Here is a 72,089-nt window from a genome sequence, read left to right on the forward strand (position 1 = left end):
TCAGTTTAGCGGGGCAGTATGTTGCAACGAAACGAGATGTTTTGAAAAGACAGATTTGGGACATCCTTCACATATTTTCCTAATCTGTCCTGATGTTTCTGTGCTAACTTTGTTGGTACTGACTTGTGTGTTTGTAAACACCAAGGAATACAAGTTTCTATTTCAAACATGTTCTGCTGCATGTGAATCTCCTTCATATCTGATACATGTGGAACTAAATGTCGAAGCTCTTGAATACTCTGACAAGCATCCTGGAAGTGAGAGGTACAGAAAAGCTCTTCCTCTTGAATTAGGATCTTTGTTTTATAGATATTATTTAACCTTTAGCGGATGGAGAATCTGGCAGCTCTTAGGATCTTTGTTTTATAGATATTATTTAACCTTTAGCGGATGGAGAATCTGGCAGCTCTTAGGATCTTTGTTTTATAGATATTATTTAACCTTTAGCGGATGGAGAATCTGGCAGCTCTTCAAGCATGTGTTTTTCAAACTTCCTGCAAAGTACAAAAACAATAATTGCTCAAGAACTAATTGTTGTAGATATATGAAATAGGTTTCGTTTTATGTCTTGGAGAATGGACTTTTAGCGGAGGTAAAATGTATTCATTTTAAAGGAAAAATAAGAAAATTGATTTTTTGAAAAAAAGAAATGCTTACACAGGGGCATGCCCGTGCCCCCCCCCCCCCCCCCCCTTCTGCTAATAGACTGAAGTGGATGAAAAAAGTGCAGTGTGTAGCGGTGGCACCAACCATACAAAGTTTCGTTGAAATCAGACTCGTACTTCTTGGCTTGCCAGCTTATGGAGCAATTTCTGGAATTTTACTTCTAGTGTTGGTGCTATGGACGTTGGATGGACCAAATTTGGAGGGAAGCAGGACAAAAGACAACTCTACGAGGATATGTAATGCCTGTGCCGCAACTGTGAAAAATTTGCGTAATTATGGAAAATTTCCAACTTTGGGCCTTCGCCCCCTGGACCCTTAATTTTTCATACATTGATTACAATGTTGATTTTTACTCATTCTTAAATGTACTTTAAATTTTTTAAAAAAATATGTAGTGGTTGAAGAGTTATAGCCCTTGTCTTCAATTTATCCCACAGTAACAAAAGGGAAACAAAGGACCGTTTCAAATGGCACTTGTTAATAGTAGTAACGATGGATATATTCAGTGGCGTACGCAAGGGGGGGGGTTACCGGGTTTAAACCCCCCCCTTGAGCTTTTGAAATATTATGGAAAATGCTGTAGAAAAAAATAAAAATGGCTAATTTATCACAGTCAAAGATCTGCGACAGTAATAATAATAATAATAATAATAATAATAATTTGAATTATTATTCCGATGCAGCATGAAGAAAAATACAACATTCCAAACACAATCTAAGCGGCCGCAAAGTTCAATTTTGCAATTTTTTTTGCCAAAAGTCGCGCAGTGACTCTCGCGAGAATTGTGAAAATTCCTTGCTTCTTCGCAGTGTGCCGACCTTATTGCAAACGTTCTTCATTTCACATCCCCTTGTGAACTCTCAAGTGATGCTGAGTCTACATCCACATCATTAAATAATGTTGAAGAAGTGCTTTGTGAATCACCTAGAAGTGATAAATGTGTTGGAATGTCTATAAACTTACTTTTCAAGGAAAACATAGACTCAGTGGAATTTGGCAACATGTATTCTCGCGCTTCATCATCATCATCATCCTCGGCGAGTTCCATAGGTAAAGGTGATGTAAATTCCCCCGTGCATATAGCACCGTGCCATGTGGTGGGCCCCGAAGATTCTCGATCTCGAACTATTTTGCATTTGATGTGATCAGCACCATGCTCCGGTAGCCTTCATCCCCCAGGGTTGCTCTCGGGTACCCATTGCTATGAGGCTGGGTGCGGAGACAAGGCTGGATAAATTCCAACCAATTCCGGGAATCGAACCCGGATATCCCAAGAAGTTGTCAGACTAGACCAGCGCGGCTCCTTGAATGAGTTTCATATTTCGATTATTTCAATAAATTTAATATATTTGCTTGTTTTTATGGATTTTCTTCACACTTAAAATGTCTCACTTATCATATACAACCGTTGACTAGACAATTATTTTGTAACAAAGAAACAAAAGAAATGTAATTTTGTTGTATTTCTTTCATAAATAGCAGCTGCATTAGTAGTAATTATTAGTAGTAATTAAATTAATTAATTAATTAATTATAATAATTATTAATTAATTTATTATTATTATTATTATTAAAGTATAATAAAACAATGGCAATGTGTATTTGTAGAAAGTTTTCTAAATAACACCCCCCTTGATGAAATCCTGCGTACGCTACTGGATATATTGTTTTGTAATTAGAGTATATAATACCCTTAGAGGTATACTAATAAACGAAAAGAGACTGAACTGAAATATAGTACATAGTTTAAGAAATGGCATCTTAATTCTGCCACATTTTCCAGGCAAATTTTGAACATTGGGCCTTTGCCCCTGCAATCTCCTTAATTGTCAGACGTTGCTTATAAATCCATCCCATAATATTATGGGGGTAACTAAGAGCATGTGTATACTAAAGATTTAAAAAAAAAAATCTGAAATGTGTGTAGTTTTTAGTTACAAAAAAAGCTGGCTTGGGGGGGGGGGGGGTTGGAAATTTGAGTATTATACCAATTGTGGCTAACCTGTTTCACTTGCAGTGTTACTTAAAGAGTTTAGATGTTCGTAATGTCATATTTTGGAATTATCAAAATAATTTTACATGGTGTAGCAGCCAAAAAAACTGATATTTGCCAGTTCTTCTACAGGGTGTCCAAAGTGTCATGCAACAGAGACTAAACATACATAACTTTTGTACAAAAAGTGATGAGACGTTATCTTCCACTGGGTATCAACTTTGTCTATGTAACTGTCTTTTATCAATGCTTGTTCTTATATCGTAAATTTTTTTTTTTTACACCTTAGAAACTTTTTTCCATACTGAATGTTCATGTACAGCATGATTTTCTAGTTTGTTTAAAAAATATCCACATGGACAAAATTAATACTCAATGTAAGATTGATGTGTTATCGCTTTTTGTACATAAGTTACATACAGTGAGAATCTTAGTTGCGTGACTTTTTGGATACCCTGTAGTTACTAATTTGTTTTTATTATACAAGAGTTTATGTACCAGGCTTGATCCTCAATGGAGACATGCTGCATAAAGATTCGGATTCCATTTTAAACCTGTAGGCCCTATGCTGATTATACTATCGGAGCATAAAATGACAAAGCAAACTTTCACATGTTTGTGCTGTTGATGTCGCAAAAAATGAAGAAATTGTTAATATTAAACTACCCGGATATATAGAAAAGAATGATCCTCCCGGTGGCATAAAACAAGGTGCTCCAGGTTCAATCCCAAGTGGAGGCACAGTGATTCAGGTCACAATTTAAGCTGTAGGTCCAATCCCAAATAGAACATCTGAGCATAAAGTGGACTTAAAGAAACAAAATTTTACTGAGAAAGATTTTTTAAATGAACTTCTTTTTTTTATTATTATTTGTGGCCAATCTATTTCAGTTTCTGCCTCACTTTTAGGACAACAGCGCACTAGGACAATGTTTCTCAATTTCAAGGCTGTGGCACCGTACCGGGCCGTGCGAGTTAATTAGATCCAGTTGTAGGTTGACAACTTTAAATCTGATTTTAAACACACAGCCATGAGGGTATGCAGCTGGGCAGAATTGCGCTGGTGCCACATATGGAAAAAGCAAAACGAGAGTGGGACAAAAGTTGCTGGTTCCCATGCAGTGTGGCAACGTCAACCGGGCTGCGTTGCCTAGCCTGTATCTTGATGACCTTCCAGAATACGTTTCCACCACTGCACCATCAGGGTCCTTCTGCAGATTTGTTGACAAAGATTCACTTCAGCATATATTATAACAATGTCACCAGTTCTATGTGATTCTTTTCTCCTCACTTTTTCATTTACAAAATAATTGAATGTCTAAACTTTTGTAAGTTTTGAGTTCGTCGTGTATGTGTGTACTGCCCGTAGTGAAAATGAGATGCTTGTATATGTCTGCATACACAACTGACAGTGACGAAGACAAATTGTTATATAATAATCTGCACTGCAGTTGATCATCCAAAGGATTCAATTGCTGCACAATGATGAAAAAAATGGTTTATTTCTTACTTCAAGCTGTACTGGAAACAACAGGGTCTGGCTTCAACCTGGAAATTCCAGGGGAACCAGGCAAAATGTCACCATTGTTGATTATATTTGGGTCATTCCATGTCAAATCAACCAAGGTCTGAACCTTGACATCTTGGAAATTGGTAATTTTTGTACAGTGGTAATACCAGCAAAGTTGACGAAAACTGCCAAATTTCAGATTTTTTTGGCTCTTAGTTTTTGAGTTATTGACTTTAAAAAAACACAAAAATCCCAAAATTTGATGACATTATGAAATCTTTAAACAGCTGTAGATCAAAAAGTACTTAACCTAGAGATCTCAGATTGGTGTCATTCTCTTATGCTTTTGATGAGCCTTAACCTTTTAACATAAAAGCCCGAGTATACTCGGGTTTTTAATTTCCATGAAAATATAATATCCCGAGTATATTCGGGGTAACTTCTTTTTATCTGTACACATTTTAAAAGGACGATTATACTCGTTTTTCTATGTTTCTGCATGTTTCCGCTAGATAGGCTGTTGAAGTTGTTGTTTTTTTGTCTTTCCGGTAGATGTCACTAATCTCCTTCTTTTGACGTTTATTTTCGTCTACGGCGTAGGTGTGAGAAAGTCAGTTCGGGTGCCTTTGTTTTCTTCCGTGTTTTTTGGCGGTATTATTCTTCTTTTGTGAAAATGGAGAGTGAAGAAGAGCTTGATATTGAGTTTAGTGGTTCAGATAGCTCCGAAGAAAGTCATGAAGAAAGTTCAAAAGAAAGTGATGTGTCCGATTCATCGGAAACTGACTTTGCAAGTGCCAGACAGTGGTGTGAAATTGATACTTCTGGACAACTCCCAACTGCCCGACCACGCTTTACTTTCACAGGTAAGCCCGAAGTGAATTTCGAGCCACATATTGAGGATGTTATGCACTACTTTTGTCAGTTTATTGATGATGATTTTGTAGGAATTTTGGTGACTGAAACTAACAGATATGCAAGGCAGACACTGGCACGAGAATGGAAAGACACAACAACGGACGAAATGTATATTTTTATTTCACTCATACTGTTACAGAGTATTGTAAAGAAACCTACCTATCAAATGTACTGGACTAAGAATCTAATTTTAGCTAAACCAATTTTTCGACAAATTTTGCCGTTTCATAGATTTGTGAATTTGAAGAGAAATCTGCATTTCTCTGATAATAGTACATATGACGCTGAAAGTCATCCTCAACCAAAACTGAATAAAATATGGCCAATTTTGGATCACTTATCTACCAAATTTAAATCTGCTTGTACTCCAGAACGAGATGTGACAATTGATGAAAGTCTGATGTTATACAAAGGACGGTTGGGATGGGTCCAATATATACCTATGAAACGAGCCAGATTTGGCATCAAGTCATTCATGCTGTGTGAATCGGCAACTGGATATGTCTGGTCCCTAATAATATACACAGGCGCTGGCACTAAATTTCATGAGGACTATAAAGATTTACCCATGTCATCACAAGTTGTCATGAAACTCATGAAACCCCTGCTGAATATGGGATACTGCCTAACTGTAGACAACTACTACAGTTCTGCCCAGCTTGCCGACATTTTGATATCTAATAGAACAGATGTGTATGGCACTGTGCGTCCCACAAGAAAGGATATGCCTCCATCGTTTCAAAGGATAAAACTGAAGAAGGGAGAGACTGTAGCTTTCCAACGAGGTAAACTTCTTGCACTAAAGTGGAAAGACAAAAGAGATGTATCGATGTTATCCAGTTTCCACAGTGCGGAAATGGAAACATGCAGACAAAGGAACAAAGATGTTGTGAAGCCTGTGGTCGTGTTTGCATATAATGATACAATGGGAGGTGTTGATAGGGTAGATCAATACATTGCAAACAATCCATTGCCACGAAAGAGAGGTAAAAAATATTATAAGAAAATATTTTTCCACCTCTTAGAACTAGCTGTGTGGAATGCCTTCGTACTCTACAGAAAACATGGAGGACGGAAGAGTGCCCTTGACTTTCGTGTCGCTGTCATTGAGAAAGTGGTTGCTCATCATCAAAGAGAAGAATTTTCACCGAAAGCAGCTGGTCGCCCCTCAGCAACGGCAACACCAATGCGACTTGTTGGTCGCCATTTTCCTTCAGTGATTCCTCCAACTGAGAAGAAGCAAAATCCTACAAGAATGTGCAGAATGTGCAGCAGTGTCCGTGATGCTAGAGGGAAGAAGGCTAGAAGAGAATCCAGATACATGTGTGAGGAATGCAGTGTAGCTTTGTGCATTGACCCATGTTTCAGGGCTTATCACACAGCCAGTAACATATAAACAATGTATTTCACGTTTAGTGGTTATTCTTATACATGTTTTAGGACTAATGACAAAGTCCCTATAATATAAACAATTATTTTCACTAATTAGTGTTTCAGTGCTTTTTTGTGTTTATTTTGATTATTAAAATAACTTATCTTGATTTTTTAAGAAGTTATATTGGTAATATTTTATTCATTGATAGCACGAGTATACTCGGGATTTTATTTTAGGGGCTTTTCAGACGCATGTACCTCATTGTTGAGTTGTCAACGATCAACATTATTATAACCATTTATAATGTTCTTAACTGATTATTTCAACGGAGTAATAAAAAAAATTACATTAAATTCGAAACATTTTTTTAAAAAAAATCTGTATGTTAAGAGGTTAATTTGAAATGCAACATGATTCTGTTATTTGAATTTTGTAATTTTTAAGAAACTTGAAAAAACGTTTTTTTGAAAGTTATAAACATTACAAATTTTCATATTATTTGTAGTCCAAAAATTATAAAATAGACTAATATGAAGACTTCAACAACATAACCACTCAGTTTGGAAGTGAACAAATTTAGCAAATTTTGCCCACATTACAATACAAAAAAATAATTTTCATAGGAACCCATTGCCATCCCATTACGAAATTTTGCACACAAATAGTCAATTGATGTCTTCAAAAAATATATATTTTTTTCAAAAACATAAACAATGGTGTTTTTGAGATTTAAAAAAAAGTTTTTTCGAGTTTCTTAAAAATTACAAAATTCAAATACCACAGTCATGTTGCATTTCAAATTAAAGCTCATTAAAAGCAGAAAAGAATGACACCAATTTGAGCTCTCTACATCAAATAGTTTTTGATCTACAGCTGTTTAAAGATTTCAAAATGTCGTTAAATTTTGGGATTTTCGCTTCTTTGGAAGTCAATAACTCAAAAACTAAGAGCCGAAAAAATCTGATATTTTGCAGTTTTTGTCCTCTAAACCAAAAAATCTGAATCCTAAAGGTTTAAAAATAATTTTTATCCGTCGATTTGACATGGAATGAGCCATTTACATTTTTAACATAGTGGTTATCAGTGACATGTGGTAACAGTTTTTCAAATGTGCAGATAGGTATTTACAAAAATCACAGCATGAAAATAATTGATCATAGATAATTGATTTAGTTGAAATGGTGAAAAATTTTACAGGAAGTTAAATGTGGACATTTTATTTCTATACAAGCACAATTAGAACAAAAAATTGTAATTTACTCAACAATTCGTTTTAGACATCAAACCAATGTGTCTTGCTTTCATATTAGTCCTTAGCACACAAAAAAACAAATCTGTTGAGTTTTGTAGTTATTTTTGCTGTTGGGATTGGTGTGGTGTGGAAGAGTAATCCATTTTTTCATTTGCTTTTATGATTAAGAAACAATTCCTACCTAAGACAAAATATTAACTAACTTTCATGTTCGGGCAGGTAATAGGTGCAATTTTTATATTATCCCAAGTATAATCAGGCAAAACTAATTTTTCTCGTTCCATTTTTTTATCTCATACAAACTCGTGAGTGTCTCTCTGCCGTGAAGTACAATAAATCTCCACTTGGAAGCAGCACCTTACTCAGCTTGATGCTTGGAATGTGTAGCATAGTGAGAGATGCCAAAGGCAAGAAGATACGAGGGCCACTATTTATATTTTGAGCCTTGGCAACACTGATTGAAGTTAGGAGCGATTTGACGTTTGCACGGAATCGTCTTGCATTACTGACCATAACGTACTTCAAATGTTTTGTCAATAGCTTCATTTGTGTTGTTTATGTTGCCTTGGAGATTGCGCGACAACAATAAAATGGAATTAACTCGTGAACATTTTCGTGCGATGATTTTTTACGATTTTCGACGTGGATTATCAAGACAAGAGTGCATTGATCAACTTACTTCCACATTTGGCGATGAAGCCCCAGCCTTTGCCACTGTGAAACGCTGGTATAACAAATTTAATCGTGGCCGCCATTCGCTCACCGACGAGATTCGCGAAGGTCGTCCAAAATCAGTTGTTGTTCAAGAAAACATTGATGCTGTGCAAAACCTAATACTGCAAGATCGTCATGTGACATTCTGTGAGATTGAGGCAACCATAGGCATTAGTTCCACCAGCATATATAAAATATTACATGATCATTTAGCTGTGAGAAAGGTATGTTCTCGTTGGATCAAACACAATTTGACAAAAACTCAAAAAGACGCTCGCGTCAATTGGTGCAAACAAATGCTCAATAAATACAATTGTGGTGCTTCAAAGGATGTATATAAGATTGTAACAGGTGACGAATCATGGATATATGCATATGAGCCGGAACGTAAACAGCAGTCGACTGTATGAGTGTTTCAAGATGAATCCAATCCAACAAAAGTTGTTCGCGCTTGAAGCACATCGAAACAAATGGTCGCCTGTTTTTTCGGGAAAACTGGTCATGTGGCAACTGTGCCTTTAGAGGAACATAGAACGGTCAACTCTGAATGGTACACAACAATTTGTTTGCCAGAGGTCTTATGTCAAATACGGAAAACAAACAAACGCCGTCGGATCATTCTTCAAGACAATGCCAGCTGTCACACATCTTGTCTAACAACCGACTTTATGAACAGTCAAAAAATCGAAATGATGGGTCATCCGCCGTACAGTCCTGATTTGGCACCCAATGACTTCTTCTCGTTCCCGAATGTCAAGAATAAATTGCGTGGACAACGATTTTCGTCGGCGGAAGACGCCGTTGATGCGTTGAAAAACCATATTATGGAGGTGTCTCAAGAAGATTGGAAAAACTGCTTTGACAAATGGTTCGAACGAATGCAAAAGTGTATTGACCATAAAGGAGAATACTTCAAAAAAACAATAAAGCAGTTTTCAATGCCAAATTCCTGTTTTTTCATTGTTAGGCTCAAAATATAAATAGTGACCCTCATAGGCAGTGAATCACGTTGCTACTGCCCAGATTGCAATGCCAGAGTTCACCACACTGTGCCCATCTAATATCTGATAATTTCAGAATCAGAACTGTAAAATGTAAAATTTTAAAAACATACGTCCAACATTTAAAGGCAAGATATAATGTTTACATTTATTATGATGACATAAATGTATATCCTTCATTAGCCCGAGTATACTTGGGATAATGAAATTTGTTTATTATATATGTATATACTCAGTGGTCAGAAGTAGCACGCTACTGTATCTAGCCACAAATTTTAAAAATTGTAGCAAAGCTACAAAATTCCTGTAGTTGTAGCGAAAAGCTACATTTCTTATCAGCATTGAGGTAAATTTTGAATGTGGTAACAGCTTAAAAGAAATCTACAATAACGCTTACTTTTGCAGGAGGTTCATGAAGACAAAGTCTATTGCATGGAAATATGGATAATCTAGATTATAAATATCTTAATATTGCAGATTATAGATATCTGCGTAATTTATTTAATTAGCATCTGAATAATTCTAATATCCACATAACTAACTGACATATATGAATATATTCCAGCCAACAGCTATATTCTTTTTTTTTGGTTGCATCGCTATTTTGGGGATAAACATGCCTCGTTTGCACCACCCCCCGAACAAATCCTGTTGTAAGAGATGGCAAAATGTCATTAATTACTGTCTAAATCACAACTTGGAGTGCAAAAATGAGCAACCCGTTTTACACTACAATGACAAAGCAATAATGCCAACCTTATCCTTTATGTTTACAACCACCTTGAAATAGACAATGAGATATATTTTTCATTCAAAATACTGATTTAATATCAGTCTATTAATAATGAAATATTTATTCGCAAGAAAAATATGTTGATAAACAAACATAAATTATCCTACCAAATTTTATTTCTGTATGGTTGTAATCATTAGTTTTGGTAACACCCTAATTGCAATACTCGTGTATCAAATTTTAATTGATACGCTTACATAGGTATGTTATTCTCGAACACTAGAAGAAATAAGATCATGTGATGTAACCCCCCTGGATTATTTTCTATGGGGTTATGTCAAATCTAAGGTCTATTAGACTAAGCCATGCACAGTCCGTGACCTGAAACAGAACATCGAACGAACCATTAAGGCTATACCACTCAATATGTGTGCAGACATGCTTGAAAACTGGACATTCAGAATCCATTCTACCCACCGAAGCAGAGGAGGACATTTGAACAACACATTGTTCAAAACATAATGCCATTTTTTGCTCTTCAAAATAATAAAAAAATGTATGTCATTACTAGAGCCCGGAAGTTTGGCAAAATGCCTCTTTTTATCTACTGCATATATTGATAAAAATTTTCTGGATATAAGTTTTTTATGTTGTTTCGGAAGTTTTAGAAGCCTTTTCATTTTGCCTATTTGGGACCCCACTGCTTATTTTTAATTATAATGCCTTTTCCAATGAAATTGGATCTTTTTTTAAAAAAAAAGTGTGTATAAAAATGATTTTTCTTCCAAAAAACGTTGTTGGCATTTATTTTTCTTCCCTTACTTATGTTTCAACATTGCTGAAGGAGAAAAGTATTTCATGCTGAGTTAGGATATTGCCATTCGGTTAACATTTCCTTGTGCATGATTGACTGCTGAAAACCTGTTGCAGAACATCTGCACAATTACGTCATCACGTCCAGCGTCCTTGTCAGGACGTTATTGACAAGAAACGGCACTAATGCCCAAGGGCCTTTGCATGGATTCCAAAATTGAGTTCTCTATCTTTAGTTTAGTTCTGCACTTTGGAGGGAAAGGATCGTGTAGTTGTCATCATGCCAAAATTTTGTGTGACATTAAGTGGTAAGTTACATGGTGACGTACGTGAATTTGGTGAAAATTAAAATGCTCTTCCCAATGTAGATTTTAACATTTTGCCAGAAATTATAGTAAGCGACTTCCAAATGTGCCTTTTTTCGGTTTATTGTGCCTTTTTTCATTTTTAGTGCCTATTTTTCACATTATAAATGCCTTTTTGCCTGCCTATTTTAACGAAAATAAATGCCTGAACTTCCGGGCTCTAGTCATTACATAATCACTTGTGGTTCTCATTCTACCTAATTTTTAAGATCTGACATTCAAATTGGTAGACCCTATATTTGCAAAACTCGTTGCCAAGTTGACATCTAGACTTTAGTCATCCTTCTGAAATGACACACTAAACAGTTGTCAAAATAAAAAATGACAGAACTCAAAATTCCAAAGGTAAATATTCAGGGCATTATGCGGCATTTGAAAATACGGGGATATAAGTAGTAATAAAACAAGCTCTCCGAAGACTGTGTTTATCTACACACCAGATACACATTTAATAGTTTGCAACTGTGAACATGGAAATGTATTCACTGCTGATTCATCATTAGATTGTAACGGCTGTTGTACATGTTTCAGCCATACAGTAACAACGTGAACCTAGGATACTTCCATTGTCAGCACCACAATACCACAACGCATGTATCAGGACAAATGAATACACAAACCTTGCAAATATTAGACATGTAGGCTAAGAGGGAAAATCCGATATTACCACTTCCCTTTGAATACGTTGTTTTTCTACCATTTTTCGTTTCATTGGTTCAATTCCCCCTCTTCCTGGGATCACTGCTAGGCTTCTGGCTGCGTTACCCTGGATGTTCGATCTACTGGATGCATTCCTCCCTTTGTTTTACAGCTCATAATGTGGTTGGTAGTCTCTCATTCTTCACAAAATTTGTGTGTTCCCTGCAACACTGCTGGGTGCTGTTTCACTGCAGGAAACGATGTCACAGATGCCATCAAGTGTTGTGTTGGCTTGCCAGCATTCAGGCAGCAAAATGGACATTTTTGAACAACTGTAGTGCCGAAACTACACACAAAGAAGAAAATTGTTATGGAGAAAAGTTGTTTGTTTTGATGTCCTGTATACATTCCTGTGGTCCGTGGGTGCCATTAAAATTACACCCTGTATATATATATACATAATGTTTATAAGTGAGTGAACTGAATTGTTTATATTTTCATTTCATATATACAATATTTGGAGGCAGTACAATATACATGAGTTGTCAAAATACATTATCATACATTATCCATGTGTGTGTGTGTGTGTGGCTGGAGTTAACTCGGGATAATAAAACATAAGTTTTATATGTATAGATATTCCATCTTCTTAGCTATATTTCAGGTAAAATATGTATTCTTAGTAACGAGCATACAATATAGAACAAAGAAATGGATTTAAAAAAATCCAAAATTTGGGACCGAATTTTGGAAATTAATTTGTAAGACAAGCAGTTAATCATTCCACATGTGTAATGCTTGCAACCTTAATGTGGTATAAATATGTTTAATATACTGATATCTGATATAGTGGTGACTATATATGCTGGGTTACAGACAGTCCTATTAAGGAATGAAATTCATTAAATCTTTCAAATATGCATTCTCATTGTCATTGCTAGTATATTGATGTAAGAAGGTAATAGATGTAATATGCAACAAAACAACACAAATACAAAACTTATATAAGCTTTTCAAGAGGAAGAAGTAGATATACATTTGCATAATCAACATTTTAATTTAAGAAAAGTTCAACATAGTCCAGGGCCATATGTAAATATTTCTATAGTCCGTGGGTTTCTGAATGAAGTGAATATATGACTACCGGTAATACGTTGCTAGTGTGGTACACAATCATGAAATACCAGGTGTTTTGTCTGCAATTGTGGCATATGGCCTGTGTGATGTCATACATCCAAGATGGATGCTGCTTCATGCACTAACAAAGAAAATAGATCATGTCTCCTTCAAGAGTGGTTTTTGACAATAAAATTTATATACATTTTTTGTTCAGAATGGAAAAGGAACAAAACTGATTCTTACAGGATATGAATAGTATTTTATGTGCAGGATCTCCATAGTTCTTGGATTTCGGATGTCATGTATGGTCTCTGACACATTTTCCAGCAAAACACCTGTAGTAATACATGATTGTATGCCTTCACACGAAGGCATCTTCCATACACATATCTTCCCTTCGTGCAAAAACCCAATAAACTTATAAATGGTCAAAATGACTCCCATTGAAGTTTAGGAGATATGCTTGTTTTTAATTGTTAATGTCTCCATATGTATAGAACTTTCAGAAAAAGACAAAAAATAGTTTCACTGGATATATCTCCATAACAGTGTGAGATATGAAAAAACTGTAAGAATCAATTTTGTTCCTTTTTCTATTCTGAACAAACTATATATGTATAAAATTTTGGCGAAAACCACTCTTGAAGGAGTTATGATACATTTTCTTTGTTAGTGCACAAAGTGGAAGCCATCTTAGATTTATGACATCACACAGGCCAAATGGCACAATTTCGGGCAAAACACCTGGTAGTACATGATTGTGTACCACACTAGCAACGTATCACCGGTGGTCATTTATTCCGCTCATTCAAAAACCCACGGGATTACATATGCCCCTGGACTAACAAGAAATTATTTGTACAAAGAGACTTGACTGTTTATTTACAACTCATGAAAATGTCCAAAGTAACATCTGGCAATTTATATTGTTAACTAAAACTGTAAATCCAATAGCAATAAATTATATATAATTTTTTACTTGATATTGGTATCACAACAGTTAATCTAAACAGCATGAATATTAAAAATTAAAACTATGTGGATATTCCATCAGTGTCTCTTTAAATATTCAATGAATGAGGCCCACACTGACTGTAACTACAAGGCATAAAGCATGCTGAGGGCAAAGGCTTGTCAAATAGAATCTCATTGGACTGCATGTGGTAAGTACATTGAATCCCATTGCCACTGTTCCCTGTCTTCTAGTTTTAACCTCCGAAATCATTTCCAAAATGTACAATGCACAAGTACTCGCAAACAAAAAAGTTTTCTTAATACACAGAAAACAATTACATTATATTAAATTTTATGGTCACAAGAAATAATTGTCACATTAAGTTAAACTGAATAGAGTATAAACTATCCTTATGGGAAGGGGAAAAAAACTTAAGCTATTTCTGATCAACAGTAGCAAAGACAGTGCTTGAAGCAAAAGGGGATTCCCCAACTAGGATAATTTGCACTAAGCCCTCACCCATTTCATTGCCACTGTGCTGATCCATACAACATCTTTACCTAACCCTAAGGCTCAGGAAACTCCCTTCTCCCACCTGGAATTGTCATTCAACCACTTAACATAGGCAGAACCTTCATCTCATCCACTGTGAAAGTGCACTTTTGAAAACATTTGAACCTAGGACTACTTATTCTGTTAGTCTTATTTTAACATACCCATTCCTCATCTCTCTCCTCTTATGATTTGTGTCATAGCATGAATCTAATAATTTTAGTACTATGCTCTACATTATGAAAAATTTCAGGTACAGAAATTATGCTGAATGTATAAAGTTCATTTCTTCAATTTCATACTCCAATCAAGCCTTTGTGAATCATATTCCCAATGCCCCAAAAAATGTATAACCTCTCCTACAAATATCATGTACAATCTTCTGTTCATTCATAAGAAGTTTGAAGCCAAGTGTACAAAACAAATAAATGGCATTTATCTACTTGCATCTCTGTTACATGCATTTTCAACCAGTTTCAGGAGATTTTCTAAATCTTCAACTTCATCCCTCTTCACCCCAATACTTTCAACATCAGTGCAATAGTTCTGAACATCTAATAACAACTGTTGTCGAATTTTGTCATCATCCCCAGCCCCTTTACCTTCACTTGAAGTGCCAACAGATTTGTCCCTGATTTTCTTTAGCCGGCGCAAACTTTCTTCTGTTTTTTGTACAGAGGTCAATACATCATTTACACTAGTTAAATAGTGCTTGGTAATGGCAGAGAATATTTTAATCATCCACTGCAGTAGTAAATCATTACTTATGACACATTTCTGCACTTCATAGAAATTCAAAGGGGAACCCATTATAGCTTTTACATATGGGCAAGGTTTTGTTGGCATTTCACGATTAGTGCGTCTAAATAAACGTGGAATGTCACTTACTTGTCTCAAGTGCATAAGGCTTCCAATACACACTTCCATAACTATTATGTCTGTCACTGTGGGAATCTGTGTTAATAACATTGACTTTGACTCATCTAAACTAGAACTCAACAAATCCTTCACTTGTGTGGGTGCATGTCCTATTTTCATGAAAACATACTCCAGAAACTGGGGCAATTTTGATAAAAAAATTTCTATGTCCACATACACACGTACCATGCAGTCTAACTTTGATAAGTTATCTTCTTTCACTTCTTGAAAACTATCTGTAGGAGAACTGATAGATGACACATCTGTTGGAATGGATTCTACAGGCCAATCTTGAATTAATATTTCACCCACCCAAGTGTGATATCTCGCAATTAATTGTAGACATAATTTCCAAAACCTATGTAACAGTTGTTCCAGAAACACCCCTGTTGACCAGCACTTTATCAGGCATTCCCATGTGGTACTAGATGCAAGACAATAAAATTCTGATTCACTTTCAAGGGTCTTGGAAATCATAGCTGTGGGACTTAAGGCAAGCATTCCTTCCAGCATTCCACCAATTTCCTGGAATCGTATTTGGAAATACACAGGCAAATTCCACCTCTGAAGAAAACTTTCATACTGTGGATGTTTACGTAGCATCGTAACTCCAAATTGTGTCCCACAATGTCTCTCTAACTCTGCAAGAAACTCCAATGTTTCTGAATATCTCTGATAAAAAACATCTGGGTTCCCAGGAGCATATATAGATGGTAGATATGTTTCCAATCTCTGTTCTACTTCAGACCAAAAACTATTTACCAGAAAATTGAAGCCTTTCACTGTAGGCAATTTTATTCCTCTAGTAGTCAACTGCATTAGGGTTTTCATGTGTATGTCCAGGAAAGCTAATATTTGACTATACACTCCTTTTAAATTTCTTGGGTCAGACTGAAGGGAAACTTCACTGATGACATCATGCATATATGGACCTACAATTTGTTTTCTGTATAAGTATTCTGCATCCGATATTTTATCTAACAAAATATAAATGCGAAGGCAACGGACAACGTCATCTGCATTCTCTTCTTGCAAACTTTTCAGAAACATTTTATCCAAGCTCGAGGTTAGAAGTTCTTTTATAAGCACCACTCGTCGTTTTAAATTGTCAGTCAACTCAGCTTCACATTTAGTAACACAGAACTGTAGTTGATTGTATTCGGACGCAGCTCTTTCCACAAGGTCAGGATCTGGATTATCAGTTTCATTTTCAACTTTCACTTCTAAAAGAACTTCTAGTTTTTGAAGGAAGCATAACACACGAACTAAGTTTTGTAGACTCGTTTTCTTCACACGCAACTCGTTTCTTTCCTTCAAGCAACATGACAATTCATGAATAGCTTCGTCCAGATTTAACTTCACCTGTAGAACCTCTTCCTTGAGCTGACCTAATGGTATCTGAATGCGACTAATGGCCTTATCTAAACCAATTAAATTGCTAGATAAGTTTACGAAATCTGCATAGTCCCTGTTGATGAGTTCGATCATAGCAGATCGAAGCACCTTAAGATAAATGCCCAAATTGTCTCTCATTATTTCAAGATTAGCTTTCCTTCTGTGGTCCTGAAGAAATTGATCTACTGAAAAATCGTTCTTTATAAATTCATTTTTATCAAAACACAAATCAATTGGGCCAGCAGGTAGTGTATAATCAACTCCTTCCGAAGACATGGTCTCTTGTGTTAATTTTCAACATGAAAAAAGAAAGAAATGATTCAATGTAATCCTTCCTTCACGACAGCCTTCAAAAACAAACAACACTGAACGGAACTGTAACAGAACACATTCGACACGCATATCAATCACTGTCTTGATAGTTGTCCCTTGCCACGCGGCTAACACGAAGTAAAATAACAATCACTAAAAAGAGTCAGTTCTTTTCCGTTCAACAGAGCTTCAACGTAATTAACTCCACCACTAAAATGATTCAAATTATATAGAACCGCATACAACAATTTTGATTGTAATATCCATGATCGATGGTTGGTGTGGTGGCAGCAGGATGAATCGTAAGATCTGACTTTCCATTCCAGAGTATCTCGAACCCCCTGTTTAGAATCTTTTGGTGAAAAAATATCAACTATTCAATTAAAAGTTGCATTCCTAGAAGCAGGAAGTATTAACTAGAATACATTTCTCTGTGCTAGAAGGAATTAATATAATACAACTTCAAACGATTACAGGATTAAGCAGCAGATTTATTCACACCAATGTGGAGCACAGAATACACAATACACCACAAATTCAATATCATCAGCAAATCTGGCCTCTCAAACCTACTTACATTTCCATTTTTCACATAAAAACTAAGACCAGGTATTTTTTTTGCTATATGTCGAAGCATGTTAATCAGGTCAGGTTAGAACTGCTCTTTTGTTTGTGTTTCATGTTGGTGCAAGCAACTTTTTGTGTGAAGGTTACAAGCGCAAGTTGCCGTGTTGCGTATATCGAAACAGTAGTCGATGTTCATATGAACTGTCGATAAATTTCTATTCCATACAATGTATTACAATAGAATATTTATTTGAAATAAGTAAAATATAACAAATTTCGCAAAACATAGTTAAATTAGTAATTAAATTTTTAAAAAGAAACATCCTTCGTACAATTAATTGTGTTCATTGACTTGTGGCTGGCTCGACTTGCGCACAACGTGCTCATTCCTCGTTATTCTCTTCAACATGGCGGCAAACGCGGTAGATACATTGGCAACGTATGATGGTAGTGTAGATGACGTACCGTTGGTGGTAAGTTAATATGCATAAAATTAGATATGTTTATGTGAATAGAAACTCTTTTTAGGTTTTTATTGAAACAACTAATCTTATGTTAGCGAAATTTTTAGAATCGCACTGACGGTTTTTGTCTTTGCCCATGCGGTCCGTAAGTTCACAAGTATTGTGTTAGATCGAAGGTCGTAACTATTTATACTAATGAATTTATTATTCGTTATAACCTATATATTCTGCTGTTTCTTGGTGTAATTCACGGTATAATTTTCTCATTGTAATTGAGACTGTACGGCTAGTTACCGGCATTGCGGTTCCCATTGTTATTTACAATGTTTCAGAAAACTTGCAGGACGTAATCGACACAAGAAATGTGAAAGATTTACAAGTTACGATTACAACGTGCAAGGTAATACGTATTACTTTTTCAGAGATATGAACTAGAAAATTGTAGTCTCAGCAATTTTTTGAAGTTTGTGATTGTATTTCTTTTTGTTGTATTTCTTTTTGCAACCGCGTTGCATATTTATCCCCTTTATTGCGACCGGTTTTCTTTATTTTCCGCTCTGTAACATACAAAGATTGTTTTTTCGTAAACCGGATGCTGTGTTCTTTATTAATGGAATTTCCAGCATGCGCATATATACACGTGTGTTCATCAGTATTAGTGTTTCCGAATACTGCCACCACACGGGCGAGATCGCGTGACTTTCGACGCTCGCGCCATCTGCAGGTGAGCATAATGGAAACAACGGCATAATGTCGCTTTATAGAAAATGAAAGTTCCTTACATAAAAAGTTATTTCCGCCAATGGTTCGTGGGGGTATCAGTCAATGGTTCGTGGGGGTATCAGTCAATGGTTTGTGGGGCTATCCGTCAATGGTTTGTGATGACATAATGAACACGAAAGTAGGTATTTTTCGGCTAAGAAGGTTGAGACACTGCATACCCACTCCAAATCGACAAAACACAAGCACGACGTGCGATGATCCATGACTAGTGCACGCCATATTGTCTGTTACCCAAGCAGGTACTATTATAGTATGGGGGTGACACCTATAAATCATATATTTCACACTTTTTTACACAGCTAACGTACTATTTTGGAATGCGGAACTTTTCCTAAGCTGAAATAATGCATTTCAAACTAAGATAATGTCTATTTGTTACATTTACGAGTACTTACTGTTACTTGTTATTTCGATTCTGTAACACATTATGGCGGATGATAGCGTACTGGTTCAGAGCACGTTGAGAGTGTTTTGTCGATTCATGCAGTGTTGCTGCAACCTTGTTCACCAGAAAATACCTACTTTCGTGTCTGGATTTGAAATTATGCTAATACCTCACAAACCATTGACTTTAGCCCCAAATACCATTTTTCGTTAGGTTAAGTTAGGTTAGGCAAGCATAGTTAAAAAATATAAAAAAATTAAAAATACTTGACACGTCATGTTCTAGTGAAAACGCGGTAAGTTTAAAACACTGACTACGGGGAACATTGTGCTCTCGTGCAGAAACAGCATGTCGGACAGAGATTTTCGCAGAAAACATGTATTCACATTAAAATGGATCAAAACTACATTCACGAACTTCCACAACGCTACAGAAAATGATTTGCGTAAGTACTTTCTCCTGTAAATTTGAAGAAATCTGTCACCCCTATACTATGTTATCACTTCACCTTAAAGAATCTTCCGCAATGCAGAATAGCTAAGTATTAATGCTAAAATTAACGAAATAAAGGAGTGAGAGGTGTTCGGGCGATATCACATAATTACCTAAATTAATTTTCACATTACCAGTACCTCTTTCTCGTAGGTCTTTTCGCTTGCCTGAGACACATTAGTAGTCCAATGTTAACTGTATGGGCAGATCCACCGAATAATTTTGCTTAAGAGGATCTAATGTATTATTTTGCTTCTCTTGTAAAGTTTACTCTGAATTGTGCCGCATGAACTTAACTTTAAATACATAGTAGTAGGTGTACACCTTCCTACATAATCGAGCGTCGTGCTTGTCTTTTGTCAATTTTTTTCATTCGTAATTACGTATCTGCTTCGTGGAACATACCTGAAGGTGTATTGACATTGTTTTGATGAAAGTAATTGCAATTTTTCACATTACCAGTAGCATTTCCGCTTGCCTCAGACACAATATGGCACATCCACCTTCCTACATAATTGCACAATTGTTATACAGTGTTTCAACCTTCGGAACCCAAAAATGCCCATGAACAAAACTCCTCCGATCTATTTTTTTTCTTTTTTTTTCTCTTTGATAACCACTTTTCACGTTGTTTAATGAAGAAAATTGTAATCTTTCGTGGCGCTATCCGTAAGTGGGAAATTTAAGAAACTTTTTTTCGTTTGAAATTTTTGAGTCTAAATTTCCCACCAATTCCAGGCTCTGCCCCTGGGTAATTGTCCTCAGGCCCCCAACCGCTATTGCGGCCCCGCCTCTGCTTCACCCCAAACTTTTACATTTGAAGACATCCATTTCCAGGATACGGAAAACTTACCTGAATTTCACCACTCATCCAATGTCATATTAGGCATACACCCACAGCCCATTCCTTCTAATGAGTAGCTTACATTTACTGCCACATTTTGACATTCCTTTCTTCACGATCCAGTGTTCAATTAAGAAATCCACTGGATCTTCCGCACCCGGTACAAACTGCACCACACATCCAGTCATAGGTGTGGATTCCATGGGGCTTGGGGGTGGGGGCTCGAGCCCCCCCCCCCCCAATGTTAATGATATGGGGCAGATCCCCCTAATAATTTTGCTTAAGAGGATCTAATGTATTATTTTGCTTCTCTTGTAAAGTTTACTCTGAATTGTGCCACATGAACTTAACTTTAAGTACATATTTGAAATGTTCTAGACCATCAATTTGGAGGCTGAGACCGCTAAACCATCAACTTTTGGGGGGTGGGGGGCTATGACCAGAGACAGCAAAACACACGACTTATTACTATATACTAAGTATGTAATTATTAGTATTGTTAAAATTTTTACTAAAAAGAGTTTCAAAAGACTATGTGCATGAATGAGGGTAGTGGATGGGACGTTTGGGCTGCAAATGGCTTGCACATGACATTTCAGAATGAGATCATTGATATATTAGGGAGATCTGTTTTGCACTCCGTGGTAGCAAATATTAAAATTCGGGAATATTTTGCTATTATGGTTGACGAAATTTGTGACACACATCTGTGGACAATTAATATTTTGTATTCCAACTGTGAACAAAAATTTTGATATTTTTGAAGAATTCATGGGCTTTTATGAGATTCTGAACACAGAGGCCAAAACTTAAAAAAAGGGAGAGAGTGAGTCATTCATTAATTTATTTCAGTGATCAGAACCCCTTCCCCCCCAATAATTTTGCAAAGTCGGCGCCCCTGCATCCAGGACACGTCATGGTTCTAACTCTCGTTGCAAACAGACTGTTCAAATCCAATGAACATGAAGAAAACACAAGCATGACGTGCGATTATCTACGAAGCTGTACGTGCCATACTGTGTCATATGCAAGCGAGACAACTCAAACAAGTACTCGTAATGTGCAAAATTGAAATTACTTTCATAAAAAAATAAAAAAAAACCTTCCCGATGTTAGACAATACTACAGTAACTTATTAGGGTAAGTAGTTTCTTCTGTAGAAATGAAGAAATCTGTCCGAACAATAGTATGTATTTTTCGGTGTAGAAGGTTGAAACGCTGCATATCCACAAATGAGTCAAGATGTGCCTGCCATATTGTGTGTTCCGTAAGCGAAGAAAGGAAGGTATCATTATAGTATAGGGGTGACTGATTTCTTCAAATTTACAGGAGAAAGTACTTAAGTACACTTTCAAAGCCTCCTACATGCAAATTAGTTTACTGTGCATGATATTTCATGTGGGATATAAAGGGGATTTTCAGGCTCTTCGCATTAAAATGTCTAAATGCTTTTGTTATTGCTCTCTCGACAAAAATAGGTTAGTCAAGGTCAGAGCTTCCCTTTGCCTCCTCCACTCCCCTGGCCCTTCAGGGTTGCCTTACTTCTAAGTTGCTCAGTAGACACTTCGCACATTGTACAGTCACAGACACTTCTTGGTTGTAATACAGTCACAGACACTTCTTGGTTGTAATAATCTCGTTAACTTTCAGTGAAACTGTTACAATGCGGAAGTGTCAATAACTGTACGTATGTGGTTGCTTTAGTCTTCGCTAGTGTATTGTGGAAGTTATTTGGTTTTTGTATTCATTGTGAATGCCATTGAGGAGCAGCATCCTAAGTAATGGTGCTCTACGTGCCTGCAGAACGGACATATAAACAAAGTAAGATAATCATTGGAAACCTTTACAGACAAAGTTTTTCAGAAATCTTGCATATAATGAAGAAGCCAGGAGGAACATCCTACTTTGAAAGTACATTCTAAGATTTTTATGCTAAATTTTCCTGCGTATTTAGTCGCATTTATTTCCTTAGAGAGCAGGGCTGGTGCAAGGTGGTGCTTACACACCCCATATTTTATTTCTGCATTTTTTCAAAATCTATGTTTAACCGAAAACATTATTAACTCATGTAATGTCACAATAAGTTATAACTTATTAAATACTTGTCATATTGAGTGTAGAATGTTAGGTATTGACGTAACACCACTATTTTCGCATACAGTAGAGAAGTCATTGATCCTAATTTGAAAGTGAAGCTGCATTGCTCTGCTGTAGTACATATGTATCAATGAAGCCTATTTGTTTCAATGTTCCTTCAGTTGGTTCAACAAAATCAAGACAAAATTCCCTGCCTTTTCCCAGTTTTCCAGGTCTGTCGCCACCCTGATTATGTATTAAGACTTTAAGAAAGTAGTTATAAAATGTAAACCGAAAACAACGAAGGGGCTGTCTGAATAAACAAAAGAGGAGACTATTCTTACCAACAATGCTCGCGAGACAGAGAAAGAAGCAATGCAGATGAGAATTCAGAAAACTCTTGAGTTAAAATATACCTCCAAAAAGTTTTCGGAGGTCACAATTCTATAACAGCATCCAAGGCCGAAACTAACCACCACTTTCTCTTGCGAATTTGCACCGCAACCTTTGTCCTTGACAGATAACCAGTTCCAATAGCCTCTGTCAGGCTGCAGCACCCGGGAGTCTTGATAACTCAAAACCCATATTTAAACCTTCGCGCATATTTAGACCTCCTCTACGTCTAAAAAAGGATAATGTACAGAGAATAATGAACGGATATCTAAACTTTATATAATACTCTTTAATAACGGGAACTAACCCATCGTTATTTTCCATATTTCAATTCATTCAAGGTTCTTAATTGTATGTTGTGTTAAAACTCCAAATACAAGTGCAATTCATACAATACAGATTCAGTTTTTGTGAAAGTAATTGTGATAGGGAATGTGTAGTTCAAGAAAATATTGTAAACTGCATATAGAAAATTGAGGGCTTTGCTTCTTTAAAAAATATATTTGCTTATTCTTTAAAGAGTTCCAGTTTCTAATGCCTGAGAAACATTTGATGAAACTTTTAGTAAATCCTTTCTTTTGTGTATTGTACTAAGTATTGCAGTTCTGGATAGGTTTTGTGTTCGCACTACACACTTTTAAAAATATATTTTTTGTTGCTTCACAGCGGCAAGATTAGAATTTAAAGAAAACAATCCATTTTTACAGTGCATAGAAGTTCTTATAAGAATTCAATAGCAGTAATGGGGTGCATCCCTGGAAAATGAAGGTCAACCAAAAAGTTATTTTACACACATTCAGACATCTCGATGGCGCAGTGGTAGCATTGTTGCCTTCTAATCAAGGGGTCCCTGGTTCGATACCTGGTGGAGGTACATATAGTGGTTCGGATCCAACTTTAAACTGTAGGTCCAGTTCCGATTAGTCTTACTGTGAATAAAGTGGACTTAAGACACCAAATCAGTTCACACACATCCTTTTCTTTCAGTCACAGTCGTTTGTGTATATTATTAAAAGGGTATTGCAGGGACATGATAACTTTATATCTACAGAGTGTTTCTTTCAAGGGGGCGACACTGTTGTGGAGGAATATGCCTCATTTACACCCCTCTCCCCCACCAAAATAAAAGTCCTGCTGATGTCCATGAATTGTTCTTATTAATTATTAGATTGAAAGCATGCCCTTATATCTTATATTGTTTTCTTTAAATTTATTGGGAAAAATACACATTTTAAAAAGTAGTTGATACTCTAACTTTTAATGCATGGAATGAAATTAATGAGGAATATACTTTGCGTTATAAGTTGTAGATTAAATCGCTTTGGTGACTTCAATGACGAAAATACTTAGTTCACTTGGCCATCCACATTCATTTCTTTGCATACGAATATTCCAAAAACCTATTCCACGACAGTTTGTGAATATTATGGGATGAATATTGTTTGTTGCTATATGCTCAGATGGGATAATAGGAATAATGTTACTACTACGACATTGGGGAGGCTCGTGTGATGCTTTTTATTCTCTTATGTTTGTAGTCATATATTTGGTTAAATTGCAGCATATTTTATAGTTGCTTATTATGTGAATTATGCATATTGTTAATGCAATTCGTTCAATTGGACCGATTTTTAACCCATGCTAGTTGAAGGATGAGGGGAAGAACTAGCTCCCCCACCCCCATACACACAAGAGAGGGGGTTAACAACATTGTAAGGGCACTCATACATACAGTTTGTTTTTCTTGTATGTATGCATTGCTTTCATTGTAGAATTATTTTCCTGTAGTTTACGGTTATTACAAGCATAAGAAATAAGATTGCATGGACATTATAAATTTAAACCCAAGAACAGGTTTGTCAACTCATATCATCCAAGAGAAGGGTTTTAAAAAGATTAACAGGAAACTCAGAGTTTAATGTCTCGGAAGCTTCGTTCATTGCAGAAGAACACTGGAATAAATTAAATAATGAAAATGGTAACATAGATCCAGTATGGAGTTCTCTTTTTCACAACTGGAGTAAGCCACAATCTTTAAAATTTAATGTAACAGTAAACATCAAGAGACTTTGAAAACAATGATGAATTTGAATTACCTGATGATATTCGGGATTCATAATTTTAAATAAAAAATGTGATCAAAAAAATATATATATATATATAATATATATATATATATATATATATATATATATATATATATATATATATATATATATATCAAATAAAAATAAAACAGACTACTTCTTTTCATAGTTAAGTTGCTATATTACAACAATATAACATGACAACATCCATTATATAACGGATTCTTTTTGTTTAAAAAATTACTAACCATTGTTATAACTGTATCTTTAGTCAAAATGAAAATAATTGTCTGATGAAGGGAGCGTGTATTCTCCTGAAACGTCACAAAGAAAAACTGTTTTCTTATGCTTGTAATAACCATAAACTACAGGATAATAATCATACAATTTCAGTATCAGCATCTGCCCCTGCCATAACCCCCACCCTCCACATGCCCTCACCCTGAGATCGCTGTCACCCTTGCCCTCCACCGCCCTCACCCTCCGACATCACAGTCGCCCTCTCCCTCCACTGCCCTCACCCTCCTACATTGCAGTCGCCCTCGCCCTCCACTGCCCTCACCCTCTGATGTCAGAGTCGCCTTTGCCCTCCACTGCCCTCACCCTCTGTCGTCGGAGTCGCCATCACCCTCCGACATTGCAGTCACCGTCCACCACCCTCACCCTCAAGTCTTCCGGAGGGTGAGGGCGAGGTCTGCCTTCACGAGAGTCGCCCTCTGGAGGGTGAACACCTCTGGATGTGGCATTGGAAACCCATCTATCAATGTGGTTCCAGCATGATGGGTGCCATGCACACTTCACGCGTGTTTCCAGAGAAGTTGTGGATGCCAAGTTACCAAATCCGTGGATAGGATGGGGTGTTCCTGGGGAATGGCCAACTCGGTCCTCCGACTTGACACCATTAGACTACTTTCTCTGGGGCACAGTGAAAGATAGTCTATCAGGAAAACCCAAGGACACTAGAGAATATATTACTGCAGCATGTGTAAGCCTCGTACCAGGTTAGTTTGCAGCAGGTTTTATGTATTCATCCGCATGAGAAAGGAGCTCAGAATAATCCATGACTTTCTTGCTTGAACCTCCGAGCTCTTCGTGTCGCAGACAATGAGAGAATCTGCAGTATTGCCAACATCTTAACACATTAAAACCTGTACTTGCATGTCAAGCGGAACGCATTTTTGCTTTTTGTCTCCTGAACCATACAATTTTTATAGTACTTTCTGAAATATCTTCGAAACATAAGGGCATGTGTGTATATGTCGAGCATGCATAAAAGAAAAAAAACAAAGGTAAAAGTAAACGACAGGCCCCTCTTGAACTTAATAACAGAGTTATTGTTTCTAGTTTAGAAAGAAATTTATGAAAATTTTGGTTGCTGCTTTCACAAGAATCACTTCACTAAACCAGGTGCCAAATGTTGGTCTGTCCATTTCTTGGTGATAATCACCCTTCCCTTTCTTTGCACGGAACAGTAAATATGCATTTTCAACAAAGCCTTCATTACTGCCAGTGGGTGAAACAAGAAGCCTCCCCTCACCTGTCGGTTGCTTCAGCCCTGGCGGTAGTTTTGCACGCTCACATGCTTGGATCAATGTATGCACGCTTTGTCCAAATAATTTAACATGTTTCTTTTCTCGGCGTTATATTTTAATACCGTGGAGATTCATTTGTTGTCAAACAACAACAACAAACAATCGTTTCCTCCTCCTAAACTCAATCGCAAATCATTCAACACCCGAGACACAGTTCGTGCGTGCGCACATTGATGGCAAATCACGTCATGCCCTGTTTTATTTTGATCTTTTTGCCTTAAGGAGGAATATGTATTTAAAACAACTTGTTTGACTTTGAAGAGCTTTTTCCTTCAGATGATGCTCAAAAGAACACTCGAACAAAGTGGGGCACTGAACAGGAGACCTCAATTCAGCCATTCTCGCCGCTGTATAGAACGATTAGCAATGAATCACGAGAAAAATAGGCTTAAAATAGTGGGATGTGCAACACTGGTGTCACTGATTCCATGCACTTTGCAACATATTCTGTCTCCTCGACTCGCTCTTGAGCTTCATCGATTCTTCAGCACAATAGAGCTCTCAGTTGGCGAATCTGCAGATCCAAGTTACTCTGCACAGTGATTGCAACCGATCAAGTCTATACCTGCTAATGGATGTATTATTTTGTCTGTATATTACACATTAAATAAAGGTTTCCTTGCAAGTGTGCAGTTGTCTTGGAATGGAACCCTTCTCAGCAGAACTATATTCTGCTTGCACATTTGGATTTACATATGCAAAAACCTGCAATCTGTTCAACGCTCGCTTGTTCAGTCTACAAGTGTATTGATGGAACCGGTGGTCACTTTGAACATCTGCTGAAGTTGCACAGTTTCATCAGATAAGACGTTACTGATGATTTGTGAGTGCATTTTCTATGCTGGATCTCGTAATTTTGTTTCAGAAAGTGAAACCAATTCTGTTCTCACGAATTGTACCTCTAGTTTTCAGTTAGCTAGAAACACATATGTTCCATTAAAGAAACGTAACTTTGAGTTGAAAGAGATTTTTTTAATTTTCTGGATTGTGCATAATTTCCCATTGTGAGCCCCTGACATGGGTACATTCATGCGCAACTCAATTTTTCACATTGTTTCATTTAAAAAAAATTTGTGGTCTCAGTTAGTAGGTGAGACACCCTGTATATAAGCATCTCTGAACCTTGAGAATGTTTCACTATTTTTTCCAACCCTCTTCTGTCACTGATTCCATTGTTTTTTTTTACAGAAGTTAAAAGAAACTAATTTTCCTTGTGAATTTCATGGAAACATGTTCTTTTTCTGTGTAGTCAAATTTCAATTTAAAAAATACCTGAATGTTTTTTACATTAAGTACTATTTGCTAACATTTTTTTGGAATTATTATTGAAAGTTGAAATTTTTGCTTATTGGAAACACTAGGTGGGTGGCGTGACCTGGACTGGACTATTTTCATGGCTTTAGATTGATTCCTAAATGTTTCTGATATCTATCTTAAGCATGACACCTATTCAAATGTCTTATGAAAATATGGCTGTATCCTGTGTGACATAGGACAGTAAGCAAGTAGCAGCTGCTAGCTGTGAAATGTTGCAAAGTTTCAAGTTAACTTTCACAATCATTTCTAGACTTCCAAATGCTCCTATAAAACTTGCAAAAATCTTTAAACATTCTGAACATATTGGAAAAATCAGGGGTCAATTAAATATTATACAAATGATCACATATTGCCTCAAAAGATGCTGCTGATATTTTCAGTCACTCACTTAAAAGATATTACAAATACTAATTATTTATTATATATTGAAATTACAGTTTTCAGCCATGTCACTATCAGTCACTAAATTGCTCTTAACGTCCCCAATATGGTATTTCCAAATCTATTATCCCCCCCCCCCTCTTTCTGAAATTGACAGAAGTGGTAACTGGACATGGTAATTACTATGTTAACAATAAAGTCACTATTATGTTACTGATGATGAGAGACCCCCAGTGACAGTTTTAAATATATAGGTGCATCCATGAGTGCACAAATTGCATTAATCTTGTGAAACTAAGGGTGGGAAATAGAACTAAATTAGCAAGCACAAGCTGGCAATAAGCAACAAACTGCATACATTTTATATCTTGTAGGTGTAACATTTCACCAGTTAGGGTTTAATCTAAAACTCAAACTGGGTTCATTGTTGTAAGTAAGACTATAAAAGCATTGATTCTAGATCACAGAATCTAAAAGTTTCTTTTGTGTGTGGAATTGGTAATAAAGTGATACCTGTCCATTAGTTTGAAAACATTTTTTCTTGTGATGTTCATTATCCCATCAATTTATTTCAGATGTTTATTTCTATGGAAGAATGTTTTTCATGATGTGTTATGAAATCTTTAAGGCATTGAAGGTATTTGTCTCAATGAAATTGAATAATTAAAAAGAATATGTATTTGTTAAAAGTGCACGTGCCAAAGCAATATTTATGTGTTTGACAACTTACAGCCGGTAGTAAAATACATGCTTAATATGAGTTATTTTCTACAATGGGATCTACCATTCACTTATTGTGCTTCTTTTCAGGATAGCAAAATGGAGAAAATGGAGGTAACCACTGAAGCTCTTTCCCCACGAAAAGATGTAAACAATGTTGCACCTGGCAAGGATGATGTTAATGTAGATGATATGACATCAAGAGACTACTACTTTGATTCATACGCACATTTTGGTATACATGAAGAAATGTTGAAGGATGAAGTACGAACCCTGACCTACAGGAATTCAATGTACCACAATAAGCACTTATTTAAGGTAAGATTAGGAGTTAATACTCACATGCTTGTGTCAAGTCTGTCTGTGATAAGCAATCACATCAACTTGCAATACAGTGATCATTGTGAGTATTTGGTCCACACTTGAATCAGTAGGGCATGATGCACATGTTGGAGGTGATGTGATCAGCACCACACTGGCAATATAACCCCCCACCCCCCTCCAGGGTTGCCTGTAGGTACCCATTTGAAGTTGTTTGAGGCCGTGAGCTGCTTTAGGCAGGGACAAGGCTGGTAAAATTCCAACCTTAGATCACTAGCCCTGGGAATCATACCTAGGTCTTTCATGTGGCAGTCTGATGCCGAACCAACTAAACCACTATGGCTCCAGTAGAAATAATGGCTCTTGCTGAATAAGTTGTATATTGATATTGCATTCCACTATATGTGTATGTTTTGGTGATTTATATGCTACCATAACAGGGTCGTGAACACAGTCCAAATCTCTTGAAAGAAGTGCATTCTAATTAAAGCAGTAAATTTCCTACAAATAATTTTTGTACCAACTTTGTGTTGGCTCAGGATCATGAGGGAAATTGAGGTGCTACTTCAAGTGGAAGGACTCCACTTTAGAAAAGAACAGATAACAGAAGCTAATGGCCCAGATGCATGGACCACTTATTAAATGTATAATGAAGAGCTGTTCGGCAGACCTTGGCCTCCGTGATCTATTGCACATCAGATAGTGTCAGTTTTTAATAAAGAAATTGAAAAGTTTTCTTTAAAAACCTGGCATTATTATTCTTGTCTTGCTAGAATGGACACTTTCTTTAAATATTTTTTTAAAATAAAAATCCAGGCTCTTGTTTTACATAATTTCATCTGAGACTTGTTTTCTTTACAGGGAAAAGTGGTCTTGGACATTGGGTGTGGTACTGGAATTTTGTCCATGTTTGCTGCCAAGGCAGGAGCTTCCCGAGTCATCGGTATTGAATGCTCCAACATTGTGGAATATGCAAAGCAGATTGTAGAAAGTAATAACATGAGTGACATAATTTCTATTATAAAAGGAAAAGTCGAAGAAGTAGAGCTTCCATCTGACATTCAACAAGTGGACATCATCATCTCCGAATGGATGGGGTACTGCTTATTTTACGAATCCATGTTGGACACTGTGCTATATGCTCGAGACAAGTGGCTCAAGGCAGATGGCCTTATGTTCCCAGACAGAGCAACTCTCTTTGTCTGTGCCATTGAAGATCGGCAGTACAAAGATGAGAAAATAAACTGGTGGGATGATGTTTATGGTTTTGACATGAGCTCTATTAGGAAAGTTGCCATCAGTGAACCATTGGTAGATGTAGTGGATCCTAAACAGGTGAGTATTGACTATTTTTAAAGTGCCGGGTACAAGGGGATTCAAAAAATAAGTTACACCCAAGATTTATTGATGTGATACTAAAGTAGAATGTGCATATTGCACTATTTTTTTCACATACTCCCCTATTCTCTGACCCAGGAATTTGGAGTGAGCGAATGAAAGCAAACTTCTGTGAAAGTACCACCTTGAAGGCTCAGCCAACGAACATGTGCAAGGGAAAGGGATTGCATGGGGGGGGGGATGACTGAGGTTATCAACCTTTGCAGGAGCATGTACTGCTTCGCAGGCTTTCTTCACTTCTCTACGGTTATACATGACCTTGCTCCAGAGATTCCTGGGATAGTGTAGTTGCTGTAAACATTTGTCTGTACACAAGACTACCCATGGTGCCTCTCTGGTGGAGTATTTCTGATGCTGTCACCTTGTAATCAAGGGTTCTGGGTTTGATACCTGGTGGAAGCACATAGTGGTTAGAATCCCACTTTAAACTGTAGGTTGAGTCTGAATTAGCCTTTCAGTGCATGCAGAGAACTTGCAAAAATCAGTCATAGAAATCTCCTCCCTTGATTTTGTAGTCATTGTCGAACTGCTCTTTTCACCTGCTTGTCATTGGCAAATTTTTTTCCATCCAGATGTTCTTTTCAACTTGTTGAGGATTGTGAATCAGTTCATCCAACGATCACTTTGTCTTCTATAATCGGCATTGTTGAAGTTTGCTGATCTGAATCAGTCTTGTATGTAGGACCATGTTTGAACTGATGGTACTGGGTCATTCCATTCCAAATTATCCAATAGTTGTCGCCTACCATTTTAGAAAATTTTCATTTTTAGTACATACATTTGAACATATTTCTAGATTTAAAAAATATTGTCTTTAGTTCTCCTGGGGCAGCCATTTCTCCAACATGGCGCATGCCTTTTGTTGCTCATGTAGCAGTTTACAGAAACTTTTAATATCTCAAAAACCATTAGAGCTAGAGACCTGAAAAAAATTCATTTTGTAGCTAATCAAGTATAATTTCTATGATATTCAAGTATATTTTGCTAGAAATTGCATCCTAAGTACGAAAATTATGGTGGAAATTTTAACAATAGTTAAAAATTTGGATTTGTAAACCAGATTTTTTTAATGAGGGGGCTGGGGTGGGGGTTAGTTTAAGGCTTGAATATTTTTTATGTGTAAACCTGGCTGCAGGGTGTCTAAATAAAATATCAGTGCTTAGAAATGCATTCCTTTTATACAGCATGGGATCAAACATGGCCGGCCATTCATTGAATTTTTTACAGTTTTCGGGGTTAAATATCTCAGATGAGTCCTTGAAATATTCTGAAATTTGGCATGAAGGAAGCCCTGCATAAACCTAACTCACAGTAAAATGTCAACTTTTAGATTCAATTTGTTTTGGAAGTGTGCTGGGCCTCATAACCCAGAGGTCCGTGGAACGAAACCATGCTCTGGTACCACAACTTCTGACACTTGGTCAAGGTTATGTATGTCTGACAACCGACGAATTGTAATGGAAGCTGTGCAGTGTGAACCAATTGTCAGCATATGCAGTGAGACCCTACCAAGCATACACAAGCAAGTATTTTTGGTTCGTTCTTGCTATGCAAGGATCTAGCAGTATCGCTAGATTTAATCAAGCAAGCAAGAACGATGCAAGCCCTTTGAATAATTGGGTCCAAAATGGTTCCTACTGTTTATACCCCATCCTTACTAACATATGTCGAATTCAAAAACAGTATCGCCTCAATGCATGTATTTGATCCTTGATTCCCTTGCATGCAAACAATCACTATGCAACAAGATCTATTGTACACAATATATGTACGTATATACCGTGCGTCCATTTCGATCTTCAGCCGAGAGATCGGGAGAAGTGTGGCGGGCGGCTCGGACGGAGATGCCGACATTTGCGGCCTGTAATGCCTGCTTATTTTTATGGACATATGCACACATTTATATAAATATTGCAAAACTAGCACTAACCTGTGTTATAAGAATTGTTCAAACTGATATCCACCAAGTGCCAAGTGTGTAGACTCTCTGGGAGAATACGTTGAATAGCCTGAAACTTTCGTGCCTGTAGCTAAAGTCCTGGGTCGGGCCGAGAACTTATCAGCCCCCCTCGTAACGTGAACCTTGCGGCTGGCATTCCAATCCTCTCACTGACACAACACACATACACACTGCATTAACACAAACAAGTAACGGCAAGTAACCAATAATAACACTCTTGCGCACAGTACGAAATTAACACGCTCTTGGTTTACATCTGCTCGCCACTATATTCACAGCTCTGTTGCGAAGGAACAAAAAACTCGAGCTCTGAGATTTCGGATTGCATGGAAGCTCACAAACACCATTGACTTTTAACGGTTTCGTCTACAGCGTAATCTTGATACAGTGTTGCACATTCGAAACCTCCTAACGATTCCCATCGGCAAAAAACTCTTTCAAGGATATAAACTTAAGCAGGACGGTACTGGTCAAAACTATGATTAAAATGTTTTATTATCTGTGGCTCTTAACATCGTTTCTAAAGCGTATTTTTTGTGTATATAATGGCAGAACTTGGATGAATTACAGATGATAAATTATAACACAGGTTAGTGCTAGTTTTTTGCAATATTTATATAAATGTCTGCATATGTCCATAAAAATAAGCGGGCATTACAGGTCGCAAATGTCGGCATCTCTGCCAGTGCCACCCGCAACGCTTCTCCCGATCTCTCGGCTGAAGATCGAAATGGACGCACTGTATATGCAGTGGTATACTAAGACTACCATACTACTATTCTTAATTAATCTCTGATTTTTATCCAAACCTTTTTGTTGTGAATCACTCCGTTGGCATGGATTGAAGAAATGGGAAGGAACACAACCCAGTAACAACTTGACTTTTATTCATTCCTTCAATTAACTGAACATCTAATATAATTAAAGATTATTCAAAACTTTGATACACATTCAGTACATTAACTATCACAGCACACACAATTGCGCATAATCGTCATTCTTTAATTTTAACAGTAAATGTGCTTAACACTTGTATTCATTCAACAACAACAATAAGTCGCCTAGTGAGGCAAATGTTCTTTAGTAACAATTATAACAAGTGCTGTAGCATTCATGCAACGCCACAAGATTAAAAAACATGCAGTTTCCAATCGTACGATAAGCATCAATGTTTCAAGTAACTTTAACCTTTTGGGTCCTAAGTGTCTCGGTCGAGATCCTGTGTCAAGGTTGTAGTTTTTACGTTATAACTTTTCTATTTTTGTCTAGAATTTCGATTATTTTTTTTATATTGTTCCTAACACCTGTATTTAACAGAAATGTTTCTTGCACTTTTTTTTCTTCATGAAAATGGAGGTTAAAAGGCAGGAAAAGGAACTTCTCTTTTGAGTCTTTTTCAAGGGGAAATTTTTGCCGACAAAGGAAGACCGGCTTTGTTGTTTATTGTGAGAATGGAATTTCGAGGCACGCTGAAGGAAACCTTTGTTTTTGAGAACAAGTGTTCCACAAGTTGCAACACAGGTTACCCTGCATTGTCTAACAATATAATTTCAAGCAGCTGCAAGAATCAGCGTTCATTTTACTCTGCATTCTAGCTTTTCGTCCGTGAAAGTTGTGCGTAGGTGTGTGTTGTTTTGTGCCCAAGTGCGAGGATATTTTTTGGGTGGTTACAGACTTCCAAGAACTTTTTTGTCATCTACGTGTTTTTCTTGTGGTGTGAAAAGTGTGCTAGTGTTGTTTGTGCCTGCTGTGTCCCCAAAAGGTTTATAGTCGACCATGGCTGCCCCCGGTGATCTCAGTTCTGATGAAATCCGAGATGAGCTGGAGGATATGGATACAGACTCAAAGTGGGATTAAGAAGAGCTTGACATTCCCTCTGAATTTGATTCTGATGACATGTCACAAAGACGTTCGCCTTCCTCTCCTCCTGCTCCATCCGACTGGCAACCCCTTTCCCGAATTGGTAGAACTACTCCCAACCCCCAACCTTTCCTAGGACAGACTGGACTGAAGGTTCGACATATTGACGATGCATAGTCTTCCTTGGACTTCTTTCCCTTGACTTTCTTCAAAGAAATCTTCCAGCATCTGGTGACAGACCAACAGGTACTACCACCAACATATCACAAAGCACCCAATGACATAGCCAGGGTGGGGGGAGAAACTCCCATTTTTTTTTAAAAAAGTATTTTTCAGGGAATTTCCTCCCTCCCTCCATATGTATGCCGAATGTGCATAAATTATATATCGTCTGAATATGTGATTCATTCTGCGTACAACGGTATATCGTTCATATCAACATGGCAAATAGTCTCTCAGCTAAAGTCATTTCAAGGTACTGCTGCATTTTGAAGCTTGAATCAGTGACATGCCGACCATTCCTTTCGGGGGTACATCTCATGTTACATTGGTCGTATGATAATAATGCAAATATATTTGTGTTCCTTACATGTCAGCAATCATTTCCATGTGCATGTCGACACTTGTCATGTACTTTTTTCTTGGGGGAGGGGGACCATTCCTCCCCCCCCTGAAATTTTGGAATTTTGAGTTAGGCTCCTCCCCCGCCACATATACACCGAATTTGCATAAATTTCATATAGTCTGAATCTCTGGTTCATTCCGCGTACAACGGTATATCACTCATCTCTTTAGGCCAATTAGCCTCCCATCTACACTCATTTAATTGAAACTGCATTTTGCTCAAAATCTGCTCGGGACCAAGGGGCTTACATGTGAAAATGGCCTTGGGACTCAAAAGGTTAAAATATACATCTTTATAGGACTTCTCACATTAGTGCTACATTATAATAGGTAAAAATCATAATTAGATTGTTGCTACTGTATGGTTTTTTGGGTATGCAATCAAAACTGAATTTTAGGGTACTCGCAAGGGAATGATCTTCGTTACGTTTCATCCGGTTTAGTTTCACTTTGCACTGTTCACTTTCAGACAATGTACGTGCGAGTTTAGTATTTAAGAGACTTATTTTTTTGTTATTTTCGTCCATGAGAAAAAGCTTGAACCATTTAAAGCAATTCAAAAAATCTTACTAGTTTCCTCGAATGCAAAAATTATCTTTCACAATTAATGCTGTGTTCCATTTACATAATATTAATACTTCAATTGCACACGTTGTTTCCAAAGTTTAAGCAGTATGTACAATTCAAATCGTGCTCATTTTAGAAAAGGTTTCTGTTCGAAAAATTATTTAAATTCTAGTCGCATGGTTTCTCAATGTTAAAAGTTCATAAATACGGAGAAACTAGTACTTACTTTTATCCACGAAGCTGTTTATTCTTTTTCGATTAATTTCAGTGGCCACTGCCACCATCCTCGTTGGAGCTTGCTGTACTGGACAGCACTAAAATTAATCAAATCATTCTGGCATTTCAGTGAGTCACTTTCTCCAGATATGTAAAGTTTACTCCAACATGTCAGGCATATTTATTTAACTGGCTTACTTGACACTTTTTTTGTCCTTACCATATGATGCAAATTGTTTTAAAAAATGCCCTTACTAAACTTTTTCTTTACATGGTATTTCTGAAGATCACAACATTCTTTACCATGTAAACAACTTTTTTCAATGGTATTTGCATATTGTCTCTAAGCTATCCATCTACCTGTAGTCTTGACCTAAGAAGAAATTTCAGAGTTCGTGAAAATTAATAGGTCTTTGGGAACCTTACATCATATCAAAACATGTCTCTGAATCTTCTGCTGTGCAGGACTCGTATCTACTTCCACAAGCCTTTTCTTGAAGAAAGAAAAAATAAAGTGGAAAATAAAGGAAACAAAAAAAAATATCTTCTTGTGGGAGCAATTTATACAAAGATTTATTTTTCACTTGAGAAAAAGATTGCATCTTGAAAAGTTTGGATAATTCCAAGTTGACATTTTTTTCCTCCTTTGAACTTTGTATTTGAAGTTTTCCTGTGTATGTAGGTTAAACAATGTGTAATGAAATTTTTATTGTAACTGTGTTGCCATTTGCAATCACCTGTCTATTAATTTGGCACAAGGGATAGTATGACAGTAAGTCTAGTATATTGAATTAATATCTTTTGTGCTCAATAGATGGTGTGGTAGGTGCCATGAGAGCACAATGCTCCAGCAAGCAGTAATGTACGCATATGGAAGCTTATAAACTTTCCAAATAGATTGCACTGATGTTAGGTGTTAGGCCTGTAAATTTGTCATCAACACAGGTTTTCATTATTACAGATATTCACTGTAAGTTTTCTTTATTGAGGTATGGGGACATTCCATTTTCTTATGTGAACATTACCGTATTTACGCGTGTATAATACACACCCTCGTTTTTGATGGGGAAAAGCAACAAAAAAATATATCTCGTATATAATGCGCAGTACAATTCAGGTTCCAGAAATGGCATTCTTAGCGTCGGACTAACATTTACGTATTACATTTAAAATTAATCAGTAGATCATAAAAACGATCTTTTCCTTGCTTTCGTAGCTGATGCATTTACCACGCGACCTTGAACTTCCAGATGTTGGCCTTTTCATAGGAGAGGCGGGAGCAAAGTTATCAACCACCCGTTCAAGGTCGCAGTGCGTGATGCTTACAATAGATGGATGACATCAAGGCAGCATGAACTCGCAACAAGCGGGAGGGTGAAACGTGCGTCGCTGCCGATTGTTTGTGAATGGGTTCGTGAGGCATGGAACTCCATCTCCCTTGAAATGATGATCAAAAGTTTTAAGGTAACGGGAATATCGAACAAGATGGATGGAAGTGAGGACATTTCAGACTACTTGTATTAGTAACTGGGAGTGAATGACGAAATTAAGTGTAAACGTTATTTATTTATTTACGTGAGTCAAGCCGCAATAGCGCAGTAAATATACAGTAATTATTTCTATTTGGTAAGTGTTGACGTAATTATTTTAACTTCATATTTGTTACAGTCAACACTCGATACAACAACCTTTCATAGTTCCCAGGAAAAAGGTAGTTATTTCGAAGGGGTTGTTATTGGAATTTGCACCAAAAACGATTATTAGGAGATAATCGGGCAGAATGAATGTTGGATTTAATACGGGTCTACTAGAGCATTGTCTGTTACAAGATGAACCGGTAAAATAAGATATCTCGGAAGATCTCACCTTTCTAGGCACAAAAAAAAGGGGCTGTAAATTTCGTTTTGGTTCGGCTGTGTAAAATACGTCGTAAAAATGTCATTTTCCTTCCTTCGACCAACTTCTAATTCACCCCCTCCCCCATTCCAGGGAGCAGTCCTTCCTCTTCCTCGACTTGCATTGTAAGCCAGCCTGAAAAAGGAAACGGGCAACTTGCGATCTATTTGCACCCAATGCGTATTCTAAGACACATTGAACAGTGTCGCACTCGATAATCATTTTGGTTTGGAATTAGATTTCACTAAAGTGAAACTGTATATTTAGTCCCGATTAGCCCAAAAGCATAAAATGAACTCAAAACAAGCTTTATGAAACCTGCGCATTTTCAGATATCAAAATGTGAGATCTTTATTTACTCTCACGTTAATCGACGGTAATCAAGGTGTCAGCTTAAACATTGAGCATTTTTTAAATCGTTCGCAGCTTACACATTGAGGTTCTGAAGATAAAGGTGCAGAACATGAAGTTGTTTTAACTCTACTTTTTCTTTCTGAAGAAAGAAATCAAAACAGCTTTGCGAGATACAAAACAATGACTTGCCTTCGCGCTGGATGAGTCATTGCTGTTATCCACAAGCGACAACTTCCCAGACGCTAGACAAAACACTGGCGCCAGTTGCAGCGTAAAAACAATGCGACCGGCTGGAAGTTCGAGCAACAGGTGGTTAGGGAAAATCCTCCGTATTTCAAAGATAACGCAACTGTCGAAGGCTGAACTTTTATCAGCTGTGTGAAGAAGAAAGAATAAACCCTTTCTTTACATTTTACCTTGCAACAGACAATGATACGGGCAATATTTCAATACAATAGCATTAAAAAAAGAAAAAAATAGCACCTGAATTCTGCAATTATTACATTGCTGTGCAGACCAGTGGCGGAGAAAGCTGGGTAGGGAGGCATTTTTTTTATACTTGTCCTATGGTTTTTGTTTGTTTTCAAGAATGCATCCAGAACTGGTTGACCATTTTAGAAGTCAAAGGAAAGAAAGAGCGGTCCACTTCCACCCTTGCCTGTAATCAGCTTGTGTGTGCACACACGAGCAAGAAGACAATCGGCATCCCCCCCCCCCCCCTAAACGTTTGCTGAGAAGAAAAGAGGGAGAAGTCACTCTGCCAACGGAACACTTTTGGCAAATATTAGGACATCGGCACAGTCATGAAAATGTAGAAAGTGGTAAACGGGAGTTATGATGCAAGTAAGATCGAAGTAAACTTTTGCGGAAACCTGGATGAAAATGCATTAAGAGTGTTGACGATCTTTAGTTGGTCTATGTGGCTTTGATTATCTATAACAGTTTCACTTCTTTATGAAGTGTTACAGGGAACGAAGAATACGTTTTCAATGAAAGCGGTTACTGGAAGTTGTACGCTACAAAGTTGATTTAAAATAACATCCAAGCATATTCGATCTCTTCTCATGTATAAAAGAGCAAACGAAATCACAAAGGCAAAACAAGCCTGGCATGTTGCGTAGCAGCCGTCGGCTGCGGGTAACATTGGTATGCTTGGGGGAGGGGAGGGCAGAGGTCAAGTGCTATTGGATATAACTGAAGTGAATGAGTGCAAAAAACGTATTTTTCGCCCGATCTCTGATCATGGCCATGTCTAAGGCGAAAACAATTTTTGTGGAAGTTATTTCTCCCGCGAAAAATACCGCTTGATACGTCTCCCGTGTGACGGTAGGCGCGTGCTTGAATGCCGCCAGAACGGGTGCTGCTTTTCTCGATGTCGCAAAACTTTCCAGTGACAACTCATGGAAAACGGCCATTTCGCATTTAAAAGTTATTTTTTAAAATTATTATTGCTAAAGAAAGGCAATCTGTAGATATATACATGTTATACGCAGTGACATAGTGGAAAAAAAAATGCGTGATTTCATTTTGGCTGTCCAAATTATTCCGTGCATAATACGCACCACAGTTTTGAAGGGCAAAAATTTTGGAAAAAAGTGCGCATTATACACGCGTAAATACGGTATTTAAGATTGTCTGTTCAAAGATCCATTTCTGTGGTATGGACGTTTCGTGATGGGCTGCTGTGTGTAATTAGTCATGATCTGTCAAAATGCAAAAGAAATACTGGATAAAGAAAGAAATTTTGACATTTTATTGAGAAAGTAGTGGTGAAAAAGAAATGCTAATGCATACCTTGGTGCCATTAAACAAGCCACTTGCAGTGGGGTCAATCCATATGAAGTCATACAACATGGTTGCTAGACTATTTTTAAAAAAGTTTATTTTATGTGTGGTGTGAGCCTCATACGTTTACAGTTCAGAACCACTGTTATTTTATTTTTACTATCACCGATTTGAAGATGGCGTGCGTAATTTTCTTCATTCGTAAGCATCAGCGGGAACTTTTTATCTCAGCTCTGGTAAGTCCTACAACAATGAGACAAAATCTGTGATGTTAAGCTGAACACGATTCCGATTACCTCCATCAGTTGCAGTTCGTGGTCTTTCATTCCATTCTCTCACATAGCTGAGATTTCTTCAGCTGGGATTTTCTTTAAGAGCATTAAACTTAAGATCGCACAGTACTGATGTCTACGCATTCATCCCCATAAAATGCCTTCAGTCTCAGATGAATGTCAATTTGTAGCACATTTTCTACGGTTATAAACTCGATCACGGCACGCTACTTCAGGCGCTTCACCGACATTGCATGGTTACATGCTGCCATTTTCCTCGCAATAGTTCAGCACCCCCTGGCGATAGAAGTTTGAAACCTTCAATGGAGTAGCAGGAAAGTCTTATAAGTGCAATGTATGGCTGCTCAAAAACCAAAATGCGTTTACAAGGTAACAAAGAAAATAAAAACATAGGAAGCTTTACTTTTCAGCATGCCCTCGTATATATACCTTATTGCAGATCCATTTCAGGATTGTAATGTTGTTCATTGACATTCCAAATTACATTTTGCAGAATTTTAACACAAAATGTTAATAAGAAATTAAATTAGGCATGCCATATTTAATGCAAAATATTGAATTTTTCAAGAGTTTTGTATCCCTTAAATCAATTGAATCTCAAACTCAAAATTTTTACTCAAGGTACTTATCATGAAGTACTGTATTGTGTACAAATTTCAGATTTTTAAACAACTGCCCACCAGAGATATTTAACCCTGAACTTGCAATTTTTTAACAAAAAGTACATGTTTATAACCCTGTAGGAAAAAAAATATTAGTCTCAAGCTTCAAATAATTTTGACATACTCTATTGGTACACAGGTACTTGCACAAAAAAATTCAAGTGTCAAAAAAACCGGCTTTCCCCCCCCCCCCCCAAAAATGTTCAAAAATGTCATTTTGAGCAATTAAAATACACAATTTTGACCTTAAAATTTATTATGAAGGAATAATATTTAGAAAATTACACAGAAATATAATTGCAGCCTATAATGTGCTTAACATCACAGATTTTGTCTCATTGTTGTAGGACTTACCAGAGCTGAGATAAAAAAGTTGCCACTGATGCTTACGAATGAAGAAAATGACGTGTGCCATGATAAGAAAATGCGAGCCATCTTCAAATCGGTGATAGTAAAAATAAAATAAGTGGTTCAACATATGAGGCTCACACCACACAAAAAATAACTTTTTTCAAAATGGTCGAGCAACCATGTTGTATGACTTCATATGGATTGACCCAGTGTTTGTGTGGCAGTGGCAGGCAAGTGCCATGGTGCCATTGATTTGTTCGCATAATAAGTAAGAGGCATGCATTTCGATTTTGATGAAAACATGAAATTTGAAATAACATTTTAATGTTAATTATTCATGTTTCTGAAAGGTGTGAGGTGCATTTTCCTACCCTGTTTTGTCCCCCGAAAAGAACTGCAAAATGCATTATAAACTCTTAAACACGAAATTTAATATTTATTTACCGACACGACACTTCCTTAAGTCACAATTATCCCACGAGTTATGCAATTCACGGAAAATTGATTAATTCTTGTGTAAATATTTGAGAAGCAAAAATGGACCCCTTTATACAAGAATAAACATAATATTCTGGTAATGAAATAAATGTGCTATTAGAAGGAATATGTTTATTTTGTGTAGCAAGTGCATTTTTTAAATCAACTTTGGGATTATATTCACATTTTTTAAAACCAAAGTGTCATTATGCACCACTTTTTCACTGCTAAAACAACGAAATTTTATTTTATTTTTTCCACTTTTGAACCCGAAATTGACTGTTTTTGTACTGATATTTTGCTTTTTATTTACCAAAAATATGTGCCTCTAATAAGTATTAATTTGAAGAGTTTCTCATCAAAGGTAATGGCTGAGCAATTGCTCTTAAATCTGCAAGGCAATGTAAGTGAATGTATTGACGTTGCATTTGAGAGCAGAATTGTCGTCCAGTTATTTGAGAGCAGAATTGTCATCCAGTTAATGCATTCAAGTACCTCGCGCAATACAAGCATACAAGTGGAATGCTACAGTCTGAATCCCGAACCTTACAACTCTCTGTAAACAAACCGTCTCACTTCGAGTAACGTATCACTCCCACATCAGCTGTTCGTGAATGCTGTGGCCATCATATGCTGTTCACTGGCACTTCACCCGCTCATTTTAAAACTTATTCCTATTTTAACGGATAGACCTACACACTGAAGTATAAGAAATTTTCAAGAAGTGATTAAGAATGTATTCTTGTTCAAGAATGAACATATTTTTCTATGTCAAGAGTTCCATTTATCTGACATTGGGTCCTCTCTTAGTATGACTTAGTAAAACTTAAATGGAGTGAGAACTGTTTCAGCAAATTTAAGCCCGTTGGTTTTATTGCTGCCCCTTCCACCAAATTATTGCCCAACATTGTTGACATGCAGAGTATTACTTACGTGAAATTTAGAAGATTTCGCACTTCCGCATTGCACAATTTAATGGTTCAATCCTATTAGTTTCGAAGATCCACTGTCTTCATTCACAAAAGGGTACGGCGTTTGAAGCGGAGATGGCACTGCGTCAAAACATTGTTTGTTCCCGGGCGGCGGTGGTTGCGATTTTTCCTGTTCGGCAGCACTGGCGCGCGTAACCACCGCCGCCCGGGAACAAACAATGTAGTGCCGCGGTACCATCTCCGCTTCAAACGCCGTACCCTTTTGTGAATGAAGACAGTGGATCTTCGAAATTAATAGGATTGAACCATTAAATTGTGCAATGCGGAAGTGCGAAATCTTCTAAATTTCACGTAAGTAATTTTAAACCGCGTTTACCGCAACCACCATGAATGCAGAGTATTGTTTTCTCTTTTGTGCAACAAATATACCGCCAGTTTTAGTGGAAGCTAAACAACGATAAGCCGAGGAATGAAAAGATATCGTTTTTCTTTCTTTCTGTTTCTCCTGCACTGGAAAACAATAACACAATAATCACATTTTTTACCCACGTCTCATGCAAATAATGTATTTTCTTACCTTGATCCCTGTCAGAGGATCCGATCTATAATTCAGAGGTGTTCGCAGACCAGAATAATTTTGCGGGTGAAAGAGGTAGAGTTATGACAATAAGGGTGGGGGAGGTAAGAACACCTCTCAACGAGGGAGAAGAAAAATGTGACAATATTTAAGAATTCACCCCCAAATGTGCATTTTATTTTGTATGTAGGATACAAGAAAATCTGACTGCCTTAAAATATTTGTGCTTCCTTGCTCCTTTCCCCACTTTTTTTTTTTTGCCAGGACTATGCTTCACGATGTTGCAGTTTTAGTTTCCCTTAGTGTTTTTGCTGCATAAACCAGCATTTTCGAGCAGGGCGACAAGAACATGAGAGTCTGTTTTTGAATGATGTATCTGTAGGCACGTTGAAGTACACTGTGGAGCAGTGGTTCCAAAACCGGGAGGCAAAGACAGTATATTTTTCTTTGTATATAAGGTTTAGCATAGTGCAGGGGCAAAAGTGGCGAAAAGTAAGGGTTCAACTGCCCGCCTCGCTGCCACTGCTCTGGAGGATACAATCTTACCTCCGGGGGGTAAGATGTAAATTTTGTCTGATTTTTATTTATCACCGTTTCTTCCAATTTTGGCTAATTCCGATGATGACGATGTGATTGTCAGATGAAATTGATGAAGGGACACTCGCAAACAAGACCATGCCGTGATTGGACTCCGAAAGTCTGCCACCAGGCAAGATGTACATTTGAATTTTTCATTTTTTTACATACGTACATTAACTCGCAACAGGTCATCAGTGAAACACTGCTGTCTTTGTGGATTATTTTATTTTCATTAGTTGGCAATACTGCTAAGGTACATGTGCCATTAATTACAGGAGGTCTTAAGTTCTATGATTTCTACTTTCGACAAGATTTATTCTTGGTATTCTCATCGGTACAATTCAATAAAATTTCTTATGGGGTTGATCAAGTAGCCATGGTGCATGTTCTGTTGTGCATTTCGAGGTGTTGATATTGACTACAGACACCGACTGTGTAACTTGTCATGATTGCAAATTATTTGTGCAAACATTCTTAATTTCATGACAAATTAGCAGAGAAAAACATTTGTTATTTACCAACAAAATAGAAAAATTCATGCTTTGTTTTTGGTGACAATATTTGTACTGTTCTCTACGTGCACTGAATACCAGGTCATTATTAATGAGAGAAAACATTGTTGCTATGACAGTTCATATGAGCTAACACATTCTCTTTACAACAAAGGGGTTATTCTCTGATGAAGAATAAATAGATGTGAAAAATATTTAACCATTGTTCATATTTCGTACTCAAACCTAGTTAGGCATGAGCCTATGCATGTTATTTCACAAAATGTTCAATTTGTGTGCTAATACAAAATTTGCCATGCAGGTGGGACTATTGTCATCATGCACGTGGGGCATTTACTTATTTGTAAAACATGTGTGAGGGTTGCTGAATAATTCATTCCCATTCACAATTGTTTTTGTTAAGAATATTTGTTGATTAAGTCTGAGTGTTAGTTTTCACAGGATATCTGTCTGCAATGTGCTAGCTGATAGCTGCCTGTAAAGTATCGGTTTGGGAACTTTCCTTGGATCTGGATTGTAGGGATATTAACCTGGGATTAAGCCTGATTTTGTCAACAATGTTCAAGCATCTTAAATGATGCTTACCATCACTTTCACCATTTGTGAAATAAAAACTAAAATGTCATATGTAATTTAGGAGCCTCTTTAGAGTTATTTCCAAAAAAAAAATGATTTTTTTTTCAGGTTGTAACCAATGCTTGTCTGCTGAAAGAAGTTGATCTGTACACAGTTCAAAAAGAAGATCTGACGTTTACTGCTCCGTTCCATCTGCAGGTTCGACGAAATGATTACATCCAGGCTCTGGTTACCTTCTTTAACATTGAATTTACAAAATGTCACAAGCGAATTGGCTTTAGCACTGCTCCAGAGGCACCTTACACCCACTGGAAGCAGACTGTATTCTATTTTGATGATTACTTGACTGTAAAGAAGAATGAAGAGATCTATGGTGTGTTTTCTATGAAGCCAAATGCACGTAATAATCGTGACCTTGATTTTACAGTTGAAATTGATTTTAAGGGTGAGTTGTGTGAAATGCACGAAACAAACCATTACCGCATGCGCTGAATGGCTATTTGAACAGAGGAAAGAACAATAGAGCTGTCAACAGTGGTCAGTTTAAACCTCCTGCGCTGTTGAATGCTTCAATAGCTTTAGTCGCCAAATGAAAATAAATAGATGAGTTTTTAAGAAAATGCAGGGCAGCGTAAGTAAATCCTCTTTCTTATATTTAAAAGAACAATTTTGTGATGAAGCATTCAGTCGTAAATTTTTGCCTATATACTGCTGTCCAACCACGTTGTTTTCCAGGGTAAATGTTATTCTCTCCTCTTCAGAACAAGTGTATTTACAAAGTATGAAATCACATGGTTGATTACATTGCAGCATATTGTCTTTGAAGCTGGTTTCACATACTGTAAGTTTCTTTCAAATGTTTTCACAGCGATATCCTGATGCAGGACTGTAATGACAAAGAATGTCAATGTTAATTAGACGTGGAATTTATTAAATGAAATTTTCAATTTGAATATTGTTTTTTGTATTTATAAACCAAATGTGTGTCAATCTGTATAAGTCATTGATTAATTCCACTCTTGGTTTGAGTTGCATGTCTGTGACGAAGCCAACATTAAACATCAATAGTACAATTTTTTAATTGTTACCAATATGTGCATGCATGTAAGTTTTCTTTGTAAAGTGGAACAATATGTGCACATACTTAAAAGTGGAATGCATTTTGTGTGTGTGTGTGTATGAATTTGGTACAACACTATTCCAGGACTACTAAACGTTTTTCACGAACATTTTTGTAAGTAGGGCCATTTTATAGTTTTCATTTGGAAAGGTGTTTATATGAAATATGATTGATATTAGGTGCATTACTCTATTTCACAGGACTATTTTGTAATTGTCTTGTTCTTGATCATTATATGTGAAATTACCTATATATAATGAATGAGGTTTTCCTGTCTACCACACAAAATATTATTTGTGTGATTAAAATTTTATTTGAGAACCACTATTACATCAACTTGTCTACCACTAGAAATGTCAATTTTTTTTAATAAATTTGCATAAAGGAAAGCTCTCTTTTTGGTTGTACTATGTTGAATTCTACATTGTATTTTGTGTAGATATAAGTTTACAGGACTTTTTGAAACTATAATGTCCTTATAGAGAATGGGCTACTAGAATGTAGTTTACTGCTGGAGCTAGACTCCCTGAGCTAATGCTGGAATGGTTTACAAATTACTCAATCCATTAAAGCTGAAAACACATGGTTGGAATTGAGTGAAGCCAGCCATACCTGCCTTGTCTTCTCATCTGTCTGGGATCTTCAAACAATCTGGTATGGTGAAAGATTTGAATCAAGTACATTTCAGCACTTGGGGTCCCAACTACACATCCAAGAGAGAGGTGGTGTTAAAAAATGAGAGTAAATTAGTATGTCGTGAAACCTCGGTTTTATATTTATCAGGGGGCAAGGGTGATGAAAAAATCTTTAAATTGTGAGAAAATATAAAATCCATGAATATTATGACATGGCTATTGGGACCATGAATATTGAATGTACAAGGTAACCAAAAAAAGTTCTTGCCGTTTACACATCACATGGGAAGAAATGATCGCCGATAGGAAAATATGTGTGCCACGTGCCGGAAAAGTGGTCAGTGTGGAAGTGGGGACACTGCTCTTGCCCAATACACACATTGAACACTCATAGCAGCCATAGCTTGAGCAGGGGCCGAAGGGAAATGAAAGTGTTGAAGTAGCTCGTTTGGGGTTGTCTGCTTTATGACTTTAAGGTGGACTTGTCCGGAGCAGAATCAAGTTGCCGAAATATGTCAAGCCTTTGGGGATAATGCTGTGAATGACCGCACCAATAGGAATTGGTTCCAGAAGTTCAGGTTGGGAGATGTCACTTTGTGATGAACCCAGCAGTGGCCGACCACAGGTCCAGGATGATGAGGCCCTGAAGGCAGCCATTCAGGAGGACAGCAGACTAAGGTATGGTGAGCTTTCCAACAACTTCCAGGTTTCCGATAAAACATCCAGACTGCAGCTGCATCACATAGGAAATTCGTTAAAGTTGAGCAAGAGGGTGGTACCTCATACACTGTTAGAAGGCAAGAAGCAACGACAAGTAACAGCCTGTTTCTCGTTCCTTTACAAAAAGTGGGTCCTATATGACACTCCCAAGCGTGCCAGATATTGGTTGTCAACATGGGACTTTGTGCCTCACACCACAAGACCACCTTCACACCCATGCAAGATCATGCTACGTATGGTGGACTAGTTGCCAAGTGGTGCACTATGAGCTGCTACGAATGGACCAAACCATCACTGGGAACCTCTACTCGCAGCAGTTGCAACGTGCGCAACAGGCACTGAAGCATAAGGAGCCAGCATTGGTTAATCTCAAGTGTGTACTGCTTCTTCACGCCAATGCCAAGCTGCATGTGGAGCGGGTTGCCAGGGATACCCATACAGTGACTTGGCTGGGAGACACTGTACCATCCATGGTACTTCCCAGACCTTGAGCCAGCAATTATCATCTCTTCCATTCCCTGGACAACCACCTTCGTGGGAAATACTTCGCAAATGAGGCAGACTTGCGGCAAGCACTCGCGGACTTCTTTCCGTCCGAGATCCCAAGATTTATCGCCAAGGCACTGCACAGCTTGAGGCATGTTGACAGAAGGTGCTGGATGCCGATGGGGATTACTTTGAGGACTAAACAGTATGTGACATTCTTTGCATACCTTTTTGTTTCTGATGATCAAAAATGGCAAAAACTTTTTGGTTACCTTGTATAATATGTATGTGATGACACTGAAGACACCCAAATATCAACCAACATTCTGAATTTTGTAACCTAGCAATGCTCTGCAGCCTGGACTCAAGGCTAGTGCAATCCTCCGTGGGGTCCATGTAGAGTTCATGATGGATGCTGTAAACTCCATTTAAAATTACTTACGTGAACTTTAGAAATTCTGTATTTCCACGTTGCACAACTTAATGGTTAAATCCTATTAATTTAGAAGATCCTCTGTCTTCATTCACTAAGGGTACCTCGTCACTGCTTTGTTTGTTCCCAGGTGGCAGTAGGTGCAATTTCTCCTGTTCAGCGGCGCTGGTGTGTGTATATCATGGTTTTGCGTGAACTGCTTCCTGTTGTCAGGTGGTGGTTGGACAGGCTGGATCATGCTGCTCGGTGCGGTGCAGTTCCTGTTCACCGCGTGGCTAGAGGGGGAGTCGAGTATGTGCACCGCATCTTTTTTTTTTCTGGTCGGAGATCTTTTTGAGGATGGATACCATGTCGGGTGTGCCCCTCCAGCCACGTGGGAAATAGGAACGGAACTGCACTGCATGGCCCCCCAACCACCACCTGGCAGTGCCATCTGACAACAGGAAGCAGATGACTCAAACCATGATACACATGCCAGCACCACTGAACTGGAGTAATGGCAACTACCACCACCCGGGAACAAACAAAGCAGTGATGCGGTACCATCTCTGCTCCAGACGCCATACCCTTAGTGAATGAAGATCAAGGATCTTTGAAATTAATAGGATTTAACCTTTAATTGTGCAATGTGGAAATACGGAATTTCTAAATTTCACGTAAGTAATTGTTTAGTGTGCTTTCCTTTTTTGTAGGGATGGGTCGATATGAAATTTTGACCGATACCGATAAAGTGCCGATATAAAATTTACCGATACCGATATTCTACCGATCCGATATAAAATTAGAAATGGCCCTTGAAGAACCTGAAAGGTTCAATGACCTCTTTAATAAATGTGTTTCAAGGTGATTGCAGTGCAATAAATTGCATATTTAGACATTTACTTTTTTAGAAAGTAGGGCATGGATATTATCCATAAAAATTACAACAAAATGGCAGAATTTTGCACTTAATTATCAGATAATAATCGATATATCGGATCGGTAAAATAATCGGTAATTTTACCGATACACCGATATGCCTATATCGGCCGATACCGATAGAGTACCGATTAATCGGTCCCATCCCTACTTTTTTGTTTGTAATTGTCCCATTTGTCCCCATCTTCCTGATTAGCCAAAAGGGAAGTAAAATAAACTAAAATCAAGAATGTATAATGCAACAATGTAAAATTGGGATTCCAGTTTAATTTCCTAGTAAGTATATTCTCCCCCAACACAATTTATTGGCATTGGTACAAACTGACGTTTATTTTTTAATTAGGTGCCGTTTTGAACTCACATTGGCAACATTGAGTTCTTGCCATTTTGCGCATGTGTTAGTTTACGACGTGCCTTGCACGTAAATAGTTGCCATTTGCACTTTGTGAAATGCTTAGTATGGTTGTGGTGGACAATGGAAGTGGTGCAGGTGATTGAAAATCCCGCCAAGTGTGAGATCACTGATCAGGTTTCTGACATCGAAAAATGTGAAAAAGGCAAGACATTTATTGCTAGTTACGTGTGGTGTATCGTGAGATTGTCATTGTTGAAGGCATGGTGTGTAAGTGGGTACGTCTGTTTAAGGCTGGTCGCACGAATGTCCATGATTAACCACGAATGGACAAACAATTAATGCAGCCATGTATTGCAACACACTCAAGAAACTTTGCCGAGCAATACAGAATAACCGACGAATGCAGTCTTCCAGTATCATGTTGCACGACAACGTACACCCACACAGTTGCTCATTGATTCTTTTGGCTGCGAGCGGATGGACCACCCTTCGTACAGTCCAGATCTCATCCCTAGCGATTATCACCTATTTCTCCAATTGAAGACTTTCCTCGCTGGGAAGCGATTCAACAGTGACGAATTTGCTGTCTGACCTGGTGGGTCTACAAAAGCTTATTTACCGCTATGACAAGTGTCTCAACAACTATGGGAACTATGTTGAGAAGTAGCTTAATGTACATATGAACAGCCACAGAGGTAATTAAATTTCTTCCTTTGCATGTTTTTGTTCTATTTCAAAACTGCCCCTAATTAAAAAATAAATCTGTTAGATGTACTAGGTGCATATTTATGAATTGACAGATTTTTTAATAATTTTTTGTGATGCCTTCCTCTTATATTTTTGCTGTCAAATCTGGAAAAGAAATATAAAGATACATACTGACCGAAATCATGAAACTCCAATATGAAAACTATTATTTTAAAATAAGTACCATGCAGCACATTGCAAATATCATTGTACTTAATGTACATGTACAAGATGGCATGTAGTGTTTGCTTGTTCAGGTAGTATCCTTTATGTAATCATACAGCTTATATTCAGCCTTGTCAAGACAGCATTATGATTTGCCACTTTCACCTTGTAATCAAGGGGGGGGAGGTTCAATCTAGTGGAGGCATAATGGTTCAGATTCTACTATAAACTGTAGGTCCAGCCTTGGTTAGTCTGAGCTTAAATTAAACAAAAGCACCTGTGGAAACTACTGTTCCAATAGGGGTTTGTCTTGCATTGAATTACTGCCATCGATTATTCACAGTACGAGCACTGTTTGTCAGTGCACCCGGCATCATAATGCAGAATGCATTTTTGATAAACCTTTGTAACTACAGTGAGATCCATGAGTATTAACATGCAAATTGTCCATGACTATTTTCATTAATTTTTCTCTTGCATCCTGTGTTTTTAAGTGATCGTTTTTTTTTTGCAAAAGTTGTCAACAGCTTGTTTTTTTGAGTTTTCTTTTAATTCTTGAAGCTGTTGTTGTCAAATAAGGTGCATGAACATGATGGACAATTTGCATGGTAAAACTCATGGATCCCACTGTACCATATATGATGAACATCATATGAACCTTCCGAATTTGCAAAATGTGTGTCACAAGTCCATATTTTCTCAACAATTCATGTAGTTTTGCACATAAATGTGCCTGTTTTTTACAAACTTATCATAAACTTACAAAAAATTGTACGTACATGTTAATTTCTGCAAGAGTAATAAGGATGAATTTCTTGTGTACGTGCATTTAAAATTCTCCATACATTCTAAGGACAAGAAATCATATCACCTTTGGTTTACTACAGTGCAATGGATGTTATAAGAGGCCTGACACAATCCCCTTAAACAGTAACATGAATAAAAGTTTACAACTTTTACCACCTTTCACATACCTCTGCCTACATCTGATCCTCTCTCTTAACACGTTCATCAGATGGATCTACCAGGTGAGTTCCAGGTGACACATGCATGCTGACAGCTCGCTATGATTGAAAAGTTTCAACACAGTCACACATCAGTGGAAAGTAAGATGACCAGTAACTTACAGAACCAGCAGCAATTAACATGTCATTTGTAAAAATATATATTACACACACATATTTCAGTTCTGTCTTTTTTGTTCATTTACATACATATAAAGGTATGACATACTGGAATGAAAAAATATTGTTGGTACTATTGGTAACATTTTTCCCCCCAAGAAAAATTGTGTTATTTAAAACGCATGATAAGGTATTACTTTCAAACTGCAGGTTGTTGCCGACGAGTTTCACTTTTACATGTAAAAATGATTCACAATGCAGTATTGTTTTTTTTTGCGAATACAATTTATGTAACTATTGTATTCACAATGATTTCTTCCAAGTAGTTTTGTAAATTGACTAGTGGCACGTGCAAGAGTTTGTTGCCTCTAATATGCAATGTCATTACACCACCTACAGAGCTGGGTGTCAATGACCTTGAATTCTAAGCAACACCACCTGCTGATATGTGACAGAGAAGGCTTTAGTCAGCAAGCAGGCATACCTTGCATATTTTCAGTTCTCCCCCAAATTGGGGTACGGGGATTACATGTGTGTCCTCAAGAAGGGTCTTCATCAGGCTTCCCTGTAAATTTGGTGCATCTACGGGATCTACACTAGAAGTGAATTTAGGTGACACCTTGGATTGAAAAGGATGCTTTTTCTGTAATTACAAGTTTTTCTAGGGCTAGTATTGGTTCATTTTTTTTTTGCCAATACCAAATGAGTGGCTAGAGCAGCCAAGAGAAACGTCAAGATTTGAATGTTTTCAAAACTTCGTTCACCCTTCCTTGTGACAGGTTGGGCTCCGGCACAAGATTTCCATGTACGTTTTCGAAAATGATGCACCCTCCTGGAAAGCAGGTGACAAGATCAAAGGCAGGAGTTAAAGTGAAAGCGCTGCGCCCAAACTTTACATTGAAGTCATGTAACTGCCTGGTGGTCAACGCTATGTGGAAATAAAATAAACCATTCCTTGCCAATTCTTGTTCGCAAAATGATGGGTCAAAAACATGACTATTTCAAAACCAGCATTATTATAATGCCAGGCTCATTTCGGAGTTCCTGGGAAAGGGATGAATGTCGCTGTGGGAGGGAGTGTTGTGGATTTTCTTCTGTGTGACTGCTGACACTTGTTTTAATTGCAAATGACAGACTAATGGACAGCGGGGCATATACAGAGCTGCCAAATGAGCATGAAATAAATATCTGTATTTGTGCATATTTTTCCTCTCTCCAGGGTAATCCAAACTATAAGAATGGTGTTTACATTTGTATTTATTTTACATTCCTTGTGCAAGTGTATGGTATATGCACTACATAAATTTTAATTTACATGCTATAACTTTCTCTCCCTTTAAAAACTTGTTTAATGAATTTGGGGATCATGAAATGAAAGAGGGACACTTATAATAAACCACAGATTTTTCTTGGTGTATCTGCAACATTTCAAAAACAACTTTTTTTTTTCCATCATCTAGGGGTAGAAAGAAGTTCACATAAAATGTCGCAGGAAATTTTAAGTGATATAATGCTATATGAGAATAATATGGGAGTATTTGATATCATTAATAGAATGTGATGTGGTGAAATTTGTGACTGTAACTAGCTTTTGTTATTTTAAACAAATTATACAGGTATCTGCTCAGCCATAGTTTTTCCCACTGTGTATGCTTTGTTATTCACAGGTTGACAAAACTGCTCAGTTGTTTGTATACAGGTGTGAATACTACAAGAACTTTTTTCTAGGGAGCAACAATTGGAGGTATAGCAGACCTCAGATTTTTAAAATCATCCGAAGATGAAAATCTTCAAAAATCACTTCTTGGTAGATAGGGATTATGTCCTCTAACAGTGGTCTTTTGTAATGCTTCCCTTCAAAATTGGTGTGTCCAGTATCCCATATTGCTTATGCTAGAACAGATTTTCTGGAAACCTATTCCGTAACATGGCTACACTGCTTTTCTTATATATAGGGGCATGCATATTTCGTTTTTGACGAAAAAACGAAATTTGAAAAAACACATTGTACTGTTAATTTTTCATGTTTTTGAAAGGTGTGAGGTGCATTTTGTGACCATATTTTGTCACGAAATAATGCGAAATTAACTCTTAAACACGAAATTCAGGGTTTATTCACCGACGCGACACCTTCCGAAGTCTGAATTATCCTGAGAGTTATGCAATTCCCGGAAAATTGATTAATTCTGCTGTTAATATTGGAGAAACAAAAATGGACTCCTTTACACAGAAATAAACTTAATACTCTGATAACTACATAAATGTGCTATTAGAAGTGAAATCTTAATTCTGTGGAATAAGTGTAGTTTTTAAATCAAATTTAGGATTATTTTCACAATTTTAAAACCAATATGTCTTTTTATATACCACTTTTCATCCATTTTTTCACTGCTATAACACCGATATTTTATTTTATTTACTGCTTTTGAACCCGAAATTGACTCAGTTTTTGTACCGAAATTTTGCCTTTTTATTTACCAAAAATATGTGCCTCTACTTATATATTATCCCCCCCCCCCCCCCGAGAGATGTGAGTTTTCTATGCGATGCAACACAGTTGTGGGAATATCTGTTGCTACATCTCATATTTAGCAGGGCCTCCCCGATGGCACAGTGGCAACACAGGGTCATGAGGATGTAATTGCTGCAACTTATATGGGTGGAACTGTAATTCATGCATTATTCTCATCGTCGCCTTGTAATCAAGTGGTCCCGGGTTCGATCCCCGGTGGAGGCACTTGGCATACCACTTTAAACTGTAAGCCCAGTCCCGATTAGCCTTACTGTGCATAAAGTGAACTTAACAAATCAATCAATCAATCATATTTAGCAGGCACTTTGGTTGGTTGCGGTGGCCATAGGCAAGGGGAGTGCGTGCTGATAGTGCATTTTTGTCTAAAAATTATATTTCCCCATTTTTTAACCCTTAACCGGGCAACCAGTGTCTATCGGACACTGTTGCTTAGATTTTTGCTTTGTTTCTTTTTCTCATTTCACAATATTTGACTTTGTTTGATAAAGAAGGTCAGGCGTAAAAAAATATTTTCCATTTCACTTATGTAAACGGGCAAGCAGTGTCTGTCGAACACAGTGTACAAACAAAAGTTGTATTATTACTTGAATATGTATTAACAAATTAATAAAAATTAAAGGTATTTAATAAGACATCACATAAAAGTATTATTAACGCTAGAATAGAAAAATGAAAAATATATGAGCAAATAAAACAATTTTCTCACACTATCTTCCAGCCTAACATGTTTCATATACTATGCTGCAAAAAATGCAATTACAATGATGATGAATACAAGAATTACGGACAACAATAATGATTAGGTTAAATGTCATGCTACTCGCTTGTTTTCACAGCGATGAAACAAAAATATCGCATTAGAAGGGCGACAGACACTGCTTGCCCGGATAAGGGTTAAACTTGCATTATTGGGAAGAAAAATATATAGATTTCACCTCTGTTAAGAGTGGTCATTCAACAAAAAATAAGAGAATTTCATCTCTGACAATTAGTTTTTTTTTTTTTTAATCCTTTTTTAAACCTTTAAGTTTGAAAGGTGAACCCCTGAAAAGTTCCCATTGCTTTCTTTGACATTCATACCTTCGATTAGATTATGTGTGAATTTTACATCAATAACATGCATATTCGACATTTATTCTTCTACACTTCAAACCAAAGAGAATCACTTCTAACCTGGCAGAACCAAACAGAGCAAATCCTTTGGCATGTAGGTTTTGGGTATTCTGAAACTGTGCAATCTTGTATATTGGAAGACAATTCTTGTCACTTGAAGATGTAACAAAGATGCTAGAGCTGTGTGTCAATAGTAGAATTCAAGTGATGGATCACTTTTTATTTTTTATATATATAGTTGTTCAACATTTTGATCTGCAAGAAGTTATATTTTTACAATTTTAAGTTTAACCTTTAGCATCCAGATGGTTTCGCTCGAAACGAAAAAAGTATTTCGTTTGAGGAGGGATGGTCGATATATCAACCAGCAGTAAGCGGCAGCAATTTTACATGTAATTTCTTGAAAACACCACATTGTATTTCAGTTCAGTTACTCTTATTAACAAGTGCTGTTTTAAAAAAGTCCTTTCTTTTCCCTCTGTTAATATGGAATAAATTCCAAGCACCATAATTTCCAGTTTTCTCTCAAAGTTGCAGTACAGGCATATATCTTTTTTTTGTGTGTGTGTGCTTCCCCTGCAAATTTGATCCTTCCAGCATCCATAGGGTCGAGGTAAATCAATATTCCGGAAATTTTCTGTAAGCTGGCGACACTGCTGCTTTACACTTATTTCTTTAGCCAAGAAGTATCAGTCTGTGTGGTTGTAGGAATGTATCACCACTACATGACCATTTTTTTTCATTCACTTCTGTCTGGGGAGGGGGACATGTGTAAATTTTACCAAGAAAAACAAAACAAATGTCATCTCTCTACAATTAGTTCGCAAGCTACGATTTTTTTGTACTTCGCCTTAAGTTTCAAAAGCTTATGCTTGAAAAACCACCCCTTTCAACAGGAAAACCAGCAGGCAAGGCTCCACCTGCTCAAGGTTAAGTGAGCAGGACCTCTACACTGGATGCATGGGGCATGTCAAGTATCGCTTAAGCCATACTCAACATGCAAGATTTTTGACTTTATCATTAAACAGCAGTAGCATGTGCACGTTTTTACACCAATGATTCCAATACACAACTATTCATATGTGAAATACCATATTCCACTCCATGATCATTGCACCCTATTTTTCAGTCCAAAAATTGATTTATGACCTTTCATCATGGCCTTGAAAAGGTAAACCGAGCAGCATAAAACCAGTATCACCTCAGTACTTTCTACAAATAAATACCATGACTCCTGTCTCAGCATGGAGTGCCAGTACATTCTATTGCATAATATTTTGCTGTGTGAAGTAAAAGGTTACTCACTGGGTGCTCAGTTACTTGACCCTTATAAGTAGGATGCAGATTTTTGCCTTTATTCCTTTGCAGTAAAACATAGGCTTTAATGTTTTTAAGTTCTTTTTGTGTGGTTTCTAGTCTTAAAACTCATTTTTATAGTGCCTAGAAATGCCTATTTTGCTTAATGGTGCCTAAAAATGCACATTCTGCAATTTTCGCTTACTTCAGCTTTTTTATACACCTTTGGCTTTCCCTACTACGAAGAAGGTAAGCCGTTTTTTATGTTGAACTGACTGAAATCTGGTACTGCCCTCTGACATGACCAATGCTGCCAGTACACATCATAATTAAAAAAAGAAACATACTTTTTTAATGCATATATCATTGTTAACCCCATAAATCTTCTGTAATGTGTAAAACTATATCGTTCTTTTATCAATTTGGTAAATATCTACACAGACCATCGATACACATCGAAAATTTTGCAAGAGACTACCTCTTTTATCCATGTTTGTTTTTACTTCATACAAAAACTTTTACAGACTTTAGTAAATTTTTTCCCATACTGTACAGCATGAATTTTTACTTTCATGTTTAAATAATATCCACATGGACAAAGTTAATACCCAGAGGAAAATTAATGTCTCTTGTCACTTTTTGGACATCCTGTAGAAAAACTGGCACATATGTATCTTTTGGCTGCTACACTATGTAAAATTATTTAGCTAACTCCAAACTATGACATTACGAACCTCTAATCTTTTAACTAATACTGCAAGTGAATTTTCCGTTGTTTTTTTAAAAAGCTGGCTTTTTATCGAAAAATACCCATTCAAAAAAGCCTGATTTTTTGCAACTCTACATGTACATATATATTATATATAATAGCCTTGTTCAAAACCTCACCTGCTGACGCAATTTCCGGCTCCTCTGAAAATGTTTTTCTACCTCCCACATTATTCGGAAACATGGATAAATGGTTAATAATGTAAAGTTAAGTGAAAAATATATGTGTATCATACAGAGAGATGGGTTAACCCCTCATATACTGGTGCAAATAATAATAATAATTATTATTATGCCTTATATTAACCAGGTTGTGTTATCCTAGCCTTTATGCAAATTAGGATTTGACTCAAACTATTGTCAATTGATAGTGAAACATTTGTGCGCAATCAGCACAATGGGTAACACAAGTTCATTACTTCGGAGAATTTTAATTGAACATACTTTTTTGTTGTTAAAAGGGTGCAAATGTTTTTTTTTTATCACTTGCGAACAATCATACATGCAACTGGGGCATTTATTCAAATTGGCATAATCGTTAGCACAAGTTCTTTGTGAGAATTACTTTTAACTGACGATTCCCCGCAAACGTGAATTTTGATCAAAATAGTATTAATACAGTGTGTTTTTCCATCCCGTGTGTGCCTGTCAGCAGCCTGCTTGGTGCCTGGCCAGACAGCAACTCCAGTCAAATCGTGTGTGATATCTCTGCTATGGAAACCGTTGACTTTGAAATGATTACAAGTTCTCAGAATTACATTCAAAATAAGCACGTACCTTGTCACAAGAAATGTTGGAAATGTTTTGTCCTCGTGCTTCCACACATTTCTGGCATGTTTTTAAGAAATTTTCATCTACACGGAACAGTGCAGCTTTCTGATATTGCTTCACTTTCTCTCCTGCTATTCTCCTTCAGTTCTAATGTGTGGGGGTTTGTTGTGTAGACTATATTTTGTTGTAATATGTATGAGTGTGCCATTATTAAAACTACAGCAAACCACAAATAACACTTGGAACACAAAACACTTAATAAACACTTTATAAAACAATAAAAAATCACAAAAATACTTGCAATATGTAAACACTTTAAAAATACAACTGGAATGAAATTTGTGAAGTTACTGAAATGGAATGGGGTTAAGAAATTCACAGATAATGCACAAAGCCATGTGTTTCAGTTGCCGCTCTGACATCGAGAGCTGTTAGTGCCCTCTTAGTGTGTCTTGTTACCAAAACTCAGCAAAATTTCCAAAGAACACACCAGAAATGTATGGATGCACAAGGATAACATTTCCAACATCCCGTGTGAGAAGGTATGTGCTTGTTTTGAATGTAATTGTAACTGTAATTCTGAGAACAAAAGTTATTTCTAAGCCAACAGTTTCTATACGGATATATCACACTCGATTTGACGGGACTTGCTGTCTGGCCAGGCATAAGCAGGCTGCCTAGAGGCGCACAAGGGATGGAAAAATGCACTGTAGTTTGTGAATCGTTAGTGCACTTTTATATATAAATTGTCATAGTTATACAGTATTACCAGTGACTTGCCCAGAATTTTTGGAAGGAGGGTTACATGTACTTTTTGGTACTCACTATGTCTTCCTGCCTTTGATGTTTTTTTTTTTAGGAATACTGTGCTGGGGGTTATGCTCCCACTAACCCCCTTGGGCATGCCACTGAGTATAACTGTGCATTGGACGAAGAAAATAAGTTCATGTTCAATGTCTTTTGTGCCTTAGTTAATGCCTTTTCTTATTTTATATCACCCTTTTAAGTCCAGTTTTCATAATTTTTGGTGCCTATTTGAGAGGGTTTTAGTGCCTATAAATCTGCACCCTCCCTATAAGCAATGCCAATATTTTTAAAAAGTTCTTCATATTGCATGTGCCTTAAGCTTCGGTTGCTGGTGTGGTTTCATGCATGTGGGTGGATTTTTACTATGTTCAGTGAAGTTTGTGTTTTCCTTAAAAGAAAAAAAAATGTGAAATGTGTGTAAGAAGTAATACCTCTGCTGCAAAATGGTAAGTACCTCTCTCCATGATTTAGTTAATGAATTCAACCAATTTTACCATTTGCTGTAAAATTATAATGACACGATTGGAACAAAATGTTTGTATAACTCAACGATGACAAAAGTTTCATGTTATATAGCTTCCATCAAGATATTCAAGTCTAACAAGTCTGATGTTAGGGACACCAGGTCTTAACAGACTTTAATGTGCATCAGTGAACATGCCCACACACTAACATTTCTGCATAATGCTGTGCACCACAAGTTTCTTACCTACACAATGCACACCAAGGCTCTCTCCCTCCCAGCATTGCCAGTGACTATAATTACATGGAATGATGGGTGGGTTTGGGTTTGTGTGGATAGTTTAAAAATTCTATAACACAAAGTTTTATCAGCAATATTATTACTATTTTGTGTTTCACTGATCTAGATGGTTTTTCACATTCGAAACCTTCAATAAAACTTGTACAACCATAGTTTCTTACTTTCTCCTTCTCCCAGAGTGGACCTATTTTTGTCACTACCAAATTATTGCATCAGCATATACCTACAGACCACAGGCAACTGAGCAAGACAGAAGTGTGTAGAAATCTCCACAGCGAAACTCGATAACATTTCAACGTATTTTGGGTTAATTTCACCGATTCCAGTTTCTAGTCCTGGCCTGAGCATGAGTGTCCATTAACTTCACCTAATCGGCATTCACTCTCCTTGTGATTTGATACACATGGCAGAAAAATTACATAAAATGATGCATGTTTCATCAAGGATATGAACTTCGGACCCTTGTTTTTGTACTGCATTGCACTAACCACCCCACCAGAGATCCCAATGCAAATAAATCACAGGTCAAGTTCAATTACTGGGAATGAACATTTCCACTTTCCCCTTTAGGACTCCCTTTATAAAAAAAAAAAAAAAAAAAAAAGATTACTAAACTAAATAATGTAAATATATTTTTTTCAAATTTCAATATTTAAATGCTTTACTTTTTCTCCTAATTTTAGAGGGAGAATCTTTTGCTTGTTCCTAAAAATTATGCAGCATGCCATCAGATATCTGCTAACTACGGTGCCATTGAATGTGCCGAATGTAGGTGGTATTTCAACTTGTGTGTAGCTTCATAGCTTGTTTCACTATGTATGTTGTGCATAAGTTTCAGGCAACACAACTAACCCCTATCTACCCCTCTTACAACACAACTTATTAGTAACAGTATGGTATAGGGAAACCACATTTCTTCAAATTTACAGGAGAAACTACTTACGGAACTGAGTTTCTGTAGACTTTTGAAAGCTCGTGGAAGTTTTTCTCCCTTCGTTCAACTTATTCAGCTGGTAAATCATGTATTTTTCGACATTAATGTCTCTCCGATGCACAAAAGCTCTTGCCTCCATTACGTTTGATTACGTGAACCAAATGTTCCGTGCGTTCAATGACGTAACCCCTGGTCAGTGTTTCCAAACTCGCCATTGTTTTGCCAGAACATGACAATTTTAACTATGTTTGCCTAACCTAACCTTGCGTGCATGGTCCGTGGGGCTATTTTTGAATGGTTTGTGGGGCTACACGTGCATGGTTCATGGTGTTTTCGAACCCGGAAAAAATACAAAATGAGTAACACGAAAGAAGGTATTTTTCGGTGAAGAAGGTTGCAACACTGCAAACCCACTGATCATCGACAATGCTAGTCACGGTTTCTCCGCCATATTGTGTGAGAGGAACGAACAATAATTACTCTATATGTGGAAAATTGAAGCTATTTTCGTGAAAAAAGCAAAATCCCACCTTAAACAATGTTTGCAATGCATAATAGGTAAGTACGAATTTACGAAGAAATGAACGAGTGAAATGTGTTTTCCCTATACCAATCTGTTACCCAACTTGTTTACTCTGAGTTCCATGCATTTATTGCTCTTTCACAATTAAGGAGGGTTGCCCAGGCCAGCTGTAGAGCATACTTTATGAATTTTGGCCTATATTAACACGAACATATTTTCAAATAATATATAAGTAACTCAATTTTATGGCAGGAGCTTAAAACTTTAGAACCTATTCAGAACATGAAAAATAAATTAAAATATCAAAACTGAAAAATTACTTTATCAAAAATTGAAATGATGATTTGATCACACTTCAGATGTCTTCAAATAATAACAGCCCTGCTGCAAACAGAGGTGCATCCCCCCAGACTTTCTGAAGAGATAAGAAGTAATTTGCTGCATTTATGTATTTTTGTTTTCAGCAGTTGAACTCCCTTTGAAATATTCTGGGTGTCTTTAGTCCAGGAATATAACTATCATAATTGTACTTTTACCACTCGTTGGCACAACATTAACAATGGCCTTGCATGAAAACATATTGAAATGGCATCATTCTCAACTAGCCTCCTGTTTTCTCTCATTTCTTATCACATATTCACCCATCAGCATGGATGTTTCTCCAAGTTTATCACATTTTTTCCCACAATTCTCACTGGTATCTTGAAACTGACTTCGGCATATGTGAAACCATCCAACAATAGGAATAATACATTTTCGCAAGTGCATGCTTGGTTCAGACTTTGTGCACAAAAATAGAATCCAAAACACATGTAAGTACGGAACACTACAAATCAGTAACCACACAATAAAAGGTACATCCACAATATGCTTCCACATAACATTTTCTTCGTTCTTAGTCTTTGTGTGATATAGTTTAGAGTGTTCCAAGGCATAGTGACCATACTGTCCAGATAATTCAAAAACATAATACACCACAACAAGTGTTCCCAATAAGTAAATAAACAGCAGCACCCAAGCAACACGCTGCCTGAAATTCATTTTTCACAACTGGTACATTGAAGTCTATCCACATGCCATTGACTTGATTATCCATGCTACAAGAGAGAGAAAAAAAGAGAAGCAAAGTCATTAGTTTAATTGCTAACGTGTGCGTAAGAAATGCTGGCAAACTAGTATAAGGACAATATTAAAAAAACAAAGTATATATTTCATTGATGTGGAGATGAAAAATATGGCATTACATTTCAGCACCGTACATAAAAATGATATTTTGCAACTAAAAATGTATCGTGAAGATTTTAAGCGAAAAATGCAGGCTCGACCAGGACTCGAACCCGGGTCTCTGGCAATCCGTGCCATTGCTCTATCACTGAGCTACCGAGCCAGCCTAGCTTCCCCTGCATTTTCGCTGGCACTGTTTTACCTGTGTGAAATCGTCTCTGCAAGTGTTACTGCAACAGGATCTGTTGCCTTTGAAACACTAAAGACGTCGACGTATCAGTATGATAAATAAATATTTAAGATTTTCCAATGAAATGTAGCTATATTCTGAATTGAAACTGTTGGAGATAAGCACATACGATGGATTTACATTTCATTTACACGGGAAATGGAACTGGATGTTAATATTATCCAAAAAATAATATATCATGTAACTACACTCTCTTGTGCCACACTTGAAATGCTTTACACATTGTAGCACTACTCTCAAGGTTGGAATTTTGCTGTTTTTATTTTAAACCCAACCCAGGTGAGTTTTTTCAGATAAAACCTGGGCAAAACTCTTTTTTTTTTTTTTTTCAGTTATGTTTAAAACGAAGCTCTCACATCTAGAGTTGAAAGTGGTCGGAAAAAAATACTTTTTTTTGGGAGTTTTTTTTCTGCGGCTTTTTTCACAAAAGTGTCAATGAAAATACAGAGTTGGCAATATTTTTCATGTTCCACGGTTTTCATTTATCAACCCTACTGTAAAATAGGCACTCATTTCTAAATATAAAATACAATTTACAATATGAAATTTGTACCTAGACATAAACAAGGTTAGTTAAATGGCAGCTAAAGCTTGTCACGGAGCAACTAGTGATGTATTTTGGCTGCTTGTTGTAAGCTGCGGTAGCTCAGTCATCAGGGGATCTGACTACCATGCGAGAGATCCAGATTCGATCCCCGGCAGGGGAGAACCAAGATTTTTTTCAACCTGTTCAAGCAGCTCTGTCACCCACCCAGCATCGTATAAAGTGGGTACGTGGAGGAAACTCTGGGTGGTAAAGGCAGCCAGGAGCATGGTGCTGGTCACATCACCCCCACCTTCCTCGGTGATGAAGAAAGTGTGGGGCCCTAACTCCACACCCCCTATATGCTCCATGGCATGGTGAAAAGCATAGAACAGCACTTGACTCTCTTTTAGTTTCTTTTTAAGAAAAAAAAAACACATGGGAAAAACTGGGCAGGGCCCACCTGGGCCAACCCTCACTAGTCTGTGACATAACAAAGGTCATAAATGGTCAATTTCTGGGAAACTTATTAGGGATGAAAAATTTATTTTACTCAAAAAAATTGATATGTCATCAGCAAATGCAAGTGGATATTTGCAAGCAGAAAGTTGTATGTATAATAGTATCAGAATCTTTTTGCAATCGGAACTTGAGCTCTGTCAGTTTAACAACTGAAATTGAAATTTTGAAGGATGCCTAAATACAGTAACATTAACTACCTACTGAACTATGATATCATAACTTGAAACAAAACATAAATATACACAGAGAACAACAACAATAAAAAAAAGTATACAGAGAGTAGTGGCATCTCCATGTACTTTTAATGAGTGATATGGCTACAAAAGTTAAAAAGTTCAGTAGTCACCTGATCAGAAAAATGTTTCAAAATTTTGAAATGGACGTAAAGTAATGTTTGAAGCTTTTAGAACATATGTAAGTTGCTTTGAAGTAACAGGAAACATTAATTGTGCAGATTTTGTACCCTCAAATCCAAAAAGCAGGTTCTGGACGTTATAATTCAAGAAAATTTTGGCTGCTGGAATTGTGTATTCTGATTTTAGAACATTATGTGTGTGTAAAGAATAAGGTAAAACTTCCATACGGTCCCAACGGATTTCTTCATTTTTACATAAGAAACTACTTACGGAAATGAGTTTCTGTAGCATTTAGAATCTATTTAACTTGGAAATCATGTATTTTTGAACAGAAATATCTCTCCGATGCACAATTTTCATTCCTTTCAGTTCCTTGCACTACGTGAACCAAATGTTGCGAATGTGATGATGTAACTCCCTGTCAGTGTTTCCAACCACACCGTTTTTTGCAAGATGACAGTTTTAACTACGTTTGCCTAACGTAACCGAATCTAACCTTGCCGTTAACGGTTTGTGGGGCTATTCATGTTGGAGCTATCCGTGAATGGTTGATGGGGATATCTCAGTTGACAAGGTTGATAATGCTGCATACTCAATGATGATGGGTAACACTTTACTATACCGGAGACGGATTTCTTCAAATTTACAGGAGAAAGTACTTACGGAAATCATTATCTGTAGCGTTGTTGATGTTCGGGAATGTAGTTTTGATCCATTTTAATGCGAATGCATGTGGTTTTCTACGAAAATCTATTTCCGACGCGCTATTGCTGCTGCCGCCATTTGCTTTCTGCATGAGAGCACAATACGTGCTATTGCTGCTGCTACAACATGATGTGTCGAGGATGCGTTGTGAAGTTGTTGCCGAGTGTGGAAGATGCCGTGGAATTTGTAATTCCGATGTCCGTATATGCTAAATTGAACGAAAGGAGTGCTAATGGAACCTAACCTAACAGGCCTAACCTAACCTAGTAGGCATACCTCGTCCCCGTGATGGTTCGTGGGGCTATCGTATGTAAGAAATAGACATTATTTTAGTTAGAAATCCAAATGTTCTACAACGCAGAATAGTACGTTATCAATGTAAAAAATTGCAAAATAAATCATTGATAGGTGTCTCCGGTATAGTAAAGTAGTACCTGATGATGTACCACACTAGTCAAGCTGTCTCACCATATTGTGTCTTACGGAAGCAAAATAAGGAACAAAAAATAATTAGGTATAATTTAACAATACAGGGAATTTCTCCAATTTGTTTGATTTTTCGGTTACTTACTAATTTGGGTATCCTAATCACGAATCTGCACTTAAAATTTGGCGCTCACGTATAAATTTGGCGCTTATTTGGGGGCAGGTGAATCCGGCCACTTTCTAACATGCCCTTAACAGGGAGTCTATAGATATAGGCGGGAAGCCGGAGCGGAGCGGAGGCGGGGCCGCGATAGCGGTTGGGGGCGGTAGGTCGATTACCCCAGGGGCGGAGCCCGGAACCGGCGGGAAATTCGGAAATCGAGGGTGTGGAAATAAGAACTTAATTTCGATTATTTTGCTATTTCCACGTGTGAGCGCCAAATTTTGACTGCAGATTCGTGATTAGGGGGCCAAAATTAGTGAGTATGCCGAATTTCAAACAAAATGGAGAAATTCCCTGTATTGTAAAATCGCTCCAATAATTACTCCTCATGTCACAAATTGAAATTATTTTCGTGAAAAAAGCAAAATACCACCTTGAAGAATCTTTCATAATGCAGAATAGGTAAGCACGAATGTTAAAAATGACGAAAGAAACGAGTGAGAGGTGTTAGGACCATACCGAAGTTTTACCAAGAATAAAAAGGAAATTTAACGATACCATGGTAATCAAAACTAACTCTACCTAACCCATTCAAGTAAGCATTTTTTCTGGGGCAATAAAATTCTACAGGGAACACACATAAACAGACAAAATGTAAGAAATTCATTTTAAATGTACATAGCTGTAAATAAAAAAAAATCTCTACTCAAAAAGGTTGAAGAATCAGACTCAAAAAACTAAATGGGTACCCTTGACCATCTGTACCCCCTAGAGAAAGTGAAATATCTTGCATGGTTTATGAACATTTTCAGTTGATTTTAGCTCTCGGAAATGTGTTATTGTGAAGTAAAGTACATATGTTACCTTATACTGTGAAGCAAAACAGCCCGAAGGCTTCGCGGAAGTGAATATAAGAGAAATGTAAAATGTTAGCAGGTAACACATATCTTCAGTCTTAGTTGTAGGTGTTGGGGTAGGGTATGGTAGGAGTGCTTTAGGCAAAATTTTGCACACCTTCCAACCCACACAACTTCAAGCACCGATTATGGCATAGTTATTTAGTATACTCAACTATTAACAGGTATATCCGCTGAGCTGCGTTGAAAAACAAGAGGACTTCCAAGACTTGACGGAAATATGACATACTGTATTCTACAAACATATTATCACAAACTTACAAAGAAAACCGAATATCCGGTAGAACCAATATGCACTTCGGACGTGACCAGTATCTGTTACAGCAAAGTAATTTCTTACATAACTTGGGCCACAAGCAAATATTTCTCATCTTTAGTAGGTACCACTTGAATTTGTGTCATTTTATTGTTTTTGGTGATTTATTCACATGCTAAAACTTAATTCTAATCCAGAAACCTTTCTCATTTACTTTAAATAGAAAACACTGACAAAATTAAATCGATCGTTGTAGAAAGTAAAGTATAGCTAGCGAAAAAATATTTAAGAAACATGTCTTAACAAAAATACACGTGAAGTTTGCACTCTTTGTGCGATCCCCATCACCAGCTGATATATTCGATGTTTTTCTTTTTCCACTCGAGCAGACGACAGTGAGTTTTCACTCTTTCACAATCCATAAATAAGTTATCATTGTTCAAATAAGAATACAAATGTGAGAAAATTGTTTCTTTAATATGTCCTTAAAACTGCAAAGTTTCTTTGCTGGATTGCTAATACGAGTAAAAAGATAAAAAAGCTAGTTTGAATGTATGTCGAACAGATAGCATCCTTCTTTTGTTTTCATCCCTGCTACCCCATGGTCGCAGATCAAGACAGATGCAATCAACTCAAATTTCATAGTTACAACATCTTGGTTAATTTCGGTTGGTTTATTAAAATTTACAGATGTCAGCCAGTGGTAATAAGGCGCGATTCATATTGCTGACCGGTCAACCGGGTATACATATTTTATTTTTCCATATGAACAGTTTCTTTGTGAAATCTTCAACCAACTAACTAACTCTCTAGCCTTCTTAAACCCAAAGGTTTATGGCTGCAGCAACACAGGCCTTCCATGTGTCCCTATCCTGAGCAAGATCGGAGCGAATTGACAATATAGAGAAAGTCTCCAATGTTGTTAATTTTCAGTATACTAAATAATTTGGTAGTGTCTGCTGCCACGTTGTTTTTCTGCTGGAACCTCAAAAAACATGCGCGTGGCAGCAGACTCGGTCTTTGTCTTATCGTGATTTCATCATGCTATGTATGCAATTACGTCTGTAACACATACTGTGAAGTTGTAGCGATTACTTTCACAAAAATGTTTTAAGAGTATGTCCCTTAGCATTCTTCTAATAATAAACCTAAATGCTCTCGTAGTTAGGTTAGGTTCTGTTAGCATTAAAATAATATCGCTAAATGCTTTCTAAAGAAAAAGGTTCGGTTCTAAATTCCCTGTACATTCATTACCACTAATTATAAACTTGCATTTCTCTCGTCTCAAACTGTTCTTAAGATTTGTAACATCCTCTCAGCATACGAATTACGAGGCAGGAGCAAATTTGAAGCTTATTCTTACTGCTGACATGTGCGTGGCAGCAGACTCGGCCAAATAATTTTGGCCTCCTAATCACGAATCTGTTGTAAGAAACCGGGTGTCACGTCTTGAAATTTGCAAAAAAGCCGATTGATTTTTTTTTGGTTCTAGTTAGGTGTATATGCGTCGTTTTACGAACGAGAATGTAATCTCCTGTCATTGTTTCCAACCACGCCGTTGTTTTACAAGAAAATGATTTGTGATGTTCAATTCTAGTACGAACCCTATTTTTTCGATGAATTTAGGGGTGAAATGAGTGCTAATGGAACCTAACAGGCCTAACCTAACCTCGTGTGAATGGTTTGTGGGGCTACCCGTGGATGGTTTTTGGGGCTAACGTCAATGGTTTGTGGGGCTACCCTTGGATGGTTTGTGGGGCTACCCGTGGATGGTTTTTGGGGCTAACGAACAATGTTTCATCAAAATGTACAATTTCCAGACGTGAACCCTGGTTTTTTACAACAGATTCGTGATTAGGAGGCCAATATTAGTTAGTATACCGAAAATTAACAAAATTGGAGACTTTCTCTATATTGTCAGTTCTTACCGCAAGATCTATATACTCTTTTCCATCCCTACTGATTTCCTTTAGGTCCATCTCAACGTTGTCCCTCCATGTTCGTCTTGGCCTTCCTACAGGTCTCTTACCATCAGATTTCCCAACAAGAATCCTGTAAACTCCTCTTTCCTCTCCCATTCGTGCCACATGGCCTGCCCACCCAAGTCTTCTTGATTTCATCATTCTAATATCTGGACATGAATACATATTATGTAGTTCTAAATTATGTAACCTTCTCACCTGTCTCCTCATCCCTTTCTGGTCCAAATATTTTTCTAAGGATCTTATTTTCAAATACTCTCAATTTATGTTCGTCTTTCAATGTAAGGAAACAAGTTTCACACCCATATAATACTGTAGGTAAAATTACTGTTTTGTATATTTTAACTTTTAGTTTCTTAACCCTCCAGTTCCCGAAGGTACATGTGTGACAGAAAATTTATACTTTTCACATTTTTTGGATGTAATTGATATCTCTCCATGAATTTATTTCTCACTTCATTAACTTTTACAACGCTACATACTTTTACAGGGGCGTCCCCTGTAGGGGACACTGGGAAGTAGATGAACATTAATGAAAAAAAGTGTTTCCATTTGAACACTTATGTATTATACAACATATACTGATACAAGAATACAAATCATTGATAAACCTTTTATACACTTTGAAACATAGTAAAATAATTGTAGTTCTGAATTAGCATTCCACTTTTACTCTCACTTTTTTATATGGAACTCATACCAACATTGAAGTTGAAGGCCAACTTTACACTTCTTACACATGACTCTCGTGTGTTTGTGACACTTGGCACATCTCTTTTGTGAACACTCCTGTCGAATGTGTTTACTGATATCTCCGTCGTTTCGTACTTCATCAGTCACTCTACTGTCGGCTGAGGAAGCACATGTATAATGTCTCTGACGGCATGTGCCATGGGCTTCACAATGAACACGCACAACGTTTCTGCGAAAATCGCAATATATGTAACTCTTGTCTTTACATTTTCTGAACAAATACCAAGCATTTTGGCTTGCGGCATCAAGGCCAAATGCAAATAGGATTACCACCACTTTTTACCTCTTAAGGCCAACACGAAGTGAATCGATATTTTCGTCGAAGCTATCAACTCCACCCATGTATCTGTTATACATTTGAACGACAGATGGACAGTCAACTTGAATCTTCTTTCTCCTTCCGCCAACAACTCCAACTCGGTCAACCTTAGAAATTGGATGAGCAGAATGATAATTTGAAGCAGGTGTTACGATACTATTGTCATGCCACTTCACTACCATCAAATTTTCAGTCGTCATGAAGGACATTGTACCCCGTGGCTGCTTTCTCAGATCAGATGAATTATCAAGTGGACATTTCCCCAAGTCTGTTTTCTCTAATAGTGCCAGTTCCTCCACTTCCGTGTTCACTGAGTGTTGAAAGCAGTCTGAAACTAGTAAAAAGATTATCAAAATAGAAGTTGTAGGGTCCAAATTCCTTGGGCATACGTGTCTCCATTTCAAGTATCGCAGCTGCTCCGAAACCAAATTCATCTTGGTATGGGAGTTTTGAAGCTGCAGCACCTTGGTAAGGTTCGAATGAAATGAGATATCGTAGAAGAGTGGCTGCAGACCACATTTTATATCCAAATTTGAAAGGTTTCCCATGAATATGCTGCTTTGAAGAGTGGTACCATAGTCTCATCTATTGACACATGACTGGTGGCGACTTTACTAAAGTGTTCAATGAAATTCTTATTTAGCAGGCTGCAATATTGGCGAACCTTTGCAAATTTATCATTGGGAGGTAAATTGAGATTATCACATAAATGCAAATTCTGCTGAATTTCAAAAATATTGTTTCTACGCATACTGTCAGATACAAGTTTGTTGTGAGTGTCGTCTTTTGTCTCCCAAAACATTCTCATGTATTTTGGTCGGATATATCCAGTAAGTAACAAAATAGCTAAAAATACTTTCATTGCACTAATTGTTACATTGAAAACACGATTGTTTTGTAAACCATATTGATTACTCATTTCAACTATAAGATTGATAATTTCAGCACTGAACTGGTTGTTTCGTCTCGATCACCCCTGCCACAAGAAGGTGAAAAACGTTCAATTTTATCTGTCCATACTTTCACAGGAGTTGGTAAAAGCTTTCTCTTCTTTATTTTTGATGTTACCGTGTTATCACCTTTCGCTACTTCTGAAGCTTCAGAAATATTTTGAGAAGTTAATTTTACATCCACTCTTGATCTCAGCACACGAACTGGAAGGTGATTGATGTCTACTTCCGCTTCATCTCTACTCTCCTCATCTGTAATACTTCCATCATCTGGAGGAAAAAGGACAACTTCCTCCAAGTCATTGTCGTTCTGCATTAGAATTTTATCAATCTCGTGTAGTTGTAGACTGAAAAGACAAAGAAAATTGTTAGAACGTTACGGTTTCTTACAAATAATCTACACAATAATTATTATAACAGAATTTTTTTCTTATTAAAAATCAAACATTGGATGAGTGAGATGTGATTCACATCATGTAATGCCCAGTGTCCCCTCCAGGGGACACCCATTATTTCTCAATAAATAATTCGTATTTATATTTAGTGTTTGATCTTGCTTTTTATTTATTATTTAACGTTAGCCTATTACCTATATTATAAATCAACAAACATACACAGATCTTACCTTTTGTCTGTTGCACGTGTTTTTGAAGAGGAAGACATGGCGATACCGTCCATCAACTCCTCGGCCATTTTGAATTACTATTTCCTGGAAGCGCCACCAGGTGAGTCAACAGTTATATCTGTATTGGCTGCCTTCAGAAATATACTAAAATTAGAAAGAATCCTAAAAAATAATTAAAAATTAAGTTGAAAATGAAATATTACGTCTCAAAATAGAGTCCCCTGCAGGGGACACTGGGAATTCAAGGGTTAAGATATTAAAGGAGAAGACAGAAGTTTATGAAGAGAAAAGTAACATGCATTTCCTGAATTAAGCCTACTTTTTATTTCCTCTTTAATATCATTTTCATTTGTGGAATGAAGGACTGGACCCCTCTCCGATTTTCTTCATATTTGGCATACTCACTAATTGAAGCCTCCTAATCACGAATCTGATAATCACGTTTAGTAATTGCAAAATAAGCGAAAATAAGGCGTTAGTTTTCGGAATGGAAACCGTCGATTTTCGCAAAATTTTTTGTTTCACAAGTAAATATATAATATATTCCTGATACTACCATGACACCAAATTTTAACTATGTTTGCCTAACCTAACCAAAACTAACCTAACCACACGTCAATGGTTCGCAATTATTTTGC

The 72,089-nt window shown here is 37.1% G+C and overlaps 4 protein-coding genes and 1 long non-coding RNA gene across 8 annotated transcripts in view; 3 read left to right on the forward strand and 2 right to left on the reverse strand.

Annotated features, from left to right (window-relative positions):
* Nucleotides 1-11,793: 11,793 nt before the first annotated feature.
* On the reverse strand, nucleotides 11,794-17,329 carry Cog2 (conserved oligomeric Golgi complex subunit 2). Its single transcript, XM_083118971.1, has one exon. It carries the CDS (start codon nucleotides 17,190-17,192, stop codon nucleotides 15,039-15,041), a length of 2,154 nt encoding a protein of 717 aa, XP_082975097.1. The 5' UTR covers nucleotides 17,193-17,329; the 3' UTR covers nucleotides 11,794-15,038.
* Nucleotides 17,330-18,140: 811 nt separating this feature from the next.
* Nucleotides 18,141-46,222, forward strand: Art1 (arginine methyltransferase 1). The gene is made up of 4 exons (XM_083118972.1): nucleotides 18,141-18,268; nucleotides 29,420-29,647; nucleotides 30,512-30,985; nucleotides 45,378-46,222. Exons 1-4 carry the CDS (start codon nucleotides 18,203-18,205, stop codon nucleotides 45,759-45,761), a joined length of 1,152 nt encoding a protein of 383 aa, XP_082975098.1. The 5' UTR covers nucleotides 18,141-18,202; the 3' UTR covers nucleotides 45,762-46,222.
* A 1,343-nt stretch (nucleotides 46,223-47,565) lies between these two features.
* LOC145985599 (histone-lysine N-methyltransferase SETMAR-like) lies at nucleotides 47,566-47,991 on the forward strand. Its single transcript, XM_083119668.1, has one exon. It carries the CDS (start codon nucleotides 47,566-47,568, stop codon nucleotides 47,989-47,991), a length of 426 nt encoding a protein of 141 aa, XP_082975794.1.
* Nucleotides 47,992-61,782: 13,791 nt separating this feature from the next.
* LOC145985224 (uncharacterized) lies at nucleotides 61,783-67,368 on the reverse strand. The gene is made up of 2 exons (XR_014441407.1): nucleotides 66,828-67,368; nucleotides 61,783-62,577 (listed from the first exon to the last, which is right to left on the reverse strand). It is a non-coding gene; the product is annotated as an uncharacterized LOC145985224 (long non-coding RNA).
* A 46-nt stretch (nucleotides 67,369-67,414) lies between these two features.
* LOC145985223 (cancer-related nucleoside-triphosphatase homolog) overlaps nucleotides 67,415-72,089 on the forward strand; it is a 53,086-nt gene continuing 48,411 nt past the window's right edge. For 2 of the 4 annotated variants that reach the window (XM_083118976.1, XM_083118975.1), the window contains exon 1: nucleotides 67,415-67,490. In XM_083118976.1, the coding sequence (XP_082975102.1) occupies nucleotides 67,424-67,490 (67 nt within the window). In that variant the 5' untranslated portion in view covers nucleotides 67,415-67,423. Of the gene's footprint in view, nucleotides 67,565-72,089 lie in introns of all 4 variants that reach the window. The other 2 variants (XM_083118978.1, XM_083118977.1) reach the window with 2 other exon arrangements.

Source organism: Lepisma saccharinum, chromosome 3 (assembly GCF_977018435.1).
Source record: "Lepisma saccharinum chromosome 3, izLepSacc3.1, whole genome shotgun sequence".
Lineage (NCBI taxonomy): Eukaryota > Metazoa > Arthropoda > Insecta > Zygentoma > Lepismatidae > Lepisma > Lepisma saccharinum.

Bases quoted from the DNA above. Each gene is read 5' to 3' on its own strand.
- Cog2 (XM_083118971.1), bottom strand. From the start codon at position 17,192: ATGTCTTCGGAAGGAGTTGATTATACACTACCTGCTGGCCCAATTGAT.
- Art1 (XM_083118972.1), top strand. From the start codon at position 18,203: ATGGCGGCAAACGCGGTAGATACATTGGCAACGTATGATGGTAGTGTA. The intron at 29,648-30,511 runs GTAAGATTAGGA...TTTTCTTTACAG, and splicing joins ACAATAAGCACTTATTTAAG to GGAAAAGTGGTCTTGGACAT. The intron at 30,986-45,377 runs GTGAGTATTGAC...TTTTTTTTTCAG, and splicing joins ATGTAGTGGATCCTAAACAG to GTTGTAACCAATGCTTGTCT.
- LOC145985599 (XM_083119668.1), top strand. From the start codon at position 47,566: ATGACCGCACCAATAGGAATTGGTTCCAGAAGTTCAGGTTGGGAGATG.